At 35.6% G+C, this 72,089-nt stretch overlaps 1 protein-coding gene across 1 annotated transcript; it reads left to right on the forward strand.

The window, feature by feature from the left end:
* The first annotated feature begins 3,889 nt into the window (after positions 1 to 3,889).
* LOC120078723 (phosphatidylserine decarboxylase proenzyme 2-like) lies at positions 3,890 to 40,396 on the forward strand. The gene is made up of 21 exons (XM_039033028.2): positions 3,890 to 4,365; positions 4,450 to 4,529; positions 5,804 to 5,828; positions 7,335 to 7,394; positions 8,112 to 8,180; positions 20,652 to 20,744; positions 21,024 to 21,074; positions 23,314 to 23,397; positions 23,622 to 23,713; positions 24,447 to 24,602; positions 28,775 to 28,859; positions 29,421 to 29,532; positions 32,966 to 33,066; positions 34,694 to 34,741; positions 35,789 to 35,935; positions 37,575 to 37,670; positions 37,757 to 37,831; positions 37,930 to 38,022; positions 38,761 to 38,847; positions 38,930 to 38,980; positions 39,998 to 40,396. Exons 1-21 carry the CDS (start codon positions 4,144 to 4,146, stop codon positions 40,145 to 40,147), a joined length of 1,977 nt encoding a protein of 658 aa, XP_038888956.1. The 5' UTR covers positions 3,890 to 4,143; the 3' UTR covers positions 40,148 to 40,396.
* Positions 40,397 to 72,089: the final 31,693 nt, after the last annotated feature.

Below are 72,089 nucleotides of genomic sequence, written 5' to 3' on the forward strand. Positions count from 1 at the left end.
ATCATTTCTCGGTTATTTAGAACTAGATATTAGTGCAGTCAACATAAAAAAAATTTCGCTTCATGCACAACCATAAAGGTAGATGGTACGTCACTAACATCACTGGCCAACAACTATATCTACTACTACGATCTCTATGTGGATTTACCCCATCTGTCGAAAGAGTAAGACGAAGATTTCTAGGTTCTTACCCAAACTCTGGCCACAAATTGTCTATTTTTTTTCCACGATAGGGCATCTTTGGGATGTTTTAATAAACCATCTGTTTCTTTTTTTTTAGCATGTCACGTCAATAAACTTGTTGTTCCTTTTCTTCGAAACATTCTTTCAAATCTTGGAATTGGGGGGAAATACCACATGACTTTTGCTGGGATATTCTTAGCCCTTTCCTTTAAATTTTTTTGAAGCTTCCATCTTGACGTACCACAAATGGGGCATACATTTGCATTAGAGAGTTCATTTCTAAACAAGCAACAATCATTTCTACATGCATGAATCTTCTCGTACTTCATTCCAGGAGTACCCAACATCTTTTTTGCTTCATAAGTAGAAGTTGGAATTTCATTAGGACTAGGTAATATGTCATGAATTAATTCCAACAACTCAGTGAAACTCTTATCGCTCCATCCAAATTTAGCTTTCAAATTATTTTACTTTATCAATGTAGATATTTTGGAAAAAGTTTTATAATTTGGGTACAATGGTTTCTTCACATCATCTAATAATTCTTCAAAATTATTGGATTTTTAACTAAAATAGTTATTGTATGCAGCCTCAAACATTCCAATTATGTCATCAACAGCACATCATCCTTATCAACTTCGTCTCTTTCACTAGTAGACATATTTTCATTGTTTCTCTTAATTGGTAATGATTCACAATGAAAAATCCATATCTGATAACTTTGATCTATACAATTAAAAAATAAGTGATCTGTTATTTTGTTCACATTTAGAGTCTTTGCATTCACACACTTCAAACATGGACAACTCATGACATTCGGTATATTTGAATGTTGTAGACCATTTTTAATAAACATCTTGACCCCTAAACCATACTCAGCTGACATTCTATTCATTTTCATCTATCCATGATTGTAAAATATGCAACTTAATCTACAAAAAAAAAAAAAAAAAAAAAAAAAAAAGAAAGAAAAACAATAACAAGGGAAAATTTAAAAGCATAAAATTATGATTGTAAAATATGCAACTTCAACAAATTTAGAACAACTAGACTTTTAAGATAAACATCTTATAAATATTACCTTGTCCTTGTTATTAATGTTGTTATGAAGTCCTTTTTGTGTTGGGTGCACCTTCTCCACTCGTCAACCTTCTTAAAACACGTCCAATGCAATCTTCCTATCTTCCTTCCAAATCCCCAAGAATCAAAATTTAGCCTTACACGTCAAACTTGAACCTAACAAATGAAAAACTTCACTCAACACCACACAAAAACTGGCAGTGAATTCTAAGCTAAAGCCAATGGGAGGTAAGAACTCTAAACGGTAACATATGGAGATGACAAGCATGAACCATTAACCACGACGTATAAATTAGAGTTTACAAGAAAAATGTAGAAAACAAGACATGAGATCTCACAAGATGTTACAATAAAATTGTTCTAATCAGGATGATAGTCTACTTTCTTGCTCTCACCTCTCCATTCCAGTGAAAAATAATGCTACAAGGTGGCTACAATTAAAAATGAAGAACAAAAGGATGTGAATGCAATAAAAGAAGAGCCTATGAACAAAAGGACATGAAATCCACTATAAAATCCTCAGTCACTATTATGCTGCAGATTTCTAGATTTGTGAAATACAAACTAAAAGTGGAATTTACCAAGCAAAAAGCTGAAAATCAACAGCCTAAATGTAAAAAACAGCAATATAAATTTGACAGAATGCTTATTTATTTCAGCTAAACCAGAAATTAGGTAAGCAAAAAGCAGAATGCTTATTTCAGCTAAACCAGCAGTATAAAACTAGAAGAAAACACTGTTATCTTCTATTCAAAGTTGCAGTTTTTGTTTTGTTATTTTATTTTTTTAGAAGCCAGAAGAGGGGAGGAAAATTAGGCAGTTGGTACAGAGCTGATACAAATTCTCACAATTTGTGCAAGTGTGAAGACCATTATCCTAAATTATCAGCTGGTATAAAGCTGTTATAATTCTACCACATGACACACCTTGAACTCCAACTACATTCCATCTAGTAAATCGATACCTTTATCAAACAATGGAGAAAAGGGAGAATATGGAATACCTGATCTAAGGAGGCAGGTTCGGAGGAAAAATGGAAAGAACTATGGAGAAAATGGAGAATATGGAATACCTGCGATGGAGAAGCTTGGATGACGAGCTCGTTTCCGATTCTAGCAAGGCATGTGACTGAGCGAGCGAAGGTGAGACCGTCGGATGACCGAACGAGAGAGAGAGAATCGCACTGGTTTTATATTGAACGAGTGAAGGTGAGACCGCCCAATGAAGATAACCCCACCTGAAGGCAAACGACCGACCAGCAGCTACCGAGAGAGGAGAGAGTTTGTTTGGGTAGGCAAACGCCGATCGAGGGTTTGAGTTTTAGTACTTTTGGTAAAGTGAGAGAGCTGAGAGATGAAATTTAGGGCACAATGCACGAGAGGGAAATGAAAATTTTGATAAAATTAAAAAAAAAATAATGGGAGGCCTATGTCGGTTTAAAACCGACATTGAAGATCCGTTTTTTTCAACCGACATAATACATCCGATAATACTATTTTCAACCGACATTGAAGCCCGAATTTCTTCTAGTGAAAACTAATAACTATAATACAATTGTTTTTATCATTCATATGTTGCTAAAAGGGTGATTGTTTTAAATGACAAAAATGTTGAAAATATTTTCAAATATAGCAAAATGTAACTGCCTATCAATGATAGATACTAATAGACATCTTTCTAGGTCAGACTAACACTGATAGATATCTATTAGTGTATAGTATGATAGATATCTATTAGTGTACAGTATCACACTGATAGACAATGACATGTTGCTATATTTGTAAATAAGTTGACTCAATTTCCTATATTTAAAAACAATCTTTACTAAAATTTGATTTGCGATATTATTTTTCACCTAAGTCATTTGTGTTAAATGTTGTTGACTTAAATCCAAATTAATTATATTATTATGTAAATGTTGTGGTTGTAAAATATTAAAGTGAACCTAAATGAATATCTTAATAAATAAAATTAATACATTGTACCGGTTTTGAATGTGCTAAAAATAATAAATTTAAATTTAAAATAATATATAAACATATAGAATTCAAAATTTAAAATTAAAAAATATTTAAATATATATATATTGAAAATTTGACATTTGAAAATCAAAATAACAAATAAATCTAAATATTGAAAAATTTAAAATTCAAAACTAAATTATTCTATAAATATTAAGGAAAGAAATATAGCAAAAATAATATAGAAAGAAAAGAAATTAAAAATAAAAATAATGCCTTAGTTGGGAATTGAATCACGTCCACCTACCAATGAGCCCAGCCCAATTTTTTTTATTCAAAATGGAAATAAATAAAATAAAATAAAAATAGAATAGGAGTTTGTATTTTGAAGAAAGAAGAAATGATAACGATTATCAAGTCAAATTCTTAAAAAGAATAAAAATGAAAAATAGGAACAGAAAAAAAAATGAGAATGTTATGAAAGGAACTACAAATCATATTCGACTTTGAGTAAGGGTTGCCACTCGCCAGGTATCGAGATTCGAGAATGCAGATAAGGTCCAAGGAGCCTGTTAATATGGTTCCACCAATGAATAATAAAAGACAAAAGCAATGAAAAGGTCCAAACAAAAAAGAAAAGTAATAGAAAAAAGATTGGATGCTTTATAGAAATAGCCGCCAGCAAGCAGAGCACGATACACAGTATAATAAGGCAGACAAAAAAGGAAAAGTTGAATTGACTGACATTCTTCCAATTCACCTTCAAAATAATCAAATCATTGAACAAATACAGACAAATACCCCAAAAAGCCCAACAAAGTCAAATCGTCGTTATGAACTTCTCTGGCTACGCCTTTTCCCATATTCCACAGCGCACTCCAGTACCTGAAAATCGAAGCTCCCAAGAGCAGAGCCAATAATGGGGAATGGCAATTCCAAGATCGATTCTTCTTCCTCTTCCTCTTCTTCCGATCCTGATGCTGAAGAATCGCGTATTGCTCGATTCAAGGATCGTGTGCATCTTCGTCGCTTTCTTCGTAGGCGCCGTAAAGGCACCACCAATGGCCGAGGTTTTCATTCTCATACCAAACTTGGCTCTGTGGAGGATTTCGCTGGAATCGCTATTCTAACTCTTATTCGTGTAATTCTTTGACTCTACCTTAACGCTTTGTTGCTTTGATTTGTCTCTCTGTTTGATGTGTTTTGCTATAATGTTTGTTTTCAGGCGCGAATGAATTTCAAGGACAAGTGGCTCGCTTGTGTTTCTTTTGGAGAGCAGACTTTTCGGACGGGAATCTCTGATCAGTTAAGTGAATGATTCTTTGACCAAGTTGTGGTGACTTAGTCTCCTTTTTCTTGTCTCTGTTCTTTTGAGAATGTGTTTGGTTAAACTTTTGGCAGTGCTCTGCTTATCTTTAACCTACCTGATTCTTGACGAAAAGCAAGTAACACACGCGCACGTATATTCCTTGACTGCATAGCTTTTTCTCGATTGCCTGCTGTAAAGTTACCTTGTTCTGCTACCTACTATAGCTGAAATGAAGTACCGTTTTATTGTTATTAATTAGGTAATATGGGAATCTTGTAGTTGGAAAATGTTGTTCCATCTGAGAGAAGGGAATTTTTTAGGGTATAAAGGGAAAAAGCAAAGGTTGGTTTACTGTTCTGGAAAGTTTCATTTGGGGAAATTACGACTATGGGTATTGAAATACTACAGTTACCACACAAACCTTTGCTTTCTCCCCAAATATTGACACATGGTGGGAAACTGGAAACAGTAATAGCAATATCTACAACTTAAGAGATACAGTTGCGTTTTCTAACTTTTATAGCTGTTTAAATGTCTATTAACCATTGAATTGAATGCTAGAGCAGAAAAGTGCTTTTAGTCGTTAGATTTAGAGAAAAGAGGAAAATCTTTCATTCAATTACATGGTTTCTTATCCAGGAGAGTGTTGACAAAGTTGCAAATTTTCTGATTGATGAACAGTTCACTTAATACAGAAAACTTATCTGATGAGAATCACAAAGTTTAAGAAAGAAGCGAAATCGTTATTCTGGAGGCTGGTTATTTTCATGGGATTCGTTTGAATTTGAACGTAGGAATTGTAGATTTTTTTTAATCAGATTTCAGGACTACAGGAATAAAAAGAGGTATAAATTTAACTGTACTAGTAGTCTTGTAAAATTTACCTATGATTGTAAACTTAAATTCACAAGTTTTGACTTTGGAGTTTCTGTCATTTTCAATTGCCTACAAACTTTTACTTTCTTGTCTGGACTGGCCAATTTGATTTTATCATTTGAGACATTTTCAATTTTGACCACCATTTTCTAGGAGCCCTAGGTAAAATTGGAGGATGGTGGCTTCACCTTTCTTTGAATGTTTTCTATATCATAGAAATGTACCATGGAATCCCTTATCCAAATGATATCTATGACATGGTCGTAAAATTTTATTCAATTTATTTTTTGTATTATTGAGTAATCTTGACTCTGCTGCTTCAAATACCCTTCCATATACATATACGTAAATATATAATGTTGAGTTTGTTGATTGGGCTTCATTGGTTCTGCAGCACTAAAGAACCAGCATGGAACTCTGTGAGTACTCGGACCTCTATTGTTTTGCAGCAAATTGAGTTTCCTTACTTGCGTTGCATCCAACTAAATTGAAAATTTTATTTGCTTTTGTATTTAAAATGCTTTCCCTGTCACTTCTTGAGCATCTACAAATCTTATTTAAGTTTCACATTTATCGTTTTTCTTTGATTATATCATAATCTATGATTGTTTTACTTTCTTATAGTTAGAGGATTTTTGCGCCACTTATATTCCTTCTCTTCTTCTTTTTAATGAAAAAACTCGACTTTCACTGAGAATAAAAAATGAAAGAATACACAAGAAAACGAAAAGGAAAAGCTCACAAAAAGGAGCGAGACTACAAGAAGGGGCTTCAATCAAGAGAAATAAAACTAAACGAGTAGTTGCAAAAGAGTCGAGAAACAGAGGTCCAAAGAAAAGCAAAGAATCTAACAAAGGAACCAAACATTGCCAGAAGAACTCCTGCACCCTCTTAAGATTTGGTTGTTTCTCTCACCTTAAACCCCCCACAAAATAGTACATACCACAGCATATCACAAAAACCGCCCTTTATCACCCCAACCTGCCAAAATGAAGGAAGTTACTGTTTTATTTCTGAAGCTACTGTTTTGAAGGATGGTTTTCTTTTCCTCATCTCATGAGGAAAGTTACCTTTTTGTTTTGAAATCTAAAGTGCTTTTAGGTTCCTTACTGAACCAGAGCTAGTTTTTGTTGGTTTGCTGTTGTTTGTTGTCGCTGAATTCTCAAGTCCTGATGGTCAATCCTTATTTTGTTGCTGATTGAATGACTTGTCATTTGTCAAATCAAAGTTATGAATAACTTAACGATCCCAGATTTTGATGAAATGCTGTTTTGGAAGTCGGGAAGAAGGCTACAGTTTCTTAAAAGTTTAAAAGTTTCTTGATGTTTAGAAATTGGAACTTGGAAGCTTTGAAAACTTTACGTTCTGAAGCTTTTGTGTCCTCATGGTTTGGTATTCACTATTCGGTTTCTTGTGTCGTCAAAGTTTCTGTTTTGCTGCAGTTGCCTTGTGTTCCTCCTTCAGTTGGTGCCGTTTTCTCCCTATTAGCTTTCAGTCGTTAAAGTTCTTTTAGAATTTTCAAACATGCAAGCAGACAGTTTTATTTTATTTTTTTGGAACAGAGTTCTAGTGTAGTTTTTGTTTTATGAATTGTGTGTTTTTTGAATCATGTAATTGTGTTTTGTTCTATATTTGCTGCTACTCTTATGTAATTTTTCATTTCATCCATGAAGATTTGTTTTAAAAAACAATCCATGAAGATTTTTGTTTCCTTAAAAGAAAGAAAATAAAAGAAACTCTATTTTATATCATTAATTAATCTGAAGTAAGGATTTATGCTAACGTAATGAACCAATCAAATATGAATGATTTTTTATGCTTATCCTTCAGTTTAGAACTGTTAGGTCACATTTAATACGTAGGTATATAATATCTGAATCACCTGACATATGAAGCTTTGTTTAAATACAACATTTTTTTCTCAGGAAAAGAAGCTTCTCTTGGAAAAAGATGGACCTCATATTGCGAGAATCTCTGTTTTTGAGGTAGTAATAATTTTTAAGGTTGAATGGTTTTAACTTTGTTTACGGTTTGTTTAGGATTTACCAGAAAAGAAAAGGTTTCTAAGCTTTAAGTTTCTGAAACTTCAGTTTTACTTAATACTGCAATATAAACAGAAAAATGAATTAATTATCAATTCAAAAATAATATAGTCCTTGAAAGAACTTAATGATATTTAAATATTAGTTTAGCATATCATATATCTTAATTTAATATAATTTTATGATTATAAAAAATTTTGAATAAATTTTATTAAAAATTAATTATGTCAATTAAATTAATGCTTACTTTAACGGGTGAAAGAAACAAAATTTGGGGAAAGAAAACTAGACTTGAAACTGAATTAAACTTTTGCAAGTTTTTCAAATTCTCCAGCTTTTATAATTTTATCTGAAGGGTATAACTTTGTAACCACTAGGAGAGGGGCAGTAATGTCCAATATTAAAAAGAATGCTACTTTTTAATAGAATATCCAATGAAAGTAACATTACAGTATTGCACAATGTAATGTAGTAGCAGCAACATCACGTATGGCTTTGAGTGCTATTAAGAATTTTGAGAATTAAATTTTTATTCTTATTTTTATTTCCTTTGATCAAGAATACACACATATGTGAGCATGTACTTTTGCAGGCATTCATTTAGATTCCTTCCATGGAATCGTGTAATCTAATATCGCTAACTATCTTTTTATGTTGCAGACTAATAGAATATCCCGAAACAACCTTGTAGGGTATTGTGAGATCGATCTACTTGAATTTCTATCACAGGTGAGTAACTATTACCATATTGGACCCATCCATGATCATTTAGTTTCATCTCTTGAAACACTTAACATGGAAACGTTCATTTTTGTTAACTCTAGTATTTTGCAAGTGCCGAGTTACTTTCTATATTATTTCAAATCTTTCTACTATATAGTATTATCTATTTAGTACAATTTTTTGGGGTAATACAGTATAAGTAGATTTCTTCTTATTATAGCAGACAATATAATTTCATTAAGGAGAAAAATTACTAAAGAGGATGGGACAAGAAATTGAAAATATGAATGCTCATCAAACCCTAAACATAAACATTTTATTCATAAGGTGAAATGGTTAAAAAAAAGAGAACCCATCGATGAGATAATTACAAGAAACTTTTCCAATGAGAAATGAGGGAGGAAAGACTGTAATTACAGAAGCGAGTAGTTAATTTACTCAATGACATAGCTAAAAAGATAGTGTATTCAAAGAAATTGTTGAACTTATGTTGCTTGTCAGAAAAGATCCGTTCATTTCTCTCTTTCCAAAGATTCTACATAAAAGCTCGAGTGATATTTTGTCAAAGAGTCTTCTTAGACTTCTTGAAAGGTGACCCACAATGATGTTTGGCATGAAGGTGGAGATATCCCTAGGTATGACAGAAAACCATTGATGTGCAAAGTGAGAATGGAACTCAATTCTGAAAAAAATGCTTCAAAATTGTATTAAATGTGGAGAGAGTTTAGTTTAAATACTAAACTCCTTTTTACAACCTAAACTAAAAGTTACCAACGGTAACTTTATTTCAAGAATCATGATTACACCCAAGATTTCCAAGAAACAAGATTACAAACAAATATCCTGAAATTTAAAACAAAAACATAAATAATGAACACAAGACAAGCAAGAAAAGTCAAGAACAGCCCTCTTTTTTCAAGAAACAGCCCTTTGTTTTCAAGAAATACAGCCCTCTGTTTTCAAGAAATACATCAAATTGCCCCCGTGTAAGTAAAATGAAACTCGTCCTTGAGTTTAGGCTGTAAGTTTGAGATGATTCGGTGGGAAGTACTCGGTTAAATCAGCCACATTGAAGATAGGGCTAATATGAAGATCTCCTGGCAGCTCAATTTTGTAAGCATTATCCCCATATTTCTTTAGGATTTGAAATGGACCTAGCTTCCTCGGTTGAAATTTGTTGTAAGTGCCAACAAGGAACCGGCTCTTTTGAAGATGGATCATTACTAAGTCTCCTTCCTTGAATTCTTTAGGTCTTCTATGCTTGTCAGCTGCTGTCTTGTATTTAACATTCATCTTTTCCAAGTGTTCTGTTACTTCTTTATGTAAATCAGCAACTTGTTCAGCCATAGCTTCAACTTCCATGCTAAGATCAATAGAAGACGGTAGGGTAGTAAGGCCCACATTTAATCTAGGGAGTTTAGTATATACTAGTTCAAATGGTGGCTTCCCTGTTGAGCGATTCTTCATGTGGTTGATGCAAATTCTGCTTGGGCCAAAATGAGATCCCATTGCTTGGGTTTTTCCCCTCCAATGTAATGAATAAGATTACCAAGGGTCCAATTAGTGGCTTCCGTTTGTCCATTGGTTTGGGGATGACTCGTTGTGCTAAACTTGAGACTTGTGTTGAATTTTCTCAACTAAAAAAGAACATTTTTTAATGTTGATATATAATTGGTTGTCCGCTAGAGTTTTAAATAAGGTATGTAAATGGGACATATGTTCTTCAAAGGTTTTTCTACATACAAGGATATCATCAAAGTATACAACTAGACACTTGTTAAGGAAAGGATTTAGAACTTGTGTCATGAGTCTCATGAAGGTGCTAGCTCCGTTGGAGAGACCGAATGACATAACTAATCATTCAAATAGACACTAGCTTCCTTCCTTTGTCCTTCAGTTATCAAACTCATTTCTACTCTCATAGCTACTTCTACCAATTTCAAAAATTCCTCCTATGCGACACTAGCTGTCGTAAGGGTTCAGATCTTGTCTTAATCCAGCCTCAAACCTCTTGCAATGCTCGACCTCGTCCTCAATAATGTTTAGGGCATATCTTGAAAGTTCGGTGTATTTTTGTTCATATTTTGTAACCGTTATGTTCCCTTGTACGAGTTGTAGGAATGCATTCCGTTTTGCATCACAGAATGATTGTGGATAGAATTTCTCATAAAAAGCTTCTCGAAATTCTTTCCAAGTTAATTCATTCCCTTCTCTTCTCCTACTTTCCACACTTTCCACCAATCCTCTGCTCTTCTTTGCGATAGGAAAGTCGCCAGAATTACCTTTAGGTCTTTCGGACATCTCATTACCTTAAAATTTTGGTTGATCTAGGCTTCAGCATCGGTTGGATCTGTAGTTCCTTCAAAAGTAGTTGCTCCTAATGACGAGTCGTTCGATTCCAAATTTTTTCTTAGGGTCTAACTGTATTGTTCCTAGACTCTCGGTTAGTCGGAGCAAATCTGTCCTAGGATTGTTCTTCCGTCATAACTTGTTCTTGAGGATAACTCGATTCACCTTCACTTCTTTCACCTGACCTGCAGGTGTTGGATTGATTCCTCCATCTACCGCTTCTAAGCATGATTCTACAAGTAATCAAGATACTGGGTCAAGTACTATAATTTCATCATCCAACAAACAATCTTTTACAAATCTTTGTTATTTATTTATAAGGCAAGTTTCTCAAGTAATTTACATTAGAGATTATTCTTAGTTTTTTTTTTTCTACTAATTCCCATTTCTTGCCAACTTCTAGTCCTCTTCCTTTTCTTTTACGATTAATTCCAATTCTTTTTCTGATTTCCAAGGACACTCTTCCAGGTAATGTCCTTGCTGTAGACAAAAGAAACAAATTTTTTCGTAAGTTTTAGTATCTTCTTCGTATGAAATTTTCCTATTATCTCTGGTATTTATTTTATAAAGAGCATCATCATTGAACAGTTTAACGGTATCCTCCAAATGACTAAGAGTTTTCTGCTGTATGCATCCTTTCCATACTTCCACCAGGCCTTTCCTCAACCTGGAACTTGTCGTAACTACTACCCAAAAATGCATCCATTTGTAACTGTCGGGTTCTAGATACCTGTTTAGCTTTAGCTTTTCGTTGGAAATAACCATAGTTTTTCTGAAGGTGGTCTTTTTGACCACATTCGTAACAGGTTTTTGATTCCAACAAACAAGTCCTGAAATAAAAGAGTATCAGGTCAGAAAACAACTTGATAGTCAAATCTTTCGTAATTTTACTGATAGACAATAAGTTGTAAGATATTCTCGGGACATGTAACACATCTTATAAGGTTAAACCCTCAAATGGGGAGAGATGACCATTTCCTGCAACAGGAGCGAAGGACCTATCTGCGATCCTAATTTTTTCATTACCAACACTTGGACAATATGAAATAAACTGATCTAATGAGCCGGTCAAATGATCTGGTCAAATGATCCGTAGCTCCCGAATCAAGAATCCACAACATTTTACCATTAATACTAATAAGACCGAAGGGCTGAACCGTACCTGATTGGGCAATAACACTGACCCTGATAGTACCAGAATCATTCTGAGTATTCATCGAGGTCAAGACTAGGAATTACCATTTGTTGAATCACTCACAAGCATCCGTCCAGAATTTGACTTATTGTGTGACTGACGCCGTTTACTATTCGGTGGACGACCATGCAACTTCCAACATTGATCCTTAGTATGCCAAGGCTTCTTGCAGTGTTCACAGGCTGGAGGAGGTCTATTATTCTGCTTATCACTATCAGGTCTAGATGACTTTGCATTAAACGCAGCGGAATCTGTTGAAGAATTAATGAGGTTATTCATGACACTTGATCTGTCTTCTTCGAGACGAATCTCTGAGCAAACTTTCATGAGGGAGGGTATTGGTCGCTATCCCAATATCCGACTACGCACTGTACCGAATTACACCCAATAGGTTTCCTCAATCCTGAAATGCTGTACTCCACCACAAGGACAGTCCCAGACAACCTCACGACACAGGTCCATCTCCTGCCAGAGTAGAGACAACTTGTTAAAATAGGACGTCACGTCCATCGTTCCTTGTTTGCATTCATGGACCTATTTACGTAACGTATACAACCGAGATGCGTTCTGTCTCTTTGAGTATAACCTTTGAACTGCATCCCAGATATCCTGAGCGGTTGCAGCATAAAATAAGGGTTTGCCTATCTGTGGTTCCATGCTATTCACTAACACTGATCGAAACAACGAGTCCTCTCCTTTCCAGATGCGTTCTTGAGGATCACCAGGTCTAGGTTTCGATATCTCACCCGGTAAATACCCAAATTTATGATGTCCCTCAAGGCCATCTTGATAGATTGAGACCATGAGAAATAGTTCTGGCCATTCAACTTCTCCCCAGTAATAAATCTTGTAGAATTTCCCATTGATCCAGACAAGAAATTTGTTGTGGGTAAAGTAGGGAAAGAAGTTACCGGATTCTCTGAATACATTGGTAGGTTGGAAGAGAGATTTGAGTGGATCGGTATTCACTGAGTGTTTATGGTTGTCCCAAGAACCGCCCCAAGAGCTGCTATCTGTTGTTGAAGATGGGCGAACTGTTGTTGGACCTCTATTGGGGATAAACTCATGGGACCTATAGTACCTCGACTCCTTGGAATAGGTTGCATACAGTTGGTGGTGGCAGACCGGACATGTTGCTGTCTAAGGTAAGGAGAAGAGGACTCTCCAAGCTCAAAAACACTTTGCCGGTTGCTGCTGGTGCCGCTGCTCAAGGCCGTCGGAACCAGAATGCCAGGCGTGGCGCTACTGCTCGGCGTGGCTGAGGGGCTGCTCGACACGGGAGCCCATGAGCGATCGGCTGTGGCGTGGAGTTGGTCGAAGCTAGTTGCGGCGTGGCGGTCGAAGGCAGCTGTGGCATGGATCCGGTCGAGACTGGCGGCGGCTTGGTGGTCGAAGGCGTTCGGCTAGGTGGTTGATCGCGTTTGGTGGCTGCTTGGACCGGACGGGAATGTGTGGTTGGCTCCATTCGGCTAGTCGGCTGTGGCAGGATCGGTCACAGTTGTAGCAGAGAGTTGTGCCGGCTTGAGGAGATGTGGAAGAGCCGTCTGGAAATACTGTTCTACGGTAGCCTGCACAGCGACGACTATGTCGGCGTCGGTGGCGCCACTAATTCCTATAGAAGTGGTGTTGTCGGCTGGTGGAAAATGTGATTCCACTGGTTGATTCTCGTCAATGACGGCTAGGGTTTCATCGTCATGCTCTGATACCATGATGAAAATAAAAGGAGAAGATCACACAACGTTTACGTGGAAAACCCTAGAACAAGGAGAAAAAACCATGATGCTAGAATACTTTTTATTATTTTTCTGTATCACATACAAGAGAGAGCACATATATAAATAGACTCGTAGGAAATCCTAATACAGACAAGGGCAAAGAGAAATTACTAAAATGCCCTTAGGGCTAAAATGTGAAGGCCCTCTATTTTCAACAAGATTTAACCAAAGCATTGAAAATAAACCACTCACAGTTCATTGGTAAGGGTTTTCCAAGTCCCTGGTTTTCTATTTCCTCTTGAATTTTGAGCCTGTATTAATCCAACAATCAACTTTGAATCCCGTGTTTAGGGTTAAAAATAATCTTAGAATTTTATCTTAACCCTAAACCTAACTTACCAACCTTAAAAGACCCAAACTAAACCTTTGGATTGGCAAAAATAGTTGTGGACGCAGGGCAACTTCTTCTCAATGCATAGATAGCCTTAGCTCAACGCATGGTACACCAGCTCAATGCATGGTACACTAGCTCAACGCATAAGCCACTTCTCAAACCCTAATTCTTCCTCCAACACTCCCTTTCTGAGTCTTTTTCGAGAGAACTTTGAGTTATGAGGTGAAATGAGACTCCCTCGAGGTATTTATAGGCCTTAGCAAACCATCCTTGTCATTCTCTCCTACTTTCAATGCATGACATCTCCACCTTGCTTAAAATCTAAGTGTCTTCTTCATGTGTCGCTAACCCACATTCCTTGCCACCACCTACTTGCATGCAAGCATGATGTGTCTTCTCCTAACAATGTCCAACACATACCTTCTTTTGAAGTGGCCATTCAACGTTTTGCATGCTCAACTTTGCCTCCTAAGCGTCCACCTCCTACTTAAGTTATCCAAGACTTCATTTGGTTGAGCCACGTACCTTGCTCCCCAAGTAAACCAAGTCAACGCATGGTTCTTCCTCTCTAAGTCACTTTGGGCACATGGTTTCTTCTCCCATGCGTTCAACTCCCTCCAACTCTCCATTCTTGGTTCAAGCTTCCTTCTCGTAGCATAGTTTCTTCCCTTGATTATATCCTAAGTGTTTACATAGGCTAACTATGCTCTCCTCCTATTTGTCCAGCTTCCAATTTCCTAGGGATTCATCACTTGTTGTGTCATTTGTTGCCCAACACTTAGCCAAATTCTTACCCTAGACTGCCCCATGCGTCCACCTTCCAAGGACTATGCGTCAAACCCTAGTTTCTTTACTTGGATGTGCATAGTTCAACGTATGGTTTTTCAATACTTAACCATCCTTCCCCTATATGTTCACTTAACCCTAGACATCCCAAGATAATTCTTCTATGCATCCAAATTTTCCTAGTATGCACCCAAGTAAAGTCCATGTCCACCCTAGTATGCGTCCAATGTCTCCATCACCTCCTACAATGTGTTCAACATAAGATGACTTAACCAAAATTAGGCACCTAATCCTCATGCTCATAGCATAGCTCACTCATAGCATGGCTCCTCATGCTCATGGCATGGTTCTTTATTTGCTTAGCATAGCTCCTCATGCTTATAGCATGATTCCTTATTCGTATAGCATAGCTCCCCATGCTCATAGCATGGTTTGTTATGCTCGTAGCATAGCTCTTCATGCTCATAGCATGGTTCCTTATTCTCATAGCATAGTTCCCTAATCTCATAGCATAGCTTCCAAGATGTCTTCTTTGCGTTCAAGGTAACTTTTTTCCCTTCGCATGCGTTCAAGTTGTCCAACTAGGATTATTGATATGCATCCAAGTCACCCTCCATGCGTCCACAAGGTGCCTCCGGGGTTTTTCTCAACTATGCTATGAGTTGAATTTACTTAACTATGCTACAAGTTTATGCTATGAGTTGAACTTTCTCAACTATGCTATGAGTTCCTTACCCAACTATGCTATGACTTCTCCTACTTAATTATGCTATGACTTTAACTATGCTATGACTTCTACTTAACTATGTTATGATTTTGACTATGCTTTGACTTCTCCTACTTAACTATGCTATGACTTTAACTATGCTACAAGTTGAATCCCTCTACTAACACTTAGCCAACTCTTCACTTACCTAGGCCAACTCATGCCTTGGAATTTCTTAAAGTTCACAGCATGGTTTGAACACTTAGTCAAATTTCTTCATTTTTTTACTATGCTGTGAGTTCATAGCATAGTTTACATACTTAGTTAAAATTTTAGCTTCAATCTACTATGCTCCGAACTTTTCCTTCACTATTTGACAACACTTTGTCCCTAATCTCAACCACATGATCTCGACACTTAGTTTTTTTTTTCTTGAGTTTCAACACTTCTTGAATGGAAGAGTTCGAGGGCTTTCATTCTCCCTTCCCCTATGGATTGCTTGCAAGTCATATTGCCATGGGCGGCCTAATAAGACATGACAAATATCCATATCAATAACATCACACACAATTTGGTCCTTATAAAGATTACCAATGGAAAGTGGGACTGTGCAAGTGAAATTAATTTGGGCTTCTCCTTCCTTTTTGATCCAGCTGATTTTGTAGGGTTGAGGGTGGGGATCAAGCTTGAGATTTAACGCTTGCACAATTTTGCATGAGATCACGTTCTCACTGCTACCGCTACCTATGATAACATTGCACACTTTTCCATCTATGGTGCACCTTGTTTGGATAAGGGAGTGTCTTTGTAGGTGGACTTCAGTTTTTGGTGCAAGTAGAATTCTTTAAAGCACACAAGAGAGCCTTTCCCCATCATCTGGAGCAAGTTCATCACATTCCCCTTTAGAATTTTGTTCCTCCTCCTCTTGTTGAGATTCCTCTCCATCAGCATAGGCTACTGCTCTTCTTTGTGGGCACTCATTGGACAGGTGTCCTTGCTGACCACACCGGAAGCACTTGCCAAGATTGGGTCGTTGGTAAGTACTGGTTCCTCCTCTTCTTGTTGGTAGATCTTGAGCCTTTGCCCCTTGGTTCAACTAGGAAGGCTGGTCATTTTTTGGCTTGCTGGCATTCCCACCTTGAGTGGATTTACTGACATCACTGCTTTTCCGTTGAATTGGATTGAAGGATCTGTCCCATGGCGACTTCTTGTAGCTGTTACGTTTCTGCCTTCTTTCCAGCTCGAGTTCAGCCTTGTACGCCATTGATATGGCTGCTGGTAGTGTGAAGATCCATCTGCTCTTGAATGTCTTCTTTAAGGCCGTCAACGAATCTAGCGATCTGGTAGTTTTCGCTCTCATTAATCATTGCTCTTGCACTCAATCGATGAAATTCTTCAGCATAATCAGCTACACTTCGAGTGCCTTGTCTGCATTTCTGATATTGTTGAGTACAGTTGGTTGTATCCAACCTATTCTTGAAATAAACAACTTGCACACACTCCCTTTCCAAAAAAAATCAATACACCAAGCACTATGCTTAGATTTATTGGTTTTGTTGCTAAAATATCGGTATTAAATCCGAAACTCTCGGCGGATGGCCAGTAAAATTTGCTCATAGTTGGCTGGAAGGAATCTTTCCTTCATCATCCTCAGCATCTGTGTCCATCTTTTGATTGGGCCTTTTCCAATTAATCTTCTGTTCATTTGGATCTGATCCCACCATGAAGAAGCGCCCGATTTCAACTTAAATGTTACAAGCTTCACCTTCTTACTCTCAGGTGTATTAATGTATTCAAAGAAACTCTCAACATTCTTGATCCAATCAAGAAAGGGTTCAAGGCCTAGCTTACCGCTGAGGGTTGGCAAATCAATCTTCATTTTATAATCTTGCTGCCTCTCTTCTCGTTCTTGATTATAATGTCTCTGAAAATTTCGTCTTCTTGGTTGGTTTAGTCTAAAAACTTCACTCTCAAAAGAAGTAAACTCACTTTCTTGATCTTCTTGGTTAACTTCTTGGAATCTTGGAGCAACATGGTTTCTCGGTGAAGAATCGGATTCTCTCTCAGATTCTTGTCTTGGTTGTCTGCCAATTCCTTCTTGTCACTATTCCTTCTCTGTCTCTCTTCTCCTCTGTTTCCAAGTCATCGTGGAGGAAGGGTAGCCAGCACCTCTTCCATTTGCCTTGACAGCCGTTCAATTGCTCGAGTAATTTCTGTCATGCCGATCTTCATTTCTCCTGGAGATTCTTCTACAGTCATCAATCAGGTAGTAGAAGTCTTAGGGGTTAGAGGCTCGACATCCTCGGGTTGGGGGTTGACACCCTTCCCTTTGAGTGCTACGTTCTTGTTAGCCATAGAGTTCCCACTATCGTAGGGCTCTGATACCAAAACTTGATGTGCAAAGTGAGAATGGAACTCAATTCTGAAAAAAATGCTTCAAAGTTGTATTAAATGTGGAGAGAGTTTAGTTTAAATACTAAACTCCTTTTACAACCTAAATTAAAAGTTACCAACGGTAACTTTATTTCAAGAATCAAGATTACACCCAAAATTTCCAAGAAACAAGATTACAAACAAATGTCCTGAAATTTAAAACAAAAACCTAAAGAATCAACACAAGACAAGCAAGTAAAGTCAAGAACAGCCCTCTGTATTCAAGAAAGACAGCCCTCTGTTTTGAAGAAATACATCAACCATCCAAAGGTAGAAACCAGAAAGGATATTGTTCCAAAGCTGTGATGCTAAGGAGCTGGAGCTAAATGTGCATTTGGGATTTAGTTTCTTTAACACATAAGGGGCAGTAGATGGACTATAAATTAAGCCAAGGAGCTCCCTTTTGCAGCTTATCTTGATTCTTGAGTGTTGATGCGGACGCAACTGGGTTTTCAAATAAAAATTTTTACCTTCTTTAGCATTTTTCCTATCCGAATATGGTGGTATGAATTGTTCGCAATGTTTTCGGTTGGTAAGGCAAGTTTAGCACTTTGTGATTCAGACAAAAGGTTCTCATCCTTTTCCAAATTCCATCTCCAAAAGCCGGTCCTCTTAGTATGTGTAAAAAAGGATATTAAAGTAATGGGGTGAGCCCATTCATCAATTTCATTTTCGTTGAGATTTCTCCTTCAACAGAAATTCCAAGTTTTAGATTGAACATTCCATAAGGTGGAAATGGAGGCTTCCTTTTCATGAGTTGACGTGAAGAGATTGGGAAATTCATATTGAAGTACTTTCCTGGTGGGAGGTTGTTCTCATGTTGTCAAGTGGGAGGTTGTGTTGGAACTAGTGGAGGCAGCAGGTTTAGGCATTGGCAACTTGAAATTACAAAATGATGCTTTGCTGGTTAAATGGTTGTAGCGTTGCTCTAAGCAATTTTGTGCTTTGTAGTATTGAATTGATGCGAATCTGTATGAACCGTACTCTTTTGACATCTACCTATGAACTTGCAACAAATTGGACATTTACATAGGTAGTTGCAGCAACTACTGAATGAGTATGAAAGCGTTTTCAGGTGTCTAAAGGCCTCCCTATCGGAACATTGACCTTGATATCCACTTAGTAGAAGGCATCCCTCCTATGAATGTATGACCCTATAGGTACCCACACACCCAGAAAAATGAAATTGAAAGAATGGTAGATGAAATGCTGAACTTAGGCATTATACAATGAAGTGTGAGTCCCTACTCTAGCGTTGTTTTACTGGTGATGGAGGTTTGGAGTTGATTATCGTGCAGTGAACAATGTGACAATCCCCAACAAATTTCCCATTCTCCTGATTGAGGAATTGCTAGATGAGCTGCAGGGATAACAGATTTACTCCAATATTGACCTCAAATTGAGATACCATAAAATTAGAATCCATATGATATTACAAAAGCAACAAATTTTCTTTGAAAGGAGACCACAACTTTCACAAGAAAATGAAAAAAGACTAATGCTCTAAGATACGAAGATACAAAGGAAACAAAAATACCAAATAAAAGTAACAACAACAATGATAATAAAGTAAACAAAAAAGTTAGAGAACTATGTTAAAATGAACTATAAAGCTCTCCCAACTACAATAAATGTCTTCAATAGAAAACCCTTTAAAGCTTTTAGAAAGAGAACACGATGAAGAAGAGTTCAAATGAGCTGATTCAAAACATCAATGCACAAACAAGCCTTCCCCTGAAATATAAGTTGGTTTCTTTTCATCTACATTCATAAAGAATAGCTTTCACTGCATCAGTCCAAAGAATATATGGCATTGAGATCATGCATGGACCACATAGAAGTTGCAAACATTATCTCTTGTTTGAAATGAAAATGCCCATTGAGGATCGAAGATAGAGAAGAGCTTGATCCATCACCAATGTGAACAATGGCAATAGAAAAAAATATGATTGAGGTGTTCGCCATTAGCCCAACAAGAGGAACAAACCAAGGGTATAAGATACTGCAGAGGGAGCTTTTTTTTTTTTTTTGGCAAAATTTATGAAGAATTAAGACTTCCATTGAGAAGAATCCGCAAAAGTATATTAACCTTCTTTGGCCTCCGTGACTTTCAAATAGCTGAGACCAACTCCAATTGGAAGTATAGAGGAAACAAAAGTACAAGAAAACATATAGAAATAAAGAAGAAACAATGAAACTCCCCCAAATTTTATTCAAATCTTGAATAGAGTAACCCTTGAAGAATTCAGATAATGAGCACCAAGATAAGGCCTTAGGTGGGCTGAATAATATTCAACATGTGACCAAGGGGAATCCTGAAAAATGTGCTGATTTCTTTCGTTGCATAACTCAGACAAAAAGACCTTTAACTGCATTGGTCCATAATAAGTGCATGTTCAATCTCAAAGATGGCCCGCAAAGAATTTGAAGGACATTGTCTCTGAAATGGTTGGGAAAGACCCACTTGAGATCGAGCAAATGAAATAAATTAAACTAGCACCATTAAGAGTAAGAGTAAAGGAAGGAGATATGATTGAGACATTCTCCGTTCTTCACACATAAAGGACAAACTGATGGCAATAATGATTGCTTAGGAGCTTCTTTTGCAGAATCTTTGATGTGTTCAAGCTTCCATTAACCATATCCAGATAAGGATATTTATTTTCCTGGGACTTTTTGACTTCCATAAAACTGCATATAAAAGCTTGTCAACGGGACGAAGGCGTGAATTATTTTAAAAAACTTCTATTGCAAAGCAAAAAGCCTAGTTTTGTTATTGAAGCATTCAGATACTGTTTGTAAATCTTTTCTTATCAAAAAAAAAAAAAAAAAAAGAAGAAGAATTTTTCCACTTTGTGTTACTTTGATGGACAAATTTTATTCTAATGTGGCATTGCAGGATTCAGACTCTGATACTGAGGAACTCGAATTGTTGGATCCATCACCACCTAATGCAGTGGTTGGCAAAATTTCTTTGTCATGTTCTGTTGAGGTGTGCAATATATCATTAGCATTTCTAATATTGTTTGTGTGTTCGTGTCTTTCTTTCTTTTTAATTTTTTTTTTATGACAACTAAAAACAACCTAAGAATCATGTTTGTTTGTGGTGTATCTTATACTGTGGTGTGAAAATATTTATTTCACGTTTTTAGTGAATTCAGATAAACTTATGTTATTCAATTTGATCACTAGTCTCTTTTTATTTTTTCAATGAAATGTTTTGTTTCTTTTTCAGAAAAACTTATGTTATTCAATTTGATATTATTGGCAGGACCCGATTGAAACAGAGAAACGGTTTGCAAAGCGCATCTTATCTATTGTGGTATGTTATAGGGGTGGTCATTCAAACTGCAAAAATTGAACCGTTTCTACAAAACCGAACTGAATCGAAAACTCAGTGAACCGAAAATTGCGGTTCGATCCGGTTTGAAGAAATTTTGAAACCGAATTAATTTAGTTTGGTTTGGTTTCAATTTCGAAAACCGAATTTGAAACCAAACCGAACCGATTTTAACTAATATATATATTTATTTATTTATATATTTAAAAAAAGAGTAAAACCGAATTTAAAACCGAACCGTTTTTAGTTTAAAGAACAAAACCGAATTTAAAACCAAACCGAATCGAGCTGTTTTTTAATTAAAAAAATATAACATAGATATCATTTGGGTGGCTAAAATCTAACTGGTTCGGTTCAGTTATGTTTTCTTCTTGTAGCTAAATGATATAAGAAAAAAAAAAAAATTCTATTGCATATTGCTAAGACCAAGGGCCTAAGACTGTGATGTAGGTTGCTTTCTTCTTTCAAGGGTATCTGGTAAAAATCTCTTATAAATAGATATTTGCACAAGTGGCCTAAGATTAAAGTTTAGAGCAAAATCTCATATTTTCTCTTTTACCATGTTACCCTTACCTTCACCTAAATTGTTTTCACCATTTCCCCTACTTTATCTAAATGATGCTCCCCAAGTGAAAGGCAGAAAGAATCTCCTAAAGATATCGGCCACTTAATTTTAATTTGCATATGTAGGATATATTTGAAGTTCTTTCATGACTTTGAGGAAGCAAATTTTTTGAACTAAAATGAGAAGTAAATCTTGTGTCGTTTGGGACCATTGGTCTTTAAAATACTTGCATGCTTGACTTGGAATATGTTTAAAATATTTCATATACTATGGTATTAAAGTTCCATGCGATGCTTAGCCACCTCCCCAAAGAGCGCAAGTGTACACGCTTTGAGAGCAAGTAGTACTTGGTTAGCAAACCAAGGTCGAACTCATTGATTGAAATACTTTAAGAACTTGGTTCAAATAGTTGATCAAAACTCGACATTATGCACAGAAGGTGCTAAAGAACAGATATTAGAAGGTTTCAAGTAAATTCTCCTTTCTAATCATCTCTGCTAACTCTGCCTCAAGGGATAACCTTTCCTCCTTAAGCGAGTCCTCAAGGCTGCCAAGCTCTTCCAGAGAGTCAATGACTTGATTTTGCCCAAAATCTCCTGATGGTAATAGAAAAAACAGAAAACCCTGTGAAACTACATCTTTGACCATCTTGATGTATCTTTATACATATTTATATATAACAAAAATATAATCAATTCCAAGAAAATCTAGTGAACCTAGGAAAAATGATAATTATAAAAAAAAGAACCCCAGTTGATTGTAATAAAGAAAAAGAAGGAAAAATTCCTAAAATAACTAGTTTCCTTCAGTTGTCCAATATGGTTGCACACAAGAAGGTAACTTTGAAGGCACAACTTTTCTTATTGTTTTGTCAGCCCACGCCTTCTATATGGTGTTCTTTACTTGGCAAGTTTTGCTTGGTCGGATGAACACCTTGGATAGGCTTGCCAGGATTCAGGAAGATGACCTCTTTAATGGGTTCTTTTTGTTGTATTCTTTGTCGGAAGACAGAGGAAAATCTGGATAATCTCTTATGGGATTGTTAGTATACGAGGTTTGTGTGGAGTGACTTCCTGCAGGAGTTTGACGTTCGGATTGCTGACCAGAGGAACATTCGAGCTATGATCGAGGAGTTCCTCTTTCGTCCACCTTTTAGAGAGAGAGGTCAATTTTTGTGGTATGCTGGGGTTGTGCTGTGTTGTGGGATATTTCGGGGAAGAGGAACAATAGAGTGTTCCGAGGTAGGGAGAGGGACCTTTTTGAGGTTTGGTCCTTTGTGAGGTTTCATGTTTCGTTTTGGGTTTTGGTTTTGGAGCTTGAATATCATACTTAGTTGGAATCCCTTTCTTTAGAAGGGATGTTTTTTGTGAGCTTATTTTTTTGGATGCCCGTGTATTCTTTTATTTTGTTCTCAATGAAAGTTGTTGATTATATAAAAAAACAAAAAAATTGTGTTGGTTTGGGGTTTCACAACTCTCTTCTTTTTGCAAGAAACTACTGATGCTCTTTTAACCAACTCTTGGAGAAATTAGTCATACATATAGTTTCTAATTATGTTTGGTGGACATCACAAGCATGTAATCTCATTTTAGACTCTAGAATTCTTCTACTTAATGTTGTTGACTTTCATACTTTTGAGCCGTCATACTTTCACAGGATTATAATGAGGATGGAGAGCTCTCATTTCCTGAATTTTCTGACTTAATTGATGCTTTTGGCAATCAAGTGGCAGCTTCTAAGGTTTGGCGTTCAAACACAATCTTCTCTCTCTGCTTCTTTTCTACCCCCTATTAAGTCATTGTTGGATGACAATTATAGATCAACTTTGAATTGCTGAGAACAGTAGATAATTGAGTTGATGTGTTAATTGGAATGGTAGGATTTAGATTTTTTTTTTTTGGAAGGATTTCTTCTTATTCTCTCTTTATATCCTTGTGATTATTTTTTCGGTATTAATATTCTAGAAAGAGGAGCTTTTTAAGGCAGCTGACAAGAATGGGGATGGTGTTGTCACGCTTGATGAGTTGGCTGCTCTTCTTGCTGCTCAACAAGAGAAGTAAAGATCCATTTAAATCATTCTTTCAAATAATGCTTTTTACTAATTTTTGCATCAGATCATTATTTGATACTAGAAAATCGCCAACATTTTCAGATTTCATGGCAAATTTGAATGACTGTGGAGAGTGGAGATATAATTTTTTATTACTTATCGTTTACTTTAACAAAAATCAAAATATTAAATTCGATAAATGAAAAGAGTCTAATGTTCAAAAGATACAAAGGATGGGAATAAAAGTAGAAAGGAAAAGAAAATAAACGGACTAGGCCAAAACCTACTATTTTAAAATCAAATAATCATAACAAGCTTGAAACACAGCGAGACAGAGATCTCTCTGAAAATTTTATAGTGGAGTTATAATTGTCTATATGCGTACGATTGAGGAATATTACTTGTGCGATGCACATCTTGGAAAGTTTATGTGCCTTTCCTTATGCAAGCAGTACTTTACACATTCGAGATGTACATTTTTCACTTCATGCCTAATAAGGCAAGACAAACTATTGCCAAGCGACAACAAAAAAAATGTTTACGATGGTAGCAAGAATGTTATGGAGATGGAATGGAGTATCAATTAAGAGACAGTTACTGATGAAAAACCTGCATAATGAACTTTGACTGAGGTTGAAAGTGGAATAATTTTTTATTTTTTGTGCTTATCACTCTCCTATATCTTCATCTCATTCCTTTCCTTTTTTTTAGCATATTGATGCTTTTCTTTAAATTGCAGGGAACCGTTGATGAATTGTTGTCCTGTTTGTGGTGAAGCTCTTGAAGTTTCTGATAAACTGAATAATATGATTCACTTGACTCTATGTTTTGATGAAGGAACTGGAAATCAAGTTATGACCGGAGGGTTCTTGACCGATAAACAGGCTGCATATGGGTAAAGTTCTTTTGTACATTAGCTCTTTTTTTTTGGCTCAGGACAAAGATAGCTAAACAGAGCAATAGAAATATCAGTAAATACAAAATTGGGAGAATCTGGATAGTTGGTTTCTTTCAGGCTTGTAGTCTGTTTGTTATATTATTATTTATTTATTTGTTTTCCTTTGGCCGCTTTGGTTTTCTCTCTCTCCCTTTGGAAGTTTGGATCCTTTAACATTTTTCTTCTTTATCAAAGTTTGTTTATTAGTGAAGACATAAAAAATTGGAAGAATGCGACATCTTTCCAAGAAGGCAAATGAGTTGAACAAAACAGTAATCAACATCAACTTGAATGCCAAGAAAACAAATTATAGAGGTTAACCTTAATCAACTTGAATACTGATAAGAAATAAATTATAGAGGGACTGAACCAAGAAAGCCAATCTAGAACACATCAAAATAGCCCTGTCTGCAAGCTCAACCACGAAAAGAAAAAATAAAGGAAAGAAAAGAAAAAGTAAAGATTTCTCTTTACCTAAAATCCAGCACCATTAAACTTATTTCACCGAACTTTTGAATTACTGAATACACCTTGGCCCAAAAAGCTTTGAATGAGATAATCTAAATACAACGTAGACAAAGCCCCGTAATTGCACTCCCCTCATTGTAGATATATTATGTCCACTCGATATAACTATGATTAGTAAGTTAACCCTTCACAAGTTGTTCTTAATAACGATTGGGTCAAAAGTTGTTTTACTCCTGAGATTCCTTAAGTCCCATTGATCCTCTAATGAACAATTGGTTTGTGATTCAATCACTAAATCGAGTCCCTCTCGGGCCAATGAGAGGGTGGGACCTCTTGTTCAAGACTCGGAGTCAACACTTAAGGGAATAACTTCTCTACTATTCCTAAAAGTGGGTAGGAGTGAATTCCATCTTGCACCCTATGTCCTCAGCTATTGATTGGTTTTACCCCTGAAATGGGAGACTTATTGAGCCGACACTGTTGAGCCAACCTTCACCCATGCAAATCTAACGATAATCCCGAATAAACAGGAGTTTATAGTTAGCTCAAGAATAAGGTCAAGTTACCTAGGTCAACGCTTTGAAATAGTCAATCTTAAACAGTAAATAACGTTATAAAGTAAGAGTTACTTAATTCTTGATCTGATCTTATGCAAACTCATTGCATAGGATGCCCCCGCTCCTCATGTCAATACATGAACAAATTAGGATCACATTGTTTATAGCACTTTACAACAAATTGTAACAACTATAGAGTGAGCCGCATCTAATAGTGTTACCAGAATAAGGCACCTAACCTTATTCGTATATTGTAGATCATTTTGACTATTTGCTCGAATCTGATCTACTCTTATGTCTCCACATAAAGTTCAAGTACTCATGTAATAGTCATGGACCTTTTAGTTTATTGGCTTTATTTTTAAAACGAAATAAGCAATTCATATATTCATTAACAACTTTATCGATTTACAAAATGAGTTTATTGTTTACAAACCACGAGTTTTAGGACATAAAACCCAATAGAAAGAAATATGGAAAGTGAAAAGGGTGAAACGAGGAGAAGAAATACGAAGGGGAAGGAAGATATAGAGGAAAATGAAAAGTATCCTTGAAATCCCGAAAGTTAGTAAATTTAAATATTATTTTATTGAAATATGGAAAGTTAGGGTTGGTTTGGTTGGCAATTTGAAAATAGAAACTTGAAAATAATAGATTCAATAAAAACAAAGTTTTATTTCACGTTTTCAGATATGTGTTTGGTGGCAACTTTAAAAATTAAATTATAATTCAAATAATTGTTCAAAATAGGTTTGATTATATATTCTTGCATAAAACTAATTATAGTTTCTCACTATATATTAGTTTGAATATAAACTATTATTAATTAATTTATGAACTTGGTCTATGTTAACTTTTTTTTTTTTTTTTTTTTTTTTTTTTTTTTTTAATAATTACTATTTTGTAATATCATATAATTCATAATATATTATATTATACATATTTTAATTTAACAATAATTGAATTTCTAACACGAAATACTATATTTGTTAATGTTTTTACATTTTTTAATATAGTTGTGCATTTTAAATTTTCAAATCCAAAATTTGAATGCATACATACATATATATTAAAAACATGTCTACAACGTGTCCCTATCCTACTTTTTTAGAAATTGACATGTGGTGTCTGTGTTGTGTCATGTTCGTATCCTATGCCCGTGTCCGTGCTTCTTAGACTGAAAGGACCAACAAGTGAAGGCACCTTCCCCACAAGCCTATCTATCGTGTAAGCAAGACCATGTCATTCCTAGGTATCTTAGTCCCCCAAAGAAAACAAAAAGCCCAACACCTCTAAAAGGGAGGATCAACGGGACTATGAAAAAAGACTTACACAAGGAGCCTTCTAAAGAATTGGGGCTCTAAACCTTCACGTCCCTTCCTCCCATGTTTAAAGGAGTGACCCTCAAGGAAAGAAAGAAGAGAGACAACATCTGTCGCTTTTCTATTGGGAAGAAAGTAGTGGAACTTGAAAGAAAAAGAATAAGAGGATGGGGGTGGTGTTTACTTACAATGATCCTATGCCAAAGGGAGTTAGGCTCAGAGGAGAAATGCCAGAGCCATTTGACTAGCGAGGCTTTGTTACAGATCTTTAGATTCTCAATTTCTAAACCCCCCTTGGAGACCAGCCTCTCGATAATCTCCCATCTAACCAAGTTTGAACCCTTCCCTTTCCATTCGTCTATCATGCATCAACCTCTCCAATCTTTTACACGCACCCCCATGGGGCTCTGAAAAGGGAAAAGAAATAAATAGGTATGCCACTCCAAACAAATTCGATCAAGGTAAGCCTACCAGACTAACCTATTTCTCACTTTATTCACCACATGATCCTACGAGGCAACTGACTTGGGATTGCTTCCAAGTGGAAGACCAAGGTGAAGGAAGATCTCCAATATCACACCTCATAAACTCAACCCATCTTTTAAGTTTCTCATCTTCCCAACTGAGCCCCACAACATTACACTTACCCCTGTTAATCCTCAAGCCTGATATTTTTTCAAAAAAGGCAAGAATATGATTCTTGTTATCTCTTGAACTGTCCACTTTTTCTATTCTCTGCATACATATACAAACTGCAAATCTGTCACATTTCATAAATTTGTTGGTGTCCCTTTTAAGGAGGCTCAATATCGGTGTCCTTTGCTCCTGTATGGTGCCTTCTTGGCCCAATTACTACATGAGTCTCCCTCTGTGTAGGGAACCCTAGGAGCATAGTGAAGTTTTGTTGCTCAAAGTAGAAAAGATTGAAGGAAAAATATGACCTGTCAAGATTGAACTGTAGTAGACACCTTCATTCAGACTAGTTTTCTCAAACACTCTGTAGGCGCATTCTTTAATTACTATCAAACTCTAAAAATTAAATATTTTGTTTAATGTGAAATTTGGTGATTTCGAATATTTTCCATAAACTCTTCACATTTAGGCTTGGGTATAAATTTAATTTATAAGATCTAACACGTAAAAGTAATATAATTTGAAATAAAAAGAAATGACATTGCTTTTCATCGTTTGATGCTAAATTGCTACTTGGTTAAAGCACCTTTTGAAGCTTACATGGTTTTTATTTTGTTGGTATCAATGCTCCTTGTTCTCTAGTTTCCCTTGTCTTCTCCATTCTTGATTCTCTTATGCTTAGGGTTCTGCGTTCTTGGCCTTTATTTTGGTATTTTTTTTGGTTCATTGTTTTCATTTTACTTCGCTTGTTGTCCTTTCCCTTGGTGGAGATTTGTAATTTTGAGTGTTAGTCTCTTCCTTTATATCAATGAATCTTCTCATTTCTTGTTTTAAAATGAAAAGAAAAAGGAAAATGACATTTCAGTGACATGAACCTGAAATATCTTACTTTAACAGTATTAAATCACGACATTAATTTAAGTATAATAATTAAATAATTATAGTCTACCGGTGCACCATGATGCACACCTTGCCAAGGCATGTATCTTAGTGAGGATACCTTGTTCATGTGAGGCAGGGAGCATCAATGCACCTAATGTTTTCAAAACATTGAGTTCAGGGAGGGGATGAGACTGAGCTTTGTCATAACTTATGATATTTGTCTCCTTTTCTTTTCCTGTAGAGATTGAGAAATTCAGTTGCTTTGCAGGTGGATGTTTAAATTAAGCGAATGGGCGCATTTTTCATCTTATGACGTTGGTCTAAACTCTGGTTCAAGTGCATCTCATATTGTAGTATGTAGCTTCTCTAGTTTTCACTTTTTTCAAATGAAATATCTTCAATGTAATTAATTACATTCAATGAATGTATTATTGAACACTCCTGCAGCTTAATACATTCGTACAGAGTTTTAAGAGATTATTTTGGGAATGAAAATAAAAATTGATCTACTTTAAGAGCATGTTTTGTTCACAAGTTTCCAAAGGATCAAGATACCTAAAATAATTGATAATCTCTCTTGTAAATTTTAGCAGGTTCCTATTTCTTTAGTTTAATATTCACCGCGTACCAGTTAATAATTTTTCAGCGCATTTTACTATCTTTGAATTAAGTCAAAGTCCTAGAAAAACAAAAAAGTAATGTCTAACATAGTAGAGAAAGAGAGAATTTGAATCAGCGTTTGTAAAAGTTCAATCAGATATTTCTTTTTAAACTGGTTCTGTTGAAATGTTTTTGTACTATTTGTAGTATTTTTGGATAAGATACTGAACTATTTGTAATAATATCGATCTCTTTCTGAGTTTAGTATTTTCATCTTTTACTTTTTGCTTCTTAGCTCACAGTTTACTCTTTAGGTTTATGATCGGCAGAAAAAAAGGCTGGTGGAAGAGATAATCGATGGAAAGATTGTTTTGTCGATGAGGGCCATCTATCAGTCAAAAGTAGGTCTCACTCTTATGGATAAAGGTATGATTTAGTTTGTGAAGAGATCTTGATATGTAACATTACACCTGTTTCAAAACTTACCACTTATCTATACCTGTTAGAAAACTTATTGACCTTCCTATTCTATCTCCTCTATACAATGGCTTGTTTATAATTATTTTTCATTATTATTTTAGACTAATAATGATTAGTAATGCTATTCCACCCTGTATTCACCCGTGATGGTGGATCATGGGGAAAAAGATTTAGCACCTTGGGGGAATGGGTTCAAAATCTTTGGTTCACCTACAATAACATCTTACTTTTGAACTTCTTAGAAAAGTATTTGTAACAATCCAGGCCTAGGATTCGGACCAGGATTTGGAATCTAGATTCGGTACCTGATGGCCCCAACATTCTCCTACATCCTCTGCGACCTGGCTACGTCATGCATTCTTGTCTTGATGCTTTTAAGAGTGAAGGTTGTCCCCACAAACCAACACTAGTCTTTTCAAAATGCTTTGTCCTCACTCTCATGCATCTAAGGAAAATTCCTAGGAGGTCACCTAACATAGGATTGCTCCAAGCTAAGCACACTTAACTTTGGAGTTCCTATGATTGAGCCACCGAAAAGGAAAGTGCACCTTATTGATATAGGTAATAACTTTCCATTCTTTTAAGCCTTTCTTAACTATACTTTTATGTCTTTAGGATCCATCTCATTCGAATGTGGTCTCAGTTCATTCATATCCCCCTCCTAAACTCGGGTCATTACATGCCCACCAGCTTCCGCTTGGTTCGTCCCCGAACCACATCTTACTGGGAGAGTTTCCTCTTTGATACCATCTGTAACGACCCAGGCCCAAGATTCAGATCAGGATTCGGAATCAGGATTTGGCACTTGGATTCAAAATCCGGATGAGATGGATCTTAGGATTGCTCCAAGCTTAGCACACTTAACTTTGGATCCTCACTCACATGCATCTTAGGAAAATTATCAGGAGGTCACCCAACATAGGATTGCTCCAAGCTTAGCACACTTAACTTTGGAGTTCCTATGATTGAGTCATTGAAAAGGAAGGTGCACCTTGTTGGTATAACTTTCAATTCTTTTAAGTTTTTCTTAACTATACTTTCATGTCCTTGGGATCCCTCTCATTCGAATGTGTTCTCGGTTCATTCATTTCCCCCTCCTAAACTCGGGTCGTTACATGCCCACCAACTTCCACTTGGTTCGTCCCTGAACCACATCTTACTGGCAGAGTTTCCTTTCTGATACCATCTGTAACAACCTAGGCCCAGGATTGGGACCAGGATTCGGAATCCGGATTCGGCACTTGATGGTCCTGACATTCCCTTGCATCCGCTGCGACCTGGCTACGTCATCCTTGCTTGTCTTGATACTTCTAAGAGTGAAGGTTGTCCCCACAAACCAACACTGGTGCTTTCAGCATGCTTTGTACCCACTCACATGCATCGTAGGAAAATTACCAGGAGGTCACCCAACGTAGGATTGCTCCAAGCTAAGCATGCTTAACTTTGAAGTTTCTATGATTGAGCCATCGAAAAGGAAGGTGTACCTTGTTGGTATAGGTAATAACTTTCAATTCTTTTAAGCCTTTCTTAACTATACTTTCATGTCTTCAGGATTTCTCTCATTTAGATGTGGTCTCGATTCATTCATGTCCCCATCCTGAACTCGGGTCGTTACAGTATTGTTCTCGAATGTTTTCTGCTTTTCGTCAATATTTTCTATCCATTTAACATTTACTCCCCTAATTTTATTTTTCACTGCATTTAACACTTTTTTTTAATGTAAGGAAACCATATTTGATTAGTTGAATGAAAGCTACAATAATTTTTTCTACAACTTATGCAACTTAGAAAGAGAATGCTCAAACAAAAAGCTAACGATACAACAGATCCCACACCACCTAAAATCATACCAAAAAGAACAATGCAATTAAAAACATTTCATCTTATAATATAACTCGAACTTGGTTAGCTTGGGGTTTGTTTTGGCTCCTTTTGTTGGGCTGTTTTCTTGAATGCATGTCTTTTATTTATTTCCTGCTACTACTTCAAAACGCATCTCTTCTACAAACTGTTAAAAATTTCATCAAATATGAAAGTCAAGGACATGTAATTCATCTTTCTATCTTTTTCCTTTTCCCCTTTTATCTTCTTTATTTTCTCTTCGTTATCTGCTTTTCAAAACTCACCAATAAAGGGCATCCAATACCTGCATTCCAAGATCACCAAATTAATAAGGAAGCGGCTCCTCTTTCAACACTCTTCAATAATAAACTTTCCAAAATTTCTATCTGCAAGAAACTCAAAAAGGTATTGGAAAAAGCTTTAGATGACTTTGTTAGATATGCTTATTGGGATGTTGTAAGGATATATTAGTAATTAGTTAGAAAATTTGTTAGGCTTGTTGGTTATAAATAGAGGGGCTGGGGAATGATAAGGATAGGCAATATTTTGAAGTATGAATTAGGGCTTGAGAATATCTCAAGATTGGGAGGTGTAAGGCCCCTAGTTAGGGAGAAAGTAGGATTATTAGTATGGTTATTAGTAAGTGACATATTAGTAATTAGATGTGAAGTTTGTTAGGGATTTTAATTATAAATAGAGGGAGTGAGTTGTGAGCTAGGGGGTAAAGAATTTAGTAGTAATTTCAGTTGGTGAATTTGGGAGAGAGTAGTCCTCTCGAAAGGCTATAGTATACTGTAGTTTCTTCCTTGATATTGCAATATTTATTTCTATCTTTTAGTGTTCTTGTATTTCTCTGTGTTCTTTGTTTTCCTTAAGTGTTCTTGTTAGGTGGTATCCTAACAGGAGGGTTCAAGTACCTGGGACTCTTGATGTATCTTACAATGCTTTATCTTGTAATTTGGACTCTATTAGACTTTAACATACTACTTTCAGCACTAAGCGTTAATTACTTTCATGGTTTCACTTGTGTAAATTTGTAACAAGAAACGAACTTTTCATTGATATAATGAAAAGAGGCTAAAACTCAAAAAGATACAAACTCTATAAAGAAGTGAAAATAAAGAACATAATGGAAATACATATAAGATTAAGTAGACAAAAAAGCATAACAAGATTATCAATCAAGATTAAGATGCTAAGAGGGATTAACGAAGGCAATCCAGTTGAGACAAACATCTTGCATAGAGAAACTTCTGAACTGCTTTGATGAGGAAGTCTTCAAACGAGCAAATTCAAAACGATCTAGCCAAGCGAGATGCTTGCCTTGGAAAACTCTTTGATTACATTCTAACCATAATTCTGATAAAATTGCTTTCATTCCATTAATCAAAAGCAACTAGCGTAATTCTGATCTTACTATCAAATCTTTAGTTAAACTTCAATTATATGCACCACTTTTATTAGGTGCTATTTTTTTTTTTCATTCCCTCCTTTGTTCTTTTGATTTAAACTTACATTCTTTGATGGTTTAATGCAGGGGTGAAGGAACTCTTACATAGCATTTCTGAAAAGCAAGGAAAGCGGATGGATTCAGTCGAATCTGCAAAAGATATTCCACATTTCATTGAATCTTTCAAGGCAATGATTATTTTCTTGAGTTATTTCCACTCATGTTTCACTAAGTTTCAAAATTACGTACTATAATAGTCAAAGATTACTTGTGATATTACTATTATTGTTACGATTATTATTATTAATAGGTTTTATTGATGGAGCTTATGCGAATGATAATGAAAAAGGGCATAAATCCATGATATGTTCTAAAGAAAATGGTTTTAATACTGATTGAACTGACATTGTATATATTAGCTGCAAGTAGAAAAAGCTTTTTGTCTAAAGAAGGGATATTTTCAATAACTTACCAGATTGGTGGGGGGGGGGGGGGGGGTGAAATTTATACAGAATGATAATTTTAAACATACCACATTCTAATTAGATTGATATGAGATAGAGACAAAAATGAGACACTTCTTATGGAAAGGCAATGGGGAAGGACAATTGAAACATCTTATTGGTTGGGATAAAGTTTCTTAACCTCTAGAAGAAGATGGTTTAAAAATTGGCAGCCTGAATTTGACAAATCAATCGGAGAGCATTCATGTAGCTGTCTCGTCCTTTTGTACTTTCCAATCTCTTAATGGAAAGTGCTCATTTCTTATCCATAAAAGAAAAAAAATGGTTGGCTGAAATTTTAAAATTAGGATATTTCAGCTAAATGGAGATGGTGATTCTTTGAAGAGCCCAATGAAGGTGATTGCAAAAATATGCAAAAAAATATTTTCAGGTGCCCCAGAATTTGTTGGAGAATTGGCAACCATTGAAGACCTTGGGAAAATATTTCTTATTTATGGGGTGATGGAGAAACACTCTTTTACTAAAATTGTAAAGGAGGCCAACATGAGCATATTTCAACAAGTATCTACTTCTTCCCTTGAAGCGGAAGGTTCAAATGCATACCCCGATATTTGTTGTAAGAAAGTGATGGAAAAGAAACCTGTTTCTGGGAAGATGCATGTGCCTGCGAGCTTCCTTGGATGATCATTTTTGTGCTCCTTTTTATAGTTGCTTCTTCATATACAGAATTTATAGTATTTGATTTCTGGGATTGGATTTTCCAATCTTAGAAAATTACTACAAGAAGGAAGTTGAAATTTGGGGGAATTAAGTTGTACTTTGGCTGTTCTGGAAGATAATCAAATTGGAGGGGAAATCATGATGAAATAAATGTAGAAGATAGACCTTCTGGTTCTTTTTTGGTTGTTGATGAAGGTGCTTGGATGTTTGCAATTGATGGCATGAGTTTTTGGTAGTTGGATCTATTGAACCTATTAGATCGTTGTTTTTGTTGGTTGGATGTTTGCAATTGATGTTGATGGTGTGAATTTTCTAAATAAAGCCAATTTCTTTTGTCATTTAGCTTTTTATGGTGTACAAATTGAACTAATGAAAAGGGCATAGTAAAACACTGAAGACTGACGTCAATATGCTTCTGAGGGGATCTTATTCAGGAGATTCCAGCTTGAGTGCGGAGAATAAATGCAATTTTTTTCCATCAGTATTTGATTACTGCCTTCTACACAAGACCTTATTGTGTTCATTCTTGCGTTTTTTTAATTTATCTATCCAACCTTACATATTTTGCTTGTGGGTAAACTACAATTATGCTATCTGCACCTTGGATGACAATGTTTATTGGGTCTTGCAGGATCAAATCAATATGAATGAGGTGAAGCACCCTTTGGAGTATTTCAAGGTAGGTTACTTTTTCTTTTTGGAGAAAACGAGACAATTGTTTTACCAGTCTGCATGTTTGATAGAAGTATTGATAAAATATCAAATTTATCATAATCCATCGGCTTACATTTTTTAATTTTTTAGTTGAGAGATGATTTAATGTAGTATTGTAGTAGGTCATGTGTTTGAGTTCCTATAATGTTATTTCCTTCCCAGTTCATATTGATAACCACATATTGAACCTTTGTGCAAATTTTCAAGCCACAACTGTGGGACAGTGTTGAACCCTATGATTTGATCCTTGTTTCCACCGACTAATGCCAAATGTCACTTTTACATATTATAATTTTATGTGCTTGAAATATCATATGACTGAGGTATTGGAAAGCTTTAGATTTTTGTTGTTACTCGAGTGCATCTTAGTAATGCATTTTGTAAAGCTTTAAATTATGGTTTACTGATTGGTATCTTGCCTGCCTTCTTGAATCTTGATTTTCACATTAAATGGAGAGGAAGAAAAACCAGTAGCTTTCACATTAATTTTTATCTCAATATCATGGAATGATGTAATTTTTTGTATCAAGTTTTTGCTAGTGTTTCTCGATACATTCACTTTTCTCTCGTTTTGCATTTCAGAATGAAAGATTTCTTTCTTTATGTTTGTTTAGAACTGTTTCTTTGGCAGTGGGTGATCTGGTGATCAGTTGACTGTGGCGTCTCTTTTACTCTTGAATTTCTTTGACCACATTTAAACATGTAGAAACTTAATAAGGACCCAAATATTACTAAGCTCCTTTTCCAACCCTCTAAATACTTAGAGTTCAACAAAAGTAAATGTATCGAGAAAAAGATGGTGTCAGTTTTCTACTACTTTTAAATGACTTGGAAGTAATGCCTTTTTCTTCCGAGTAGTGCTCGGGAAGAGGATGTTATTACTGTCCTATTGCATATTTGAATATTCTTAATAGTGCATAACCCTCTGCATTAGCTGTGGCATTATTTCAATTAAGCTTTGATACAAACAACTTTATTTTGTAATAATAAAATTTGACTCTCACATTTGCAGACATTTAATGAATTCTTTATAAGAGAGTTGAAGCCTGGTGTGAGACCAATTGCACATGTGGAGTGTGATGATGTTGCAGTATGTGCTGCTGATTGCCGACTAATGGCATTTAAATCAATTGATGACAGCCTAAGGTTGTGGATCAAGGTATTTTTTTATCTTTGATGATGTTGGTATAGGGCGTATAAACTCTGCCTATATATGTTTTTCATTCAAGTTCTTTAACAAGTAGTAGTCGGTGGATTATGTTTAAAAGTTGAAAGATTGATGGAAATTGGTTTTCAACTTCTTGTTTGTTTGGGCCCTGTTTGATAACTGTGTTTTTAGTTTTATGTTTTTAAAAATTAAGCTTAGAATCACTACTTCTACCGATAGTTTTCTTACTTTATTATCTACTATTTAAACATGTTTTAAAAAACAAGCCAAGTTTTGAAACAAAAAAAGTAGTTTTTGAAAATTTGATTTCAAATTTAAATTTTGCTTAGAATTCATGTTTTTTAAGGAAGGTGGAAAACTTACCAAAATATTGGGTTGAAAACAAGTATAACATTCAAAAACAAAAAATAAAAAAGAAAATGGTTCTCAAACAGGGCCCAAACAAACAAGAAGTTGAAAACTAAAATAAAATTAATTGATACACTACATTAGGTATAGAAATCACGCAAAGCGCACAAAAAAGCACGGGCTTTTTTTTGTGAGGTGCACTACATATAAAAATATTACATTAAAAAGAGAGTATAATTGAAGTGGAAATATGGAAAAAAGAGACCCAAAACACAAGAAATTTTGCATTTAGGTTTGGTAAACTTGATCCTTTTAGTTAATAAAGAAGGAAAATCCTTAATTATTACTATTTTTTATAAATAATTGAAAAACCCCAAGGCGCAGAGCTTTGATCCATGGGGCTTCACAAAAGGCGCGCGCCTAAGGTGTGCCTTATTTTGTGAGCCTCGCTTTTCCAAGGCGAGGCGCCAGACCTGCGCCTTGGGTCTAGGCGTGCGCCCGAGAGGGCTTTTTAAAACACTGCGCGTACCACTTATGAGTTGCAAGAAAGAGTGACGAACAAGTCTGAAAAGAAATAAGAAGAGAGAAAGTAGTTGCCTAGTCGGAATGTGCTCAGCCTTATCCTTTTTCCTTTTTTTTTTTTTTTTTTTTTTTTTTTTTTTTTTGTGGACGAGAAACTGACAAGAAGTTAAAATATAAAGGAATTTTACTGGACAAGTTATGTATAATGAAAGAGAATATTTTATTCTAACATCTTCAATGACCAAGTCATCTCGTGTCTTTCTTGGTGGCATGGGCTGTTGCATTGCATGTTAATAAAAACAAACTAATCTGACCAGGAAGAATGTAAACGGGAAAAGAGTATCATTTTCCTTCTGTCACCGATGGCTTACAATTTGGTGGGGAGCTGGAAACAATGTCTTTTTCTTCTCCCTTTATACGCCCTTCTTGGAGTTGTAGTGGATGTAAAAAAACTTATTATGCAAAAATTTCAGAAAAAGCATAATAGAAATGATATTCTAAATAATTCTGGAGAACACTTTCTAGTCAAATCAATATACTGTATTGAAATTGAATGCTTTAGCAGGAAATGAAGACAAACTTCTGATAATGCGTTTTTATAATATATTAGGTCTACCCAGAAGAAAACATGTCTCTATAGCAAAAATAGTATAATAGAAGTTTAGATGTATAGTAAAATATTTGTGGCATTTCCTTATTTCTGCTACAAGGAATGGTGGTTTAAGGTCAATCATTTGAAATTATTGTTTTGGACTTGTAGGGGCGCAAGTTTTCAGTTCAAGGTCTTCTAGGGCAAGATATAAGTGCGAGGGCTTTTATGGATGGGTCGTTGGTGATATTTCGTCTGGCACCACAAGTATTCTCCTAATTTTCTCTATACAGAACGGGGTTATATTTAACCTTATCACTTATTATAATCTAAGCAGGGTTACTCTGTTTCAGGATTATCACCGCTTTCATTTTCCAGTCTCTGGTTTCATCGAACAAATTGTAGACATACCTGGATGCCTGTATACTGTATGTTTATTGAATGCACGAAAACATTCGCTTACTTCTTTTTAAAGAATGAATTTAGATCTTGCACATTCCATTAATCTTGTTCTCTTCCTTGCTAGGTAAATCCAATTGCTGTCAATAGCAAGTATTGCAATGTCTTCACAGAGAACAAGCGTTCAGTATCTATCATTTCATCTTCCGATTTTGGCAAGGTTTATCCTTTTTACTTAAACATCTGAAAATGCTATTTACTACTTCAAATTAATTGGCAACATTTATATAAAAGGTTTGTTTTATGTAAGAGAAAAATTCTCTTTGTTATTTATCTACGTTAGCCTGAACTTCTGTAATATGTCTTGTTTTATAATTGAATAGTACAGGATTATGTAAAAACTTGCATCCCATTCCCACCATGTTTTATTTATTTAAGAGGCCAGGCATGTATTATGTTTTAGAAATTCAATACCTACTCTTGTAACTAGAAATTTATATGCAATGAGACCTCATAAAGTTCAAATATCACAAGGAACCTCTTTTAAGGTTTAAGTACCTTTGTTACGTTAACAAAACTCAACCAAAAGCCGTTGAAAATAAACGAATTGAGTGAGCAAAACAATATTATACACTGTAGATTTGATGAAGTTGTACTTGACCATATAATGTATGAGTCTACTTTCTATAAATTAAAAAAATTCAGTATATTACTTATCGTAGGTTATGATTTTCTTTCTTCAACGATTTTCTTGAATTTGCTGTATTGGTTGGCTAACTGTCAACTGTGGCTTTCATATATGTTGAGTTGTTGTTTGCCAATGACATGCAAGTGTAATACATTTGGTTACTTTTGTTGCCAATAGCAATTTTATATTTTCTGACCTCTTATCTATTGAAATTGAAAGACAAAAACAGTTCATTATTCTTTTGACAAAGAGTGTCGCCATCTGCTATAGGTTGCTTTTGTTGCAATTGGAGCCACCATGGTTGGAAGCATAACCTTCAGAAAAGGGAAGGGAGATTATGTAAAGAAAGGAGAAGAGGTAAATTTACGTTAGACATATTATTCATATGTATTATCATCTTTCCACGATTTATCTTCTAACTGATGCCCTTTTTCTGCAGTTTGGGTATTTCTCTTTCGGTGGAAGTACTGTCATCTGTGTCTTTGAAAAGGTTGGTGTTTCGTTATAATTTATATCTTTGTTTCTATATCTATTAGGGGCCCACCAACTTATTAAGTTGGTCTAAACAACTTAACTTCAATAGCTATTGAAGTTTGCACATTTATTAACTTTATCTTTTTATCTTTTTCTACTTTTCACATTTATTGAGTAACTCTATTTTTCCCTCTTAATCTACTTTTCACAATATTGAAGAATTCCATCTTACAACTCTACACAGACAAACTTACTAACTCTAACATATTAACTCTAGATTTAATAACTCCATTCAGTGGGCTAAATGTCCCCTTAATTCAAACATTTCGTACCAATTCGTTCAGTATCTATTTAGGCCCCTTTTGGTATTCTTTTTTGCCCTGTTTGGGTAACCAGTTTTTTTTGTTTTTGTTTTTGAATATTAAGCCTTTAGACACTACTTCCACGTTCAAATTTCTTTTTTTGTTATCTACTTTTCCCCAATGGTTTAAAAAACCAAGTCAAATTTTGAAAACTAAAAAAAGTAGCTTTCAAAAAGTTTTTTTTTGTCTTTTGAATTTGGCTAAGAATTCGACCAATAGTACTTAAGAAATATGCAAATCATTGTAAGAAATGTGGATGATATAGGTTTAATTTTAAAAAATAAAAACTAAAAACAAAATGGTTATCAAACGGGGTTTTTGTTTTTTGTTTTTGTTTTTGAAAATTAAGCCTATGGACATTACTTCCACTTCCAAATTTCTTCTTTTGTTATCTACTTTTCATCAATGTTTAAAAAACCAAGCCAAATTTTGAGAACTAAAAAAACGTAGCTTTCAAAATGTTATTTTTGTCTTTGGAATTTGGCTAAGAATTCAACCATTGTACTTAAGAAAGATGCAAATCATAGGAAGAAATGTGGATGATATAACCTTCATTTTTAAAAACAAAAAACAAAATGATTACCAAATGAGGTCTTAGCGATCTCACTTCTACAGTTTTTGACCATCCATATAACAAGTTTCTGAAGTAGAATTTTCAAATTGTCATGCAGGACTCTATTCAGATAGACGAGGACCTGTTAGCAAATAGTTCCAGATCACTTGAAACTTTGGTTCGTGTCGGGACTAAGCTTGGTCTTTCTACCAGAAAAGTTTCTCAAACTGATTTGCCAGATGTAAGACGTTGTGCCTTAGATGACTGAAAATGAGCTCAATTGTGTATGTCGTTTTCTACCCTGTACATAATATTTTCTAAACCTGGCAATTCGATCTATTTACTCTGATCTGCCGCTTGCCCACGGAGGAAAAAAAAACAAGACAGATCTGATTGATTTTTGTGGATATCAATAAAACTATCAAGTGTATGTATCACAAATGTGTTATAAGTTGCCTACAATCGTTTTGTATTTCATTTCTTTGAGTTTTGAAAGCTAGAGAAGGGTTATAACCTATTTTCTGTTTTCATATTTATGAATGCTTTCTTGTTCATTTATACAATGAATTCAAATTATGTTAGCTAGGTGTGAAGGATGTGTTTGAAATGACTTCTTCCAATACAGAAAAATAATTTTGGCTAATTAAACAGGCCATTTATGGATATAAAATAGAATTTAATCTCTTTATCAGAAGTACTAGTGTCATGTTAACTCACTAGTTCACCACTTAAATCTTGTTGCCTCCACTCGCTCGTAACTCTTAGAATAAGGGTTATTCATGCACGTTTTAAGCTATGGAGTGGAAATTGAGTCATTTGTCTTGTTTGAGTTTTTGTTCAAGAGTATGCAAGTAAAAACAGAAGTTATAACATACTATTAGAGGGGCAAATCTCATCCAAGTGAACATAGTTACAGTTAGCTGTAATTGACATATTTTTCTTTGTTCGATGTTAGAGGTTCAAATCTCTCTAACCTATTTGTTCTTAAAAAGAGCTATTTCCTAACTCCTTCGTCGATTGTCGATAAATGGGCAACTACGGTTGGGGTGTTAGGCCAATTTTGGTATGTAGGGATGGTTTTACAATTTTGAGTAGGTCAATTCTTTCATTCACTCCTAAATAAATGCCATCATTTTCTCTAACATGCAGAACTCAAAATCTAGGATACGATCTTCGAACTCTAGAATATATTTCCAAAAGCTTAACAAAATCTAAAAAGGATATCATATTTTAAAACTAAAAGCATATCTTAAAAAAACTAAAAACCTTTCAATTGTGGACCTTGAAAAATTTCATAAAATGACTTGAGAACCAAAAACTTTTATATGGTTGACCTCTTTCTAAAATTTTTGTTGAAATTAGGGTTTGCACTCTAGGGGCAATTTTGTCTTTTTCATTGCACCCTAGGGTTTCCTTTTTCTCTATTTAAGTTGTTAGTCTATTGTATTTCACCCTGACCATCATTGAGGAAAATCCAACAGGAGAGTCCCAAACCAATAACCCAGATATAACCAACATTATCCAAAAAGCCATTGACAGGTACTTCCAAACTCTTCTTCCCCACTTTCGTGAAGACCAGCCGCCGCCACCCTACCCACCGCCGACTGACTCCTTCGCAGACGGAATGACTAGTCGCCAGGCCCAGCAACCAGCGACCAGCGAACCAGCAGCTACCCATTTGGTCCGGTCGCGCGCAGACGAAGACGACTAGCGATCGGTTGCACGAAATCTGTTCGGTCGATCTCAGACGCTGCTAAACGACGCCGACTAGCCTCGATCTGTGATGCCCAACGCCGATCGGTCCAGATCCGTGATGCCCAGCGCTGACCAGTCTAGTTCCCGTCGGTTGCCGTTGTCGCCGGTCTTCTCCTCTCAGATCGACGTCTCATCTCAACCTCTGCTGCACCAAAAGACAGATGAAAGAAGTGTGGGTGTTTTCTAGCCGAGTATAAGCAATCGAATGGGGCAGTTTTCGCCGATCATGGATGAGTTTGGAGGGGGTAAGTCTTCATCATACCACAAGGACCAAGAAAATATAATCCAAGATCAAGTTACCCAGTTGCAGTTGCAGATTAAACGACAGAACGAGATGTTTCAGCAGCAGCTGGCTGCTATTGGGGAAGCTCTGGGATCGACATCCAAGATCCAACCAGATTTAAACCCATACCCTGAAAAGTCGGTATCTTCGTTCCCTACTTACCCCTTAAATTTATGTTCTGGAACTATAGGCAATTCTTTTGGCTTTATTATAGGAGAAAAGTTGAATGATGATAATTATTTTTTTTGGTCCCAATCTATTAAAATGGCCCTTGAGGGCTATCACAAATTTGGATATCTGACACGTGAAATACCAAAATCAAGGATCGGTGATCCCCAAGAGCAAATGTGGAAAGGAGAGGATTCTTTATTGAGATCGATTTTGATTGGAAGTATGGAACCTTAGGATGGAAAACCTTTATTGTATGCAGCTACAGCCCGTGATATTTGGGGGGCAGCCCAAAAAATCTACTCCAGGAGATAGAATGCCTCTCATTTGTATACTCTACGTAAATAGGTCCATGAATGCAAACAAGGAACGATGGACGTTACTACTTACTTTAACAAGCTGTCTCTGTTGTGGCAAGAGATGGATTTGTGCCATGAAATAATTTGGAACTGTTCTTGTGGAGGAGTGTTACATTATCAATCTGAAGAAATGGATCGCATGTATGACTTTCTTGCAGGACTCAACTCTAAATTTGATACAGTACGAAGTTGTATATTGGGGACCAGACCTATACTATCCCTAATGGAAGTTTGTTCTGAAGTTCGCCTGGAGGAAGATAGGTGAGGGCCATGAATAGTACACCTGTAACACCAACAGATTCCGCTGCTTTCAAAACATCAGGCCCTGTCCAAGATAAACAGAACAGTAAGCTGCCCCCAGTGTGTGAACATTGCAAAAAACCCTGGCACATGAAAGATTAATGCTGGAAACTTCACGGCCGACTGCCAAATGGTAAGAAATGACAGCCAAACTGGGCTCTTGTAGGTGAATCTGTTACTGGAGATACTCAGACTCAGAATCAGGAAACTACTCAGAGCACTACTACTAAAGTTGGTATAAGTGTAATTGCCCATACATGTACTTTTCACTCCTTTGGCCTTGTGAGTATAAATAGTAATAAACCGTGGATATTAGACTCAGGAGCCATAGATCACTTAACTGGCTCCTCTGATCAATTTTTATCTTATCAACCTGGTGCTGGAAATGAAAGAATCAGAATTGCAGATGGGTCCTTTGCCCTCGTTGCTAGAAAAGGACGGGTGTCACCTTTTGCCGGCTTAATACTCCAAGATATGTTGCATGTGCTAAAAGTATCTTACAATCTGTTTCTATTAGTAAACTTACAAGAGATTTGAAGTGTCGTGTTATCTTCTCACCTGTTGTTGTTGTTTTTCAGGATATGAACTCGGGGATGACGATTGGCATTGCTCGGCATGACAGGGGACTCTATTTTCTCACTGAAGAAGCTTCCTTTAGGCTATGTGATAGGATTAGTTTATTTTCTTCCCATTTTTCTATTTTTGAAACTGATTATATGTTATGGCATTATCGCCTTGGCCATCCTAATTTCCAGTACATGAATTATTTGTTTCCTCATTTTTTCGCAACATTAATATTTCTAAATTGAAATGCGATGTGTGTGTCCAGGCCAAACAGCCTCGTGTTTCTTTCTCTTCTCAACCTTATAAGCCCTCTAAACCATTTACTCTGTTCCATAACGATGTCTGGGGTCCTTCACCAGTCACTACCATAACTGGGAAGCGTTGGTTTGTAACCTTTATTGACGATCATACTCGACTAACCTGAGTTTTCCTTCTGACAGATAAATCAGAAGTTACTTTAGTTTTCCAACAATTTTACAATTCTATAGAAACGCAGTTCAATGCCAAAATCGCTATTCTTCGGAGTGATAACAGTCGAGAGTACTTTAATAACGCCTTACGCGAATTCCTAGTCTTCAAAGGTGTTGTCCATCAGAGTTCCTGTGCGTACACTCCTCAACAAAATGGAGTGGCCGAACAGAAAAACCGTCACCTTGTTGAAGTTTCCCGCTCACTTATGTTGTCAACTTCCCTTCTCTCTTATTTGTGGGGTGATGCTATCTTGACAGCAGCCTATCTAATAAACCGCATGCCATCCCGCGTCCTAAAATTCCAAACTCCCTTAGATTTCTTCAAAGAGTCTTACCCAAATTTCAGACTTCTTTCTGATGTACCCCTTCGTGTCTTTGGCTGTGTGGTGTTTGTCCATACACACGGACCTAACCGTACCAAGTTTACCCGTCTGGCACAAAAATGCATTTTTGTGGGGTACCCTCTACATCAGTGTGGGTACAAGTGTTATCATCCCCCTTCTAGAAAATACTTTGTCTCTATGGATGTGACATTCTTTGAAGATCATCCATTCTTTCTTAGTGGTTCTCTTCAAGGGGAGCATTCCAGTGAAGAAACCAATTGGGGTTCCAACCTTTCTGCCTTACTTGAACCTGAACCCATCCTTGATATCAGTCTCAATACCAATGCACCTATCCTCCCAACCAAACAAGTCCCTTGGATCCTATACTATAGGAAGAATCACAGGAAGGAAATAACGTCGTCTGTTATCTCTCCGGCTCCAGTTCATGAGTTTGAATAGAGATTAGTTCTAGGTACTAGTAGTCCTATCCCTGATCATGATAATAAATGTGATAAAACTGATGTTTGTGTTGAAAATGTTGAGAGCAAAAGCAGGGAAGATAATGACAGCAAAGATGATATTGAGGTCAATGATGATGCAAAGATAGATGATTTTGTGATTCTTGAGAACATGGTAGAACCTGGAAAAGAAATATCTCTTATTCCTGCTGAAAAAATTGTTGAGAGTGGGAAAATAACAGAACCGGAGGGTGAGTACAGTATGTTAGAAGAAAGTAAAGACAGAGATGAATCCCTTGATCTTCTGATTTCCCTAAGGAAAGGTACTAGATCATATACTAAATATCCGTTGCAGAGTTACTTGTCCTATAGTAATTTGTCTCCTGAGTTCAAGGCCCTCACTACAAACCTAGACACAGTGGTGATACCAAACAGTATACACACAACGTTGGAAAGTCTTGAATGGAAAGCCACAGTTATGGAAGAAATGAGAGCTCGTGAGAAAAATCATACGTGGGATCAAGTCAATCTTCTAAGTGGTCATAAAGCAGTCGGATGTAAATGGGTGTTCACAATAAAATATAGGCCCGATGGAACAGTTGACAGATACAAAGCCAGATTAGTTGCTAGGGGTTTTACTCAGACTTTTGGGGTTGATTATTCTGAGACTTTTTCGCCAGTTGCAAAGCTAAACACAGTTCGGGTCCTCCTTTCTATTGCAGTTAATAAAGATTGGCCCCTTCACCAGCTTGATGTGAAGAATGCCTTTCTTAAAGGAAAACTGGAGGAAGAAGTCTATATGAGTCATCCCCCAGGATTCGAAAAACAATTTAATCACTGAGTTTGCAGATTAAGAAAGTCCTTATATGTGCTAAAACAGTCACCAAGGGCTTGGTTTGACAGATTTACTATGTTTGTAAAGTCGCAAGGATATAAACAAGGTCATTCTGATCGTACTCTATTTACTAAAAGGTCAGTATCTAGGAAAATTGTAGTTTTGATTGTTTATGTTGATGAAATTTTTATTTCAAGCGATGATACCTCAGAGATTGATCGATTGAAGGCAAAGATGGCTGAGGTATTCGAGATCAATGACCTTGGAAAACTAAGATACTTCCTTGGAAGTAGCTCGATCGAGAGAAGGAATTTCAGTTTCCCAACGGAAGTATACTCTGGACTTGCTTAAGGAAATAGGTATGACGGGTTGCAAACCAGTTGATACCCCTATAGAAGCAAATGCAAAGTTAAGTAATATGAGTAAAGGTGTTCTAGTGAGCAAAGAAAGATATCAGCGGCTTGTTGGAAAATTAATATATCTCTCTCATACTAGACCCGACATCTCTTATGCAGTGAGTATGGTAAGTCAGTTCATGCAGTCTCCATACGAAAAACACATGAGGGCAGTAGAGCGCATTTTGAGATATCTGAAAACCTCTCCAGGGAAAGGCTTGATGTTCAGGAAAACTGAAAAGCGATGCATCGAAGCTTACACCGATGCTGATTGGGCAGGATCTGTAGTAGACAGAAAATCAACATCACGGTATTGTACCTTTGTGTGGGGCAACCTTGTTACATGGAGAAGTAAAAAGTAAGGTGTCGTTGCCAGAAGTAGTGCCGAGGCAGAATACAGGGCCATGAGTCTGGGAATCTGTGAAGAGATTTGGCTTGAAAATGTTTTGAAAGACCTTGATCAAGAGCATACCGGTCCAATAAAATTCTATTGTGATAATAAAGCAGCCATAAGCATAGCAAATAACACTGTTCAACATGACAAAACAAAGCATGTAGAGATTGATTGACATTTTATCAAGGAAAGACTTGATAGTGGCAACATTTGTGTTTCTTATATACCTTCCAATCAACAGATTGCAGATGTCCTAACAAAGGGACTACCCAGACAGTTGTTTGACGCATGTATGAGCAAGTTGAGCCGTATTGACATCTACGCCTCAACTTGAGGGGAGCGTTGAAATTACGGTTTGCACTCTAGGGGCAATTTTGTCTTTTTCATTATACCCTAGGGTTTCCCTTTTCTCTATTTAAGCTGTTGGTCTATTGTATTTCTTTGTATCAGTTTTCTAATAAGAATTCCCTTATCTTGTGGTTTTTCTCCCTAATTAGGGTTTTCCAACCCTACTCTATTTTTCATCAATTGCTATTGACTTTTTTGTCATGTGAAATACTAGATTTGCCTCAAATTTTAAATCTTTTTTCAACTCGCCTACCTTCTTCCTCCAACGATTTCTTTAGCGATTGATAACATATGTATTTAATGCAACATCAACATCCACCAATGCATTTATTCTACATTGGATACAATTGATATCAAGAATGGGGCAAGTAATGGAAGGTCAACCTCAGTTATTCACTTTCCGTCCAACTCCCCAATTTTTTCTCCCATTGTTCTCTTAGAAGTTTTAGTCCAACATTCTCATTGTCAATTGCTTTCATCTTCGTTTAGTTGATTTTGTCTTTGGGTATAAAGCAAGATCGTTTGTTAGAACTAGAAACGGAGAGAATGTAAGTGTTTACTAAGTATTCTTCTTCCAAGATCGCTTTTAAAAAAGATAGGAGATATCTCAGCATAATGTAAGTGATCGTTTAGTATTATGTAAATATCGCTTATTATACAACTAAATGATTGCTTACATTAATATGGGTGATCACTTATTCTTATTGGCGATCACTTACTCTAATAGCAATTTGAATCTAATTGTCAATTTTTTTATTTGCATGTCAATAACACTACTTCACATCTTTATATGATTTGGTGGGGAATGAGACTAATTTGAAAGCATTATGTTGGAGGTCATATGACAGGTCAAAAGGTTAGAAATGATATAACTTGTAGTGAATTAATGAGTATTCTGCACCAACGACTGAATATTGGTCTGGATATGTTTGATATACACATTAAATTTGTTACAATTTATTGGTCCATGCTTGCCTAATTGACATAGTCAAGGATGAAGACTTTTATCTTTTTTTTTTTTCTTACAATGCACTGATGCATCCCGGATGCCGTTGTTTGTATCAGTTACATGTCACAAAAGTCGTGAAGTAGACACAGATAATATATACATCGACAGTGCAATCCAAAAATTCAAACCATTCCAACTAGTCAAAACTTTGGGTTTGTAACCATTTTAACACAATATTCCCACCATGTCTTCACTAGATAAGAATATCGAGCCATGTTTTGGGGGATGACAGAAATGAAGCTTGAATTGGTCACAACATCCAATCTAGATGTACTCTATAGTTTGTACTAACTATATATACGAACAATCTTTAGAACCACAAACAACTCCAACACCTTCCATTCATGCTCCAATCCCATCTGCTCCCATCCTACTAGTGGTGATGCCTTCAGTTCAAATGCATTCCACTATTTTAACCCAATCATTTGTATACCTAGACCATTGGAGGACTCATTGTGTGACGACCTCATCACAATACCCCACGACTGTCTGAATAACAAAGATATAAAGATTGGTCGAATTTTATTTTTGAAACATGATTTATCGATTAAATTGTTAATATTTGCAATAAAAAAGAATTCTGACTACTATGTAAAAAAGTTGACAAAGATCTTGCTAATTGTATGGTATTTGGTGAAGGAATGTAAGTGGGGGATTCGTGCAAAAAAATTGGAAGAAAGTGATTCCTTCAAAGTGACAAAGTACCCAATCGTCCATACATGCACTCTTGAAATGAGAATGAGTAATCATGGACAAGAAAAAAGTTGGGTTATTGGGCTCTTAATCAAGTCAAAATATGATCAAGTTGGTCGAAAACAGCACCCAAGGGATATAATTGAAGATGTATGGCAAGATTATAGGGTGAATATAAGCTACGGGCGGGCTTATTGTGCAAGAGAGTATGCACTCGTGTTCGCATGAGGGTCACCAGAAGGATCATATGCTATTGTTAACGCATATGAAGAGACATTGAAGCTTACAAATCCAGCGCAGTCTTTAAGATTAAAGTAGAAGACGGACAATACTTTAATTACGTCTTCATGACATCCAGTTCATATAGTAAGGGATTCTTGAACTGCATCTACCTTGTAATTGTTGTTGATGAGACCCATTTGCATGAGAAATACAAAGGTATGTTGTTAATAACAACGTGTATTGGTGACAATAACAACATATATCTTATCGTGTTCAGTATTGTAGACGGTGTGAATGATGCAACATGGAATTGGTTCATGAATCATTTGACGACTTCGATTGGAGACGTTTCAGATTTAGTGATTATATCATCATCACATCTCCATTGGAAAGGCTATCGGAAGTATATTCTCCGAATCATTTTATGCCCTATGTATATACCATATTTGGAATAATTTGATGGACATATTCAAGAATAAGGACATAATCCACATTTCTATATTGTGACCAAAGCTTATAGGATGTCTGAGTTTCAGATATCTTGGGGTAAGCTTCATCAATATCCCGAGGTGACGACCTATCTTGAGGAAGTGAGATTACAATGGTTGAAAAGGATTTATCAAGTCGATTGTAGGTATGACAAGATGACGACGAATATATTAAAATGCCTTAATGGAGTGTTAAAAGATGCAAGAGAACTTCCAATCACGAAGCTATTAGAGCATATTTGTGAGGGCTATAGGATTGGTTCTATGTCATGTGATGTACACATGCAATGGCATACATAAAAGTCATGTCTGATTATACAATAATTGTTCTTAAGGAGGTAGAATTGATGTCTAGAATATATCGTGTTTCTCCGATGGACATGTATGTAATTAATGTGGATGATGGATATTTGGGGAGGGGAGTTGGTTGATCTTCATTCATAGACATGTACTTGTATAGAGCTTAATTGCACGGAGATCTCATGCTCCCATGTAATAGCTGCAGCAACCCTTCGAAACATTAATGTTCAAATATTATGCACAAAGTGATTTACCTGAGTTTAAAGACTTTGAAATTTTACCACCACGAAAGGTATCAAGTGGCAATTGACATCAGATTGTTAGAAGACGTTTACTGGGGAGAGGCCACAACAAATCCATAGGTGTACACGATATGGTTAGAGAGGAAATAACAAGAAAACATGCAAACATACATTGATAACACCTAAAACGGGTCCATCTAGGCTGCAGTATATGTAGCAGGAACACTTAAGCGATCGTATAAACGTTAATACATGATCATTTATATTATATTAGGTGATCGTGTAATAAAAACTACGAGGTCATTTAACAAAATATGAGAGATCGCTTAACAGATACTAAACAATCACCCAAAGTTGACAATGCGATCTCATAAATAATATAAGCAATCTTGTAATGATGGACAATTTCATGAATTTGCAAGTTTTTAGTGTTTAATTGTATTATTTTATATTATTCGATTGAATTCAATTAGTATAAACATGTATTTCCCGTGTTAGAATAACTATCTAATAGTTGTAAGATATACCATGAAATTCAAACTAATTACAAATTACCATATATATATATATTTATTTGCCCACAACTGGGCAACATACTGTTTCCTAAATAGTGGCATATGATCATGTTTTAGGCTACCCCTATCCTTCTTTGTTACAAGGTATTCCACGAATTTAGTGCAAAATATGTCATAGTCAAGAGATTTGCCCATTTGGAGGGTATCCTTCGAGCGCTTCACTTCCCATGGTCCATATTTGAATTTCGATGCTTGTATCAAACCCAATTGATATCAAAAGGGACGGTATTGATTTAGACACCAGTTGCAAACTATCATTCACGAAGTTGGCACCAATGTAGTTTGGCATGATGTCGAATACATATATCGTGCATGAATATAGGTCAATTGCAACCATGAGCCAATGTTGTTTGATATCGATTGGCCCAAAGATGAATTCCACCTCCGTCTATGCAAGTTTGTAATCTTCATGTTGTCCAAGCACATAGATGAGAAAGTATTGACTGTCTTCCCATAACTTCATATGCACTCCTTGATTCGTCCAAACTGCCATGTTTTCATCTTCCATTACCACACCATTCGACCTGATCTTTAATGAAATTCCTTATGGCTCCATGGTGGCATCCTGTGAAAAAAATATATTTATAAATAAACTGTGATACTTATGGGAAAGTCATATAGATTAATTCTAATTACATGATTCGTACCATGAAGCTCGAATCCACCATTATGAATAGATATCCATATATGTTAGGTCTCAAATGTAGCTTACGGTGCACGTGCATCAGTAGAAGGTCCATATTCTAAGAAAAATAATTAATAGACAATATCATCGTGTATGAAACCATAAACGATCGTATAGATAATCCTATATGATCGTTTAGGTAAACATAAACGATCATGTAGAAAATCTTATAAGATCGTTTAAGTTTGTCTAAACGATCGTTTAAATAATCTTAGATGATCGTGTAGCTAGTCCTAAACGATCGTCTAGTTAATCCTAAACTAGTGTATATATAAAAACTGAGCGATCGAGTATCAAAACATATGCGATCGAGTAGTAGAAGATAAATGGTCGCTTATCTTTACATAAATGATCTATAATTTTCATAAAAAAAGAGGAATTAGAAATATTCATATCCTCAATCACCCATGTTCTCAAGTATTTGGAAGAACTCCTTGATCTGAAATGTATACACCACCATTCACTCCTCATTTTTTGTTTTTGGATTGTCTCTCAATTTCATATATGCCAACTAGAGAACATTTAGTACTAGGAACAATGGGTCATATTATATAATATACATTATGGGAAAGTCAAGGATAGGGACCAACGGGTTAGGATTTATAACGCCTGTGGATGGTTTCAATTCCTTAGTAGGTGGTTGAGGTTCATTTGTAGGCTGTACAACTTCTCTAGGCTCATCTTCAACTCCTTCATGTTGATTCGACTTATCTGTTGATGGTTGAGATTTTGATCGAGCTTCGCTCCTAACTAATTGAGACTTGCCCTCTTTATTTAAAATCAAAGAGATTATTTTTTTTATCCTTTTGACCTCTTTAGGTGAAAACTTGGTTGGCTTTTTCCTTTTTCGGTGCCCAGGGTGATCATTTTCTCTTGTATTTAAATTCTAAATAAGTGACTATAATGTTAATATCAATAATGCATACAACGGACGTGCCTTGTTTTCAGTGACATCTTTTTAAATTGTACTGCCCCCAACCTCGGCTTGTGATTCATCTGCGGACTTCAAGTCAAAGAGGCTTCTCAGATTGAACGGTTGTATAGGGAGTTGTTATCCTTCATTGACGGTTGGATCAATTGACGATTTGTTGATGGTTCGATCATTGACTCCTTCATAAATGGTTCATTCTTTAGTCATTTGGTCTTCAAGAACTATGGAATGGCCCTCCATAGTTATGTCTAGTTGCTGATGTTCATGACTGTTTTGCCAATCAAATGTTGCAGTTGTGCTTCTTCATCAACTAACTAATGACCTACAATTGTCCCAATGTCGCCGTCATCCACCAAATTGTGTTTGAGATTTGAGCTATCATGGTCGGGGGTTCTTCTAATATCATCCCTTTGATCATCCACTTGATGATCTTCCTGATCACCTCTCTGATGATCCCCATCATGGTCATGCACTTCATGTTCCCCATGATTAGCCTCTTGATGCTATCATTGATCATGAGAAGTCCCTCCATTATTATTATCCATCTCATCATCATGAGAGTCATTATTATTCTCTTCATTGCTATCTTTAAGAAAAGAACGATTAACATACACATTAGCTAAATGATCGAGTACACATTCCTAAACGATCGTGTAGTAAACCCTAAAGGATTGTATAGAAATTCATAAACGATGCACGGGCGATGGATGTCAAATAAAAATGCAAGTTGGTAGCTGATTTAAGACATTTGCAGTAGAGTCAATGAATCTGTGACGCAATTAATCGGTGCAATAAGGCGTGGATTTAAATGCAAAGGTACGAATGAATCATTAGAAAGAGGCAAGGAAGCTTTCCTTTTTTTATGCCTATAAATAGCCCATCAGAAAAATGGCTAAGAACAATAGACTTCCCATTGAGAGATAGGTCGAAGCTCTGCTCAAACTCCATCTCTTTCTACCATTACAACCACTCCTTCAAGTTTTTCCTTGAAGAATTTTGATGAGAACTCAGTCTTCTTCTCTGAAAGAGGAGAAAGAGCTCCATCACCACCATTGAAACAACCATCATTCAAGCTGCAAGAAACAAGAGATTGTGACAGGCGGCTTGACACTTTCATTTTCTGTTCTTTATCATGTTTTTCTTTTCATTTACATTTGTATTAAGTAATTGAGATTGAAAAAATCATTCTTCTTAATATAAATATCATTTCCTCCACATTCCATCCACTCATATCTATTCTCTCTTTTATCATGTGCAACTAATTTCCTAAGGGGTTGAGAAGATTTTAAATAGCATTTTCACAAGTTGTGCATGAGTTGAAGTTCGTCTTGTTAATGTGTGTTTATTACATTGCTTAGATCCATCTGGCAAATTGATTTATGTAGAAATAATCAATTGCTTAAAGAATAAGTGATTGTGGATCTCATTGCCAAGGAGAGAAGTAGCTTTAAAGATAAAGTCGACCTCTTGTGAAATTAACCATCAAATGCACCCTAGAGATACGACAAATGTGGAATAAAAACATCGAGAGGTGAATGTTTCATTTATGAATTAATACATGGACATAGGCTCATGCATTGCTTAAGAAAATGTTAGTAAGCCTTCTCAACCCTGTTTTATCAATTGATATTTCCTTCCTACTCCACACTATTTCATTGTTATTGTAAGCCTTCTTAACCCTGGACAAGACCTGAATCACTATCACAAACAAAAAAGGAGACAACGGACCCCCCTGTCTCAACCTCTTCCTACCCGGGAAAACCCCCTCAAAGGAATCACTAATCATCACAGAGAACGTAGGCGAAGTAACAAAAGCCCTCACCCAACTAACAAACTGAAGGGGCATACCTATAGCAAGCAACACACCAAACAGAAAATCCCAATTGACCGAATCATACGCCTTCTGAAGGTCAACCTTCAACACCCAACATGGCTTCCCTCTACCCACCTTATAGTCCCCCATAAGCTCCTGACAGAATAAAATGTTATAAAAATTTAACCTACCAGGAACAAACGCAGACTGGTTTCCACTAATGAAAGAAGGCAACCACAACAAAAAAAAAAAAAAAAAAAAAAAAAAAAAAAAATATATATATATATATATATATATATATATATATATATATATATATATATATATATATATATATATATAATACCATCTTTCCTATTTCCTTCTTAAAATCCCATAATTCCCTCATCGAAATAACAACCCACATTAAACAAAATCCACAACTAACTTTAGTCCAAATCTCCAATATTTTTACAACATATATTTAAATTTGATTTTTTTCCTCTCTTAACCCCATAATTAAATTCCATTTTTAGTTTGAACAAATAAAATTCCCAATTAACTCCAGATAACGTAAATTGAATTTACTTTAAAATTTCGAGACGTCAAATTCTTTCCGCCTTAAGAACTTTCATCCTTGAAAGTTCTAATCCTGAGAGAGCTCTGTGTACTTTGACTTCATCTCATCCTCTCTTTCCCATTTCACCTTGTCGAACTGATGATTCTGTCATAGAACTTTTACCAGTGGTACCTCATAACTTAGGTTTTCATTCAATTGTAAGGGCTCAAAGTCTACTACATGGGACGGGTTTGTCACATATTTCCTCAACATCGAGACATGAAAAACATTGTGAACTACAGAAAGAGAAGATGGCAAGGCTAAACGATAAGCCATAGGACTAATTTGCTGTAGGATCTCGAATGGCCAAATAAAATGGACTTAGCTTCCCTTTTCTCCCAAACCTTAGAACACCTTTTGTAGGTGCCACCTTTAGGAATACCTTATCACCTTCCTTGAATTCAAGGTTCTTACGCCTAACATGGTGTAGGTTTTCTGTTTACTCTGTGCTGTTTGTATTCAAGCTCTAATTTTCTGCATTGGCTCGTTTGTAATTCGTACTACCTCAGTTCCCAGCAAATTCCACTCATGGACCTCACTTCAACAAATGGGAGACTTGCAACTCTTCCCATACATGTCTTCAAATGGTGGCATACCGATAGTTGCCTGATAACTATTATTATAGGTAACTCTATCAAATGCAGGTGAGAATCCTAACTGCCTAGAAATTTTAATGCATGTGCGTGCAACATATCCTTCAATGTTTGCTTCAAACACTCCGTTGGACCATCAGTCTAAGGGTGAAAAGTTGTACCAAAATCTAATCGAGTACCCAACGGTATCTGGAGGCTCTTCCAAAAGCTATATGTAAAATGAGGGTCTCTGTCAGATACAATAGACACTAGCGCCCCATGCAGTCTTACCACCTTTTTCATATACAACTGCATTCACTTATTCACTGAAAACATAGACCTTCTAAGAATAAAGTGCGCTAGCTTAATGAGTCTGTCGACTATAACCCATATCACTGTATAACCTTTTGCTGTTCTTGGCAAGCCTACAATGAAGTCCATAGACACATGCTCCCACTTCCATTCTGGTACACTCAGGGGTTACAATAAACCTATCGGCCTCTGTCTTGGGGCTTTGATTTTTTGACACACCAGATATTTACTAACAAACTCATCTATCTCCCCTTTCATATCATACCACCAATAGTACCATTTCAAGTCCTGATACATCCTGGTGCTACCAAGATGCATCGAGAATGGGGAACTATTAGCTTTCATCAATACTTCATTCTTAAGATCACTGTTTGTAGGTACACATAGGCGTCCCTAATATGAAGACAATTATCTGGGGATACTGAGAACTTACCATCCTATCCTGTCTCTATTAGGTAGAATTTCTCAACAAGGTAAGGATCACCCCGTCGAGCATCAATTATTCTCTGTCTTAAGGTTGGTTGTACTGTTAATTGTGCCAACTATGAAGTGACTGTTGGGAATGTCCTAGAACTCACAGTTTGTGTTAAACATTATATTTATCAATAAAATATTGTTGAATATTTTATTCAATAAAGTTGTTGATTTTGCACTTTATTATGAAAATCCAATAAACATACCCATGGCTATAGTATGAATACTTTAACTTTATGTAATGACATAGACAGGATCAAGTTAATAGTATATAGCCTAAATGGTCTATAAATATATGGATGAAATTGGGTATCTCATCTTGGTAACACTATTGGATGCGGCCCATTTTGTATAGGTAATACAAATGATGTGATCCACAGATCATCCATGTAGAGACATGTGAGTGGAGGCATCCTATGCAATGAGTTTGCATATAGACTGGACCACGAAATAGTCACTTTTCTTTATAACAACCGTTTACTGTTAAAACTGACTATTTCATATTTTAGTAACCTAGGATAACTTGATCTTAATCCCGAGTTAGCTATGAACTCCTGTTTATTTGGGATTATTCTTTGATCTGCATGGATGAGAATAGTCCAATAACACTGCTCAATAAGCCTTCCATTTTGGGATAAGACGGGATGAATAGCTGGGGACATAGCCCTACAAGATGGAATTCACTCCTACCCTTTTGAGGGTTAGCAGATAGGTTGTTTTCTATAGTACTAATTCCAGGTCTTGAACAATCGGGGCCCCACTTTCTCATGATAGAGAAAGGACTTGATTCATAAGTAGTATTATAAATCGAATTGTTCATTAGAGGGTTAGTGGAAACTTAAGGAACGATATGTATTTACAAGAGTAAAACGATAATTTTGACCCAACTGTGATTACGAACAGCTTGTAAAGGATCAACTTATTGATTATGGTTTATATGGACAGAAATATAGCTACAGTGAGAAGAGTGAAACTATCGAGCTATAGTGGTATATTTTGATAGTTAATGAATAGTAATTAATTCAATTAAAGAGTCTTAACGAATTAATTACAGATCATTGGAGCTCATGATTTGTAGGTTCATTAGGTCCATCTACTAGCTCATTAAATTGGACTAAGAAGTTGAGTATTGATGTATGAATTTAGGATTTTCGATTGATTGTATATGATACAATTATAAACATTTATTTTAATTGAAATTAAACGAAATTGGAAAATCAATTAAATATTTAAATTATGATTTAAATATACAATTGATTTATTGGTGATATTAATATTTTATTAATTTAATATTTAGATATTAAATTAATATTATTTAAAAATAAATTAAAATTAGTTTTTATTTAAATTAATTACTTTGAATTAATTTTATAAAATTAATTTAGGTAAAATGATTTTATGAAATCATTTTTTGTTAATGGTTTTTTCCAATTTTAGGAAAGACCCACTAACATGTATTATGGAATATCACCAAAATCCATTACTAGTTTTCAAGTTAGAGCTGCACAAACATGCAACCTGATACATTTGCATGATTTTTACCTATATATAGAAGCTCCATGCATGAAGACCAGCGGTAGATTGAAAAATAGAAAAGTTGTGAATTGATAACCCTACTCTCGTTCCTCATCAACTCAACTTGTTCAAGTGTTTCCACCAGACATTCCAGCTTGAGCATAATAGAGAAGATCTCGGTGGTAGTTCTCTCGGTGATTCAAGCGAGATCTTTGTGTTTTTTAACTGATTTTGTGGAGGAATCTTCAAAGGTAATATGTGTTTCAAACCCTCTTTTGAATATCATATGTACAACATGCTCAAAACTCAAATTAAATGTAGTTTAAGTGCTTATTGATTCTGTAGTCTTTCGTTGCATGATATTTCATTCCTTCAGTGACATCCCTGACTACTACTGCAATCTCAGCTCGTTCAAAATTCTTGCATAGATGAGTCTTGTCTCTTAATTAGAGTTGCTGAATGGGATGCTTATCTACTCAGAGCATCTGCCACTAGATTCACTTTGCCTTGGTGATACAGAATGTCACAATCATAATCTTTTACTAACTCCAGCCATTTGCGTTGCCTCATATTTAACTCCTTCTGAGTGAAGAAGTACTTCAAACTCTTATGGTTTGTGAAAATTTGTATTTTCTCTCTGTATAAATAGTGTCTCCAAATATTTAAAGCAAAAACCACTAATGCCAATTCTAAGTCGTGAGTAGGATAGTTTCATTCATGGTTCTTCAACTGGCAGGAGAACTTTATCATGTTACATAACCAGACATCCCAACATTTTCTTAGAAGCATCATTGTAAATAAAAAAACTCCCTAAACTATCTAGTACTGTAAAAACCGGTGTAGTTACAATGTTCTGCTTGACATTCTGAAAACTATCCTCACAAGCTTTACTCCAGACAAAAGAAACTTCCTTTTTGGTCAACTGGGTCAAAGGAGTGGCTATGTGAGAGAAATCCTTTGCAAACCAATGATAATAACTTGCTAACTGTGGTGGGATGAGGCCAACTTGTAACTATCTCGATCTTCGTGAGGTCCATCGATACTACTTTTTCGGCACCAAATGCCCAAGAAAGGATACCTCCCGTAGCCAGAATTCATACTTGGAGAATTTAGCATACAACTTATTCTCCCTTAACATTCCGAAGACCTTCCCAAGTTGTTCCTCATGCTCTGCCTCTATCTTGGAATATACCAAAATATCGTTAATAAAGACTTTCACAAAAGTTTCAAAAAAATCCTTGAACACCCTGTTCATCAAATCCATGAATACAACAGGAGTATTGGTCAAGCCAAACGACATCACAATGAACTTTTAATGACCATGTCTAGAACAAAATGCAGTCTTAGGAATGTCACTGTTTTTTATCCTCAACTGATGATACCCTGAACATAAATCGATCATGGAGAAAACTGTAGCCCTCTGTAATGGTCGAATAGATAATCAATCTTAGGGAAAAGATACTTGTTCTTGATGGTTACCTTATTCAACTCTCTGTAGTCTATGCATAGGCGTAACAAACCATCCTTTTTCTTCACGAACAATGCTGACACACCCAATTGTGACACGGTCGGATGTACAAAACCCTTGTCAAGCAATTCTTGCAATTCAGTCTTAAGCTTTTTCAATTTTTCTAGAGCCATTCTAATTAGCAAACAAATTTTAATTAGCAAATTGTAACTAAATCCAAAATCAATTTTTAGCAAAAAGTAATAATGTACCCATAACAATTATTTATTTACAACGATATTTTAGTGAGTCAGAATATGTGTTATCGAGGGACAGTCAGATACCCCTTCACTAAAGCAAACAATTTTGACCAAACACTATCTCTGGAATAACTATTATTCCTATTGTCTCTGGAATAACTCTTATTCCTATAGTCATTTAGTTATTGTTTTCGGTCAAGATCTTTACTAACAATTTAATAATTCTTGTAAGTGTGACCTTCCATTTTCAGATCTTACAGGACGGTATGAATATACCTAAGAAATTGAAGACAATATCCAAGACGGAACTATAAGACCCTATTCATTTTACTGAAGCCTGGGTTGTTTCGAATCCTATATTACAACCCTCCGTAGGGATAACCGTCGCTAAACGACTAGCAAAGGGCCGTTTAAAGCTAATCAACAGGCGCAACATAGGAATCTCACGGTTCAGACTAATGGAGGAGACCGTAGGATATATTGACACATATCCTTCACCCACTTACTATGAACTACTTCCTTCATTTAACTTGATATTGACTCATACAAAACACTTTTAGTAGGGAGGTCACTCCCAGGGTGACACGAAGCGTCATATGAATCTCATGGTGTAAACTATGTGGAGACATGACAGTTGAATTCTATATATCGAATAATTGATTTATGTTTGAACAACTTCCTCTTATTCACCAAAATCTACATTTAAGCTAAAAATACTTTTCGTAGGGAGGTCACTCCCAGGGTGACACGAAGTACTGCTTAAATCTGGATTGTGAAATCTTAGAGACGGGAGAGCTAAAAATAATGTATCGTATATGTTATTAATCTTCCACTGAAGTTTTCTAATAACTCTATCATATAGAAGTTATTAAACTGCCACTGTAGTGTTCTATTGGGTAGATTTATACTTAGGTTCTTTTCGGCTAATAAAATAACCCTAAGTCTATGTGGTTTATCCAAGTATAACTCTTATAATTGAATTTTAACCTACGATGTCTAGGTGATAATCCATTTTATTACCTCACATCACTCATGTATGCTCAAAAAACCGGTTACCAACACTCAATAATTCGGCCATAATCCCCAGGTAGAAGGTGTTCTGAAAATTGTCAACTTAAGTACCTCCAGCCTTAGATAGGATTATATACCGGTTGAGTTTGTTACCTGAGTTATAAAGTTTTAAATATTAAAACAGATGGTCAATCTACGTGATCATGCAACTGTTGTTTATGGATTTTAAACGTCTAACCCAATGTTATAACAACTTATAAAACTTTAGACATGCTAAACATCCATAACATACATAAAGGCATTCAATATTTAATATAACATTTATATTAAATACAAGAAACCCTAACATGCATATTATATATTATTAACAGATTATAATATACTTTCAATGCATGTAACATGCTTCTTATGGTATGATTTTAAATCTAAATAGCATACTGTATGCACATCCAAGATTTATTTAATTATAACATACATCAAATGCATAAATAATTAAACACAGACTGATGTGGTTTTAGTTTTGGCATAAACAAGCAAAAAGAAGCCTAACTATTACAAATAGCTTTAAAACCGTCTTTGCGCTTGAACCACTCCAAATCGAACCCTAGCATCTTGAACTTGATTGGATGAGCCTGAATCGGACCAACAAAGTCTGAACCAGACCAACCAAAAACACTTTAAAGCTGAACCAGATTGGACCTCGAGAAAATCGGTCAAATCGGCTGCTCTCGGTCCAACCTTAAAGTCTTGCTAAGGCTGATCGTGAAGCGCTGAAGGCAATCGTCTAACACCATCACCTTATGTTGAGAAGAGGTACATGATTGCTTAGTGTCAGCTGCAGCTAAACGATTGCTTAGCTCTATCGTATAGAACTACATGATCACTTAACACCATCGCCTAGTGCTTCATGTCATCGTTTCGAGTCCACCGTAGCTAAACGATCGCTTAGCTCTATCGTATAGAACATCATTGCGTCATACAACATCGTAGCTAAACGGTTGTTTAGTTCCATCACATAGAAACTTCAACGCATCGCTTAACAATGCATCTACACGATCGCACAGTGCCGCATCTAGACGATCGCTCAACACTATCGCATAACACTTCATCGCATCACTTAGCACGTGCTGCAGCTACACGATCGTGTAGTGCCGTCGTATAGAAAATCCAACATATCGTTTAGTTCCCACGCAAAAACTAAATGATCGCGTAGTGCTATCGTTTAGCAATTTGAGTGCATCATTTAGCTACTGCAGGTACACGATCGTTTAGCGTTCAACATCACAACGACCAACTCCCATTGCTATACGATCGTTTAGCTTTTCTTCACATTGTGTAGTGCCTGGAGTTAGACGATCGCTTAGCAACTAAACCTCAATAACGATTTTGAGCAGAAGCTAAAAAATTGGAACAGCAGCTTGGCCTCCTTCACTTGTTTCTTTAATTACATCTTAATTTCAACTCTAACAACTCCATATAAATTACTGACTCTTGCTAACACATACAAGCTCATCAAACAAGAGCCAATTACAAATTTAAATGATAAATTAAAGAGAATTAAAATGCCAAAACTCAGAAAATCATATCAATGCTTTAGTTTCATATAACTCATATAAAACACCCACCAAACCAAAATTAAACCGAATTGAATGCTTATATGATGCTCTGATATCAATTGTAGGAATGTATCAGCAATAGCAGAAGCAACAAAGATCATTTAAAAACTCTAATCCATTAATTTTGGCAAAATATAAAGCATGTTTTTGCAGAAAACAAGTGAGTTTCATAACATACCTTTGTAGAACATCTTCAAAGCTCGATCTCCAACTGCAATCTTCACCAAATCTTGTTGCAGACCACCTCAAGATCTTTCCCAGTTTTCTCCTGGTGCTCTAGATTGAGTTGTGGGACTCAAAACAAGCTTGAATCAAGGGATAATGGAGAATTGCTCACAACAGCAATCTTGGTGAAGAACACTTTCTTCAGCACGAATTTTTTCTAAAATTCTTTCTTGATTGCATGCTTGAAATTCATTCCAAACTCTTCAATATATTGCCGACCATCATGCAAGGAAGCAACTCATGCTTGGAGTAACACAAGAAAATGTTGATGGCTTTTGTGTGAGCAAGTAGGAGATGGATAATGGAAAACCATGCTTTTCCATTTGTGTTTTGTTTTTTTTTTCTTTCAATTTTCCAATTTTATCTCAAAATCAAAATTTGATATTTACAAAATCCATTTTTATTTTAAAACTGAAAAATTTATAAAATTAATTTCATAAATTAATTTTTAAATAAAACTTAATTAATTTAATATCAAATATTAAATTAATTTTTACACACATCCATCTTTATATATTTAAATATAAATTCTCTTATTTCGTTTAATTCTCAAATTAAACACGTAATTATATCTCATATAATTACTAATTCCCTTATTTTAATTTGAACGTTTCAAATTAACTTATCACGCTATTCTAGAGCTAGTTCGTTTACGAGCTAGTAGAGGGACCTCGCGGACCTACAGATCATGGGCGCCAATGATCCGAGATTAATTGGCCAAACCCATTAGACAGACTAATCCCCATTCGTTAACTAATGGGTCACTCCACAAAAGTCCATAGTTGCACTCCCCTCACTGTAGACATATTATGTCCACATGATTTAACCATAATCAGCAAGTCGGACTTTCACAAGTTGTTCGTAATAATGGCTGGGTCAAATATCTATTTTACCTCCGAGATTACGTCTTATTCCTCAAGTTCCTACCGATCCTCTAATGAACAATTGGTTTGTGATCCAATCACTAAACCAAACTCTCTCAGCCCAGTGAAAGGGTGGGGCTCCTTGTTCATGACCTGGATTTAGTACTTGAGAGAACAACCTTTCTCCTATCCATAAATTGGGTAGACGTGAACTCCGTCTGGCACCCTATGTTCCCAGCTATCTATTAGATCTTACCCCTGAAATGGGAGTCTTATTGAGCCGACGTTGTTGAGCCAACCCTCACCTATATAAATCTGAGGGTAATCTCGAATGAACAGGAGTTCATAGTTAGCTCATAATTAAGATCGAGTTACCTAGGTCATCTAGGTGAAATAGTTAGTCTTATATAGTAAACAGCTTTATAAAGTAAGAGTGACTTATTTCTTGGTCCGATCTTATGCAAACTTATTGTATAGGAGCCCCCACTCCTCATGTCATAATATGTTTGAATTAGGAACACATCGTATGTAGCACTTTACAACTCTTTGTAACAACTACAGAGTAGGCCGCATCCAATGGTGTTACCAGAATAAGGTACCCAACCTTAATCATGTACCATAGATTATTTTTACTATTTACTGGAACCTGATCCACTCTTATGTCTCCACATAAAGTTCAAATACTCATGCAATAGTCATGGGTCTTAGTTTATTGGATTTATACTTTCATACAATTTATGTAATCAATAATAAGTATATTGATTATAGAAAATGTTTATCATTTTACAAACTACGAGTTTTAGGACATAAAACCCAACATTTATATCCTAAAACTCGTGGCTTGTAAATGATAAACTTATTTTCTAAATCAATAAAGTTGTTATTGAAGTTTGATTCAATAAAGTTGTTATTGAATAATGAATTGCTTATTTCATTTTAGAAATAAATCCAATGAACTAAAAGATCCATGACTATAATATGAGTACTTGAACTTTATGTGGAGACATAAGAGTGGATTAGGTTCAAGTAAATAGTCAAAATGATCTATAGTATACGAATAAGATTTGGTGTCTTATTTTGGTAACACTATTGGATGCGGCTCACTTTGTAGTTGCTACAATCGTTGTAAAGTGCTACAAATTAAGTGATCCTAATTCATTCATGTAGAGACATGAAGAGTGGGAGTGTCCTATTCAATGAGTTTGTATAAGATCGGACAAAGAAATAAAGTCACTCTTACTTTATAACGTTGTTTACTGTTTAAGACTGGCTATTTCAAAGCGATGACCTAGGTAACTCAACCTTAATCTTGAGCTAACTATGAACTCCTATTTATTTGGGATTATCCTTAGATCTACATAGGTGAGGGTTGGCTCAACAACACCGAGTCAATAAGCCTTCCATTTCAGGGGTAAGATCGGGTAGATAGCTTGGCACATAGGGTGCTGTTAGAGTGTAATAACATGCAGCAGAAGTATCAAGGATCCATAAGCATTCAAATTCAATAATCTTGGCAGAAACTAAAGCATGCTCATCTAAATAAGAGGGTTTTGGATAACACCTTTGTAGAATTCTTCAAGATCTTGATTAAACAGCAGTAGTCTTCTCTAAAGATCACCGTGAACCACCTCAAGATCTTCCCCACTATCCTCTTGGAGCTTTAGACTGAGTTATGGGACTCAAGAACAACTTGAAGCAATGAAATTACAAAGAAAAGCTCACAGTAGCACACTACCGAAGAACTCTTTCTTTCAGCCAAAATTTTCTCTAAAATATCTGTAGAATGCATGCCTCTAAATCACTTCATTCTTCTTTATTTATTGCAGATGAACATGCAAAGAAGAAAAGAGAGCGGACCGTGCAAACAAGAGTGGGCCGACTCTCGCAAGAGTGAGATTATCTTTTGAACAAGAGTAGAAAAGATAGTGTAAGATCTTGGTAGCAATCTCTTGCTTCCCAGACTTTTACACTGTCTTTTCTACTCTTATTCAAAAGATAATCTCGATCTCACGAGAGTCGGTCCGCTCTCTGCTTTCTACGTCTCCGGGTTCTCTCTCGAGTTACCCTAAGCGATCTTTTGGTATCTCATCTCTTCTCTTGCTTTGCCTTCTTAAAAATAAAAGAAAACTATGAACAGGCTAAAACTTGCTGAACCAACTGAATCGAACCCCTTTTCTGAAAGATGCCTTCGGTATTTATAGAGCTTCGGGGTGAAGGGCGACTTCTCTCTTATGATTGCACATATGAGATGACTTTAATTATCTGACTGATGCACCGAATATTTGTCACCAAAAAGCTGAGTGTACTCGTTATCGTTAGTGGCTTGTCAACTTAATTCGGATTCGACCGTCATCAGCTTTCTATCCCATCGTGATTAATTATGGCTTTCACCCAGATGCGCCTACCAAGTTATGTCGGCTCTATGCGGCAATCCTTCTTGAGCAGATGTTTGCAAGCACAAATCATCGCAAAGCCTTGTGATAATGCTATGCTCGACCGTTGATTTCTTGTGATCGCACTTTTCGCCTTGCATCAACGCATTTTCTGCATAAAAATAAAAAAATTAACTATTTCTATGCGATAAACGCATGCGACCGCAATGTTATGAACTTAATGCTTATTGGGTGCAATCTAATATATTTTATCAATGCAAACCTTCATTGTTTAATAACTTAGCACTGTAATAACGTGCATTTATGCTCGTTATCAGGCTTGTAACTCATGCTTGGAGTTTAATGAAGAAGAGGAAATGGGCTTTGTGTGAGCATGAAGAAGATGATAATGGAAAACTTTGTAGTTCTATTTGTGCATGTAATCCGAATTTTCCAATTTTCTTTAAAACCAAAACCAATTTCAAAATTCAATTTTGATTTTAAAACTGAAAAAACCAAATTTCTAAAATTAATTTCATAAACTAATTAAAAAAATATTAATTAATTTAATATCAAATATTAAATTAATTTTCTCACAAAACCATCTTCATATATTTAAATCATATTTAATTATATATTCTCCTAAATCTGTTTATGTTAATTTGAATGTTTCAAATTAATCTTTGAAGCTACTCTAAAGCTTAACCATTTACGAGCTAGTAGGGGGATCTCGCGGACCTACAGATCATGGGCTCTAACAATTTGAGATTAATCAACTAAATTCATTAGACCGATCTAACCCTCATTCGTTAACTAATGGGACATTCCACTATAGCCTATAGTTGAACTCCCCTCACTGTAGATATATTATGTTGACTTTATAACCATAATCAGTGTAGGATTGTATCAACAGTTGCGAAAGCACAAGGATCATCTAAGCACTCAAATTCACTAATTTTGGCAAAATATAAAGCATGCTTGTTAGGAAAAATGAGTTTCAAGACATACCTCTTGTAGAACTTCTTCAAAGCTCCTTCACTAGCTGTTATCTTCTCCAAATCTTGTTGTAGACCACTTCAAGATCTTCCTCACTATTCTCTTGGTGCTCTAGATTGATTTGTGGGACTCAAAATAAACTTGAATCAAGGGTAGAAGGAGGAATGCTCACTATAGAAAACTAGCTGAAGAACTCTTTCTTCAAACCTATTTTTCTCTCAAAATTTCTATAGATTGCATGCCCGATTTTCACTCCAATCTCTTCATTATATTGTAGATCAACATGCAAAAAAAAGAGTTGCATGAGTTGCAGCTCAGCTTGGAGAAGACAAGGCAAAGATATTGTCATTTGAGTGAGCTACTTAGGTGATGGATAATGGAAAAACTTCTTTTTCCATTTTATATGTTTTGTTTTCCAATTTTCGAATTTTATCTAAAAATAAAAATTTGATTTTATAAAATCTATTTTTATTTTAAAAATGAGATTTTAATTAATTTCATAAATTAATTATTAAATAAAATTTAATTAATTTAATATCAAATATTAAATTAATTTTAACATATATCCATCTTTATATATTTAAATCATATCTAAATATAAAAATTCTTCTATTCCGTTTAATTCTAAAATTAAACATATAACTATATCTTATATAATTACTAATTCTCTTAATTCTAATTTGAACGCTTCAAATTAACTTATCACGCTATTATAGAGCTAGTCCGTTACGAGCTAGTAGGGAGACCTTGCAAACCTACAGATCATGGGCTCCAACGATCCAATATTAACTGGCTAAACTTATTAGACCAAATTAATCTGCATTCGTTAACTAATGGGTTACTCTACTAAAGCCCATAGTTGTATTCCTCTCACTTTAGATATATTATGTTCACATGATTTAACCATAATCAGCAAGTCGACCCTTCACAGGTTGTTCGTAATAATGGCTGGATCAAATATCTGTTTTACCCCCAAGATTACGTCTTATTTCTCAAGTCCCTACTGATTCTCTAATGAACAACTGGTTTGTGATCCAATCACTAAACCAAACTCTCTCAGCCCAGTGAGAGGGTGGGGCCCCTTGTTCAAGACCTGTAGTACTTGAGAGAATAACCTTTCTTCTATCCCTAAATCGGGTAGGCGTGAACTATATCTTGCAAGGCTATGTCCCTAGCTATTCATTCGGTCTTATCCCCAAATGGTAAGCTTATTGATCAGTGTTGTTGGACTACTCTCACTGTTTGCAGATCAAAGGATAATCCCGAACAAACAGGAGTTCATAGCTAGTTTAGAATTAAGATCGAGTTAACCTGGGTTATATAGGTGAAATAGTCAGTCTTAAATAGTAAATAGCATTTTAAAGTAAGAATGACTTATTTCTTGGTTCTATCTTATGCAAACTCATTGCATAGGACGCTCTCACTCCTCATGTCATAACATATACGAATTAAGATCACATCGTATGTAGCACTTTACAACTCTTTGTAACAACTACATGATGGAATACAAGACATACGCAGCGGAATTAGAACCTAATTACACTCTAATTGCTTCTAAATTAAAGAAAAATAGCATGCAATTGAAGGAAAAACAATGAATTAAAAGTGTAGAGATGCTACCTTTGAAGCTCCCGAAAGCCGCTTCTCCTCGTTGAATCTCAATCCGAACTCTTTTGGACCACCACGAGAGTTGACCTACTATCCTCTGGACTCAGAACCGAGTTGTGGGACCCGATGGATGAAGAGAACCGAGAGAGAGAAAAGAGATGAAAATAAGGTATGGAATTTTGAGTAGGTTTGAGTGTTTCCTTTTTTTCACAAAGTTGTAATTTTCCAGCCCAAATATCAAAAAACTAATTTTTAAAATGGAAAAAGTCTTTTAACTAAATTAAAAAGCCCAATTTATAGAAAAAAGGCATGCAACAATTGCATGAAAAAACTTTACAAAAAAACAACACCTAGAATCCACTCACTTAGTGGGCTTAATGTCTCCACTATAAGCCAACACCCAGCCCACTATTTTGTTACTGGAATTATCCAACAAAAGTTTGGATTTTCCCACTAATTATAGTCAAAGGAAAAAATAATAATTTGGTCAAAGTCAATCTTTGACCAAAAAGTCAACATTTTGACTTTTTATGATTTTTTTCGTGTTGACTAATTTTGACCTCCCGAGCATGAATCCGCATTCATTTTCTTGAAATTCAAATCACATTTGAATATAAGGTCGGTCAAAGTTTTGACTTTTCAAAGTCAAAAGTCAACTCTTTGACTTTTTACAACTTTGACCATTTCCATTATTTTCGAGCTTCCAAATATGAACATATTCATATTCTTGATATTTAAATCACATTTAAATATTAAAGTTGTATTTCTAAGCTGAAAAACCTGACCACTATATCACATATACTTGTCGATTTCTCTCTCTCTACCTAATTCAAATAATTCGAATTATTCTATCATACTGTTCTAAGTTTATTCCATATGAGCTAGTAGGGGAACCTAATGAACCTATAGATCATGGGCTCCAACGATCCGAGATTAGCTAGCTAAACTCTTTAGACGGAGCTAATCAACATTCGTTAACTAACGGGTCATTCCATTAAAGTCCTGTAGTTGCACTCCCCTCACTATAGATATATTTGTGTCCTTTAATATAACCATGATTAGTAGGTTAATCCTTCACAGGTTGTTCGTAATCTCGGCTGGGTCATAAAAACCGTTTTACTCCCATGGCTACATCTTGTTCCTTAAGTTCCACTGATCCTCTAATGAACAATTGGTTTAAGGTCCAACCTATAAACCGAATCCCTCTCGAGCCAAGGAGAGGGTGGGGCCCCTTGTTCAAGACCTGGATTCAGTACTAAAGGGAAAAACCTATCTACTATCCCTATAACGGGTAGGAGTGAATTTCGTCTTGCACCCTATGTTCCCAGCTATCCACCCGATCTTACCCCTGAAATGGGAGGCTTATTGGGCCAGCAATATTGAGCTGCTCTCACCTATGCAGATCTAAGAATAATTTCGAGTGAAGAAGAGTTCATAGTTAGCTTAGGATTAAGATTAAGTTACCTAGGTCATCAATTAACGAAATAGTCAGTTTCATACATAAAACGACATTTAGAACGTAAAAAGTGACTATTTCATGGTTCAGTCTTATGTAAACTCTTTACATAGGATACCCCACTCACATATCTCTATATGAACGATCCAGGATCACATCCTTTGTACTATCTACAAAGTGGGCCGCATCCATAGTGTCCCCAGAATAAGGCGCCCAACCTTATTCATATAGTATAAACCATTTTGGCTATATATTTGAACTTAATCCACATTTATGTCACTACATAAAGTTCAAATTACATTAAATAGTCTCGAAACCTTAGTTTATTGGATTCAAGATTACAATTTCAATAACAACTTTATCGAAAAACAAAACAGAATATATTTATTAATTTACAAACTATGAGTTTTAGGACATAAAATCCAACACTACAGAGTAGACCGCATCCAATGGTGTTACCAGAATAAGGTACCCGACCTTATTCATATACCATAGATCATTTTGACTATTTACTCGAACCTGATCCACTCTTATGTCTCCACATAAAGTTCAAGTACTCATACAATAGTCATGGGTCTTAGTTGATTGGATTTAGACTTTCGTATAATTTATGAAATCAATAACAAGTATATCGATTATAGAAAATGTTTACCATTTTACAAACTGCGAGTTTTTAGGACATAAAACCCAACAATCAGTAAGTCGATCCTTACCCCTCTGAATACATCTTATTTACCGTTTTACCCCTGTGAATACATCTTGTTTCTTAAGTTCCTACTGACCCTCTAATGAACAATTCTTATTCATAATCCCTATGAATAAAATCTTTTCTCTATCTTGAGAAGGCAGGGCCCCGACTGTTCAAGACCTAGAGTCAGTACTTAAGAGAATAACCTATTTGCTAACCCTAAATCGACTAGGAGTGAATTCCATCTTGCAAGGCTATGTCCCTGGCTATTCATCCGGTATCCCAAAATGGGAAGCTTATTGAGTAGTGCTATTGGACTACTCTCACCGTTTGCAGATCAAAGGATAATCCAAAAAAAAACAAGAGTTCATGGCTAGGTCAGGATTAAGATCGAGTTAACCTAAGTTATTTGATAAATGAAATAGTCAGTTTTAATAGTAAACGGTTGTTATAAAGAAAAGTGACTATTTTCATGGTCTAGTCTATATGCAAACTCATTGCATAGGACACCCCCACTCACATGTCTCAACATGAATGATCTGTGGATCACATCGTTTGTAGCACTTTACAACTACTTGTAACAACTAGAGAGTGGGCCGTATCCAATAGTGTTACCAGGATGAGATACCCAATTTAATCTATATACTTATTAGACCATTTAAGCTATATACTGTTAACTTGATCCTGTTTATATCGCTATATAAAGTTACAGTATTCAGATTATAGCCAATGATATGTTTATTGGTTTTTCATAATAAGATGCAAAATCAACAAGTCATTATTTTTGATAAATAGAATGTTTAACACGAATTGCGAGTTCTAGGACATTCCCAATACCATGTTGTTTGGTTGAGTTAGTTCCTCTTCTTAATCCTCAAAAGCTTGTTCTTCAAATTATTCTTCTTCTCCTCTTGTTGTTTCCCTGCGAAGTTGCCTCTCTTCAAGGTCAATATCTACAATCAAATCATAAAGTATAATTCGAGAGGAGAGGGTCATGCATAAAAGAAAATTTAATCAAACTAACTATTTTTTGTTTATTATTTATCTTACTATTACTATTATTATTATTTAAAAAAAAATTAAAAATTCGAATTAACCAATTGCACGATTCCCCAAAAACGGTGCCAATTTGTTATAGGTGTCATTAGTTCAATTTAACCCAAGACAAATGAAATTTATAATGCTCAAACAACAACTAAAACTAACACGTAATTATAACGGAAGTAAGAGGTAAATTCACAAGGAACCTCTATTAATTGGCAAGATTGACTTTTTGAATTAAAAAATGTAACAAATGGGGGGTTTGTTTGTTTTAAAGAAACTAAGTAAAAGTAAAATAAGATTTGATAAGAAATTTTAGTAATAAGAGCAATTAGAGAGATTATGTAATAAAATTTAATGGAAAAAGAATCTTGGGTATTTTATGTAGATTTAGCCAATTCTATCATAGACTTAATAAAATTCATACAATTAGATTGTTCCATAGTTTATTAAGGATTACCCATAATACCTTATTTAGCCAATTAAGCAATTAGCCCTAATTTAGTTATTAATTGCTTCTTAAAGACATTCTACAATTAATCCCTAAATTATATTAAAATCTTGGGTTTTCTTAACTATGATATTCTTGAAACTCAAAAGACTGAAAAATCAAGCATGATTATATGAATGTTCTAAGTTAGGATTCTTTCAAAAAAATAGGAAAAGAAGTCCAAACTTCCAATCAAGATTACTAATTCTTGCAATCTAATTACAATTTTTCTATAGAGCCATGTAATTCTGCATATAAAAATCAATTAAATTTCGTCAATTCATTTTTAACTAATTTTATTGGAATTCACAGCAAGAACATTAAAGAACAACAAATTACAAGATTTTTTTTTTTAAAAAGTCTAAAGAATTTGCTAATCTACATAATCCCCAAGAAAAAAAACTTACCTACTCATGGAGCGGAAGATTCTTCAAGAAATTCATTGAGTCTTGCAATAAAATGTACAAAGATTGAACAAAAATTGACAAAATCTCTCTAGAAATTACAAAGAAAATCTCTTGTCTACGAAAAATGGTGTCTCTTCTTTGAAAAATGAATTCTCTCTATTGAAAAATCTAGAAAGTTGAAGGATTATATCAGTTGAGGGTCGCAGTATTGTGACCCTACGATTGTGCAGGTCCGACCTCGTTTGTGCGCAGGCGTGCACGCGCTTTTTATTTTCCGTCAGTCTTTGTAGCGTTGCGACACTGCCCTATTTTGTAGCATTTTGGTGCTTTCTATCTTATAGCATTGAGCTAGCGTTGGAGTATGTTTTAGAGAGAGTGTTGTAATGCTCTAAGTGGTGTTGAAGCAAGTTGAATTGGTTCAATTGAGGGGTAGAATGGTAATTTGTCAACTTCTTTTCTTCTTAGTTGATTCTTTTGCCTAATTTGACTCCATTTAGCTCAAAACTTGTAATGATGACTCCATTTGTGTCAAGATTGGACTTTTACCTATAAAATAGACATTTTAAGCAAATAATTAACATAGAATTGAGGGATTTATCACTAAGAACGTAGCTCTTTTCAAGATCTATCAGGAAAGAGTGAACTCCAT

Source organism: Benincasa hispida, chromosome 5 (assembly GCF_027475165.1).
Source record: "Benincasa hispida cultivar pf3 chromosome 5, pf3_genome.v1.1, whole genome shotgun sequence".
NCBI lineage: Eukaryota > Viridiplantae > Streptophyta > Magnoliopsida > Cucurbitales > Cucurbitaceae > Benincasa > Benincasa hispida.

Excerpts from the sequence above, each read along its gene's own strand:
- LOC120078723 (XM_039033028.2), top strand. The coding sequence starts at position 4,144 with ATGGGGAATGGCAATTCCAAGATCGATTCTTCTTCCTCTTCCTCTTCT. Across the intron at positions 29,533-32,965 it reads TCTCACTCTTATGGATAAAG|GGGTGAAGGAACTCTTACAT; the intron begins GTATGATTTAGT and ends GGTTTAATGCAG. Across the intron at positions 37,832-37,929 it reads TACCTGGATGCCTGTATACT|GTAAATCCAATTGCTGTCAA; the intron begins GTATGTTTATTG and ends CTTCCTTGCTAG.